The sequence below is a fragment of the Pseudochaenichthys georgianus genome, unplaced genomic scaffold (assembly GCF_902827115.2).
Source record: "Pseudochaenichthys georgianus unplaced genomic scaffold, fPseGeo1.2 scaffold_546_arrow_ctg1, whole genome shotgun sequence".
NCBI lineage: Eukaryota > Metazoa > Chordata > Actinopteri > Perciformes > Channichthyidae > Pseudochaenichthys > Pseudochaenichthys georgianus.
Genome location: NW_027263107.1, coordinates 3083 through 74961, shown reverse-complemented (window position 1 = coordinate 74961; position 71879 = coordinate 3083). Strand labels below are relative to the sequence as shown.

Here is a 71879-nt window from a genome sequence, read left to right as displayed (position 1 = left end):
GATGGTGACGACCAGAAAACAAGATGTTGACGACTAGAAAACAAGATGGTGACGACCAGAAAACAAGATGGTGACGACCAGAAAACAAGATGTTGACGACTAGAAACCAAGATGGTGACGACTAGAAACCAAGATGGTGACGACTAGAAACCAAGATGGTGACGACCAGAAACCAAGATGGTGACGACCAGAAAACAAGATGTTGACGACTAGAAACCAAGATGGTGACGACTAGAAACCAAGATGGTGACGACTAGAAAACAAGATGGTGACGACTAGAAACCAAGATGGTGGCGACCGGAAACCAAGGTGGTGACGACTAGAAACCAAGATGGTGACGACTAGAAAACAAGATGGTGACGACTAGAAAACAAGATGGTGACGACCAGAAACCAAGATGTTGACGACTAGAAACCAAGATGGTGACGACTAGAAAACAAGATGGTGACGACTAGAAACCAAGATGGTGATGACCAGAAACCAAGATGGTGACTACTAGAAACCAAGATGGTGATGACTAGAAAACAAGATGGTTACGACTAGAAAACAAGATGCCATCTGCACCAAACAGAGAATTGTCTGCATTCTTTAAGGACAGGCCTATACGTCGCTGGGTGACATTAAAATAACGTGGAATGACGGATTGAATGGAGCACGTCTGCTTCTGGTGGTGAAACCCTGAGTTACAGAAGGAGGATCCCTGAAGGATGACGTCAGTGAGCTGCAGACAGAAGGTAAAAGCAGCAGCTCAGAGTTTCAGCTCAGTGAGGAGAGCAGCACCTCACACACTCTGGATCTCTGTATTATACACATTGATATAGGACGGTCAGTTTGGATCATCTGTCTTATGTGTTCTCATGATGAGGAACATGTGTTCACTGTTATTGCCATGTTTAAAGTGACATCTACATCCAGGTAATGCACTGCTCGTGTTGTGATGCTTGAAGAACCACAGGAGGATCATGGTGAACTCTACTCACATTTCATATTTCACTCTTGCTGCATACTTCGACACAGGGGTTTTTAAGTACTTGTTCTTCATGATCGTCATGTGCGTGTATGTGTGTATTTTAGGTGCCAACGTGTTGCTTATTGTGGTTATCTGTGTGAACAGGAGCTTGCATGAACCTATGTACCTCTTCCTGTGCAGCCTGTTTGTAAATGAACTGTGTGGTAGTACAGGGTTGTTTCCATTCCTTCTGGTTCAGATCCTCTCTGACATCCACACTGTCTCTGCTCCGCTCTGCTTCCTGCAGGTTTTCTCCGTGCACACATACGGCAGTGTGGAACTGTTTACCTTAGGAATCATGTCTTATGACAGGTATCTTGCTATCTGTCATCCTCTGCAATATAACACACGTATGACTTCTAGCAGGGTTGCGTTCCTCACGGTGTTTGTGTGGGCGTACAGTGTTCTGGCGAGTGTGGTCATGCTGTCTCTGAGCGTCCCTCTGCAGCTGTGTGGGGACATCATTAACAAAGTGTACTGTGATAACTACTCCATTGTTAAGCTGGCCTGCTCTGACACTACGGTCATTAATGTCTGTGGACTGGTTTACATATTCACCGTGATAGTAGCTCTTATAATACTGATCGTGTACTCGTACATGAGGATCCTCAGAGTGTGTTTCTCTGGCTGTAAGCAGAGCAGACAGAAAGCTGTCAGCACCTGCACCCCTCACCTCGCTTCCCTCATCAACTTCTCCTTCGGGGCTTTCTTTGAGATCGTGCAGGGCAGGTTTAATATGAGGAAAATACCCAATATTGTGAGAATTATCTTATCGTCGTACTGGCTCTCGTGCCAACCGCTCTTCAACCCTTTATTGTACGGACTGAATGTAACCAAAATACGTGACATTTGCAGGAGTCTTGCTTTGTGGTAAAATAATGTGCAGAACTTCTCGTGTATCTTACAGATTAGACACCCTGATGATAGTGATAATGGTTCAAGTGTTTTTATTTGCCATACGAACATAGCTACTGTGTAGTTATGACGATGAAAGTCTTAGTGAAATAGTGCAATAAGAGTCTATATGCAAGTAAATGGAATAATATATTAGATACATAATCTCTGAGTAACAGCCAGATGAATGTTAGGGATGTGTTTCCAAAGTGCAAGTGTCTGACAGTCTTATGGCCTGTGGGAGGAAACTGTCCCTGACTTGATGGTTAAATGATTCAACATAAAACCTGTTAATAAAGTGGATTGATCATGAATGCTGGTGGTGAATGTTTAAAGGCCGTATAGTAGGGATACGTCAGTGTGTGCACCGTGAGGATCGGTCATGCACATACTGTATGTGAGAAGTGCTCATAATGTAACTCAGACCTTTAGAATATTTACACCAATATCAGTCCATTTGCACTTGTTCCAGATGTTGATTCTTTACCGCTGTTTGAGAAAAATATAAATCTGATATTCTTAAACTCTCCTTTGTCATACTCTAATACAGCATCTATTCCAAAAAGATATAATCAAAAAACACTTTTATTGACCCACTAGGAGCAAGTTTAGTTTCTAACAGATACAATATATGAACACAACTATTAATATTCATTGAATCCCAAATAGGGGTTGATACTTAGTGACACGAAAGATAAGTGCTTAAAGTACATTTAAATGCCTTTCATATGGAATTGATATTCAAAAGTATTTTGTATTTAATGTAATTATTATATTAATTAATATAACTCAATGTACATCAAGTCACCTCTCAGGGGGGGCACCACTTTATATCTAAGGACAACGATAGACTAACTCAGTGGTTCTCAACTGGTCAGGCCTCGGGACCCACTTTTACTTAAAGTGAAGTACAGCATATTTCCCTTATATCCCTTCACAGAACTAAAGTATGCTTTTAAATAAGGTTTAATGAGATGATGGAATCAAAGCTGAACTGTTTAACATAAAAAGACACACATGCTGAAAACCCAACCCCAGCAGGGGGTCTGGGGGTATTCTCCCCCAGGAGATGTAATACTAACATATAAACTACGCATTCTGGTACTCTCTGAGAAAAAGACATATTAATAATATTTGATGCCATTGTTTGTGTTTCACTTAGTTCTGACAGCTCGCTGAGAGAGAGCAAAGAGGAGAGAGTGTGTGAAGTACTTTGTCGGTGAGGGGAGATAGCCCCCATTGTTCTGCGACCTGTCAGTCATCAAACCAGGGGTCATATTTCATTATGTGTTCATTTGTATCTGAAGCTGTACCCATGGATGTATAAAGAATAGTTCAACCGCAAATGCATTCTCCGTGGGGACTTCCGGCAACACTGTTCTTGATTCTGATTGGCCAGACGACTCGAGAAAACATCAGCAAAGAGGTTTTTATTGAGAAGATGATCACTACGTGACAGAAGTTTCCGGTACTTACAGTCCAAAGCCGACTGAATGATATGCATTAGAACATCGGGCCTTCAAAATAAAAGTTTGACTTTTTTCCAAAAAACAAAAAAAGATATTGTTTTTATTTTCACCTTTTTCTTTTCTTCACTCACATCTGCGACCCACTCGAAACGGGTCCGCGGCCCACTTTTGGGTCGCGACCCACCAGTTGAGAACCACCGGACTAACTAATAATTACATATCAATATATTAAGGGTTAATGGATTAAGGAATTCTTGTTTCGTCAATAATCAGTCTTGCATGATATTAAAAAACAGAAATGTAAGATTTTCTGAAAAAACTCTGTATTTAGAAAATGTTTAAACTTTGTTGACTTTCTACAAAAAAGTCAGAAACTTGAGAGAAGAAGAAGCAAGTTTCAAGTTTCAAGTCTTTATCATCATGTGCTCAGCAGCTACAGTGTAGATATGGCAATGACAAACCGAAGGCTCCTCCAAGAGAGCAACATGAATATATATAGGACATAAAACAAATAAAACAGATGAAATAGTAATAATAATAATAATGGGTTCCATTTATAAAGCACTTCATATTTGATTTCAAATCCCGAAGTGCTCCAAGTAGTGAGCATGAACAGTATAAATAAACATTACACGGTAGAATTAATAAAAAAGCAATACAAAAATAATAAATAAATAAAAGGGTGATAAAAATGTCTAGGCAAAGGCTCTTTTGTAGAGATGGGTTTTGAGGCCTTTTTTAAAAGCCTCCACGGTCTGTGGTGCCTCGTGCGGTCGGGGAGAGCATTCCACAGGCTGGGGGCAGCCGAGCAGAAGGCCCGGTCTCCCAGAGCACGGAGCTTAGTCCTGGGGGGTTTGAGGAAGTTGGAGTTGCTGGAACGGGTGGTCCGCAAGGAGGTATGGGGGGTGAGGAGTTCCTTGAGGTAGGGAGGGGCAGTTCCATGGACACACTGGTGGGTGAGGACGGAGACCTTGAATTCTCCGTGCAATAGAATGTTTTGAGATGCGCAAGTAAAAACAACCTTCCTTCTGGATAGGGGTGGGACTCTATTCTTCTCCGGAGTTGCTCAAGGTGTGAGGCGCCGGGCGGGTGTGGGGATACTCACAAGTCCCCGGTTAGGTGCTTCGTTGTTGGAGTTTACCCCAGTGGACGAGAGGGTCGCCTCCCTACGCCTGCGGGTTATGGGGGGGGAAACTCTGACTGTTGGGTGTGCTTATAATAATAATAATAAATTCGATTTATAAAGCACCTTTCATTGCTAACAGCAATCCCAAGGCGCTACAGGAGGCATACTAAAAACAAAAAATAAACAAAAGTTTAATCAAAAGCTTTTTTTAAAAGAAAGGTTTTTAAGCCTTTCTTGAAGGCGTCAGTGGTCTGTGGGGTCCTCAGGTGGTCTGGGAGGGAATTCCACAGGTGAGGAGCAGCTGCACAGAGAGCCCGATCCCCCATTGTGCGGGGTTTGGTCCTCGGGGGAAGAAGCCGATGGTTGGTTGTGGAACGGAGGTTGCGTGTGGAGGCTTGTGATGTGAGAAGTTCCTTCAGGTATGGAGGAGCGTTCCCATGGATGCATTGATGGGTCAGCAGTGCGATCTTGTATTTGATCCTGAATGAGACAGGAAGCCAGTGGAGGGAATGAAGAACGGGTGTGATGTGGTTGTACTTTCTCACCCTCATCAGGGTCCTAGTGGCACTGTTCTGTACGTATTGGAGCTTCTGAAGGCTCCCGCTAGGAGTCCCGATGAGGAGAGCGTTGCCGTAGTCGAGCCTTGAGGAGACGAAGGCATGGACCAGTTGTTCAGCATCTGACAGGGAGAGTGTAGAATGGAGTTTGGCATTGTTCCTGAGGTGGTAGAAGGAGGTTTTTCACAGGTGTTTGATGTGGGTGTCAAAGGTCAGATGCCTGTCAAATCTTATACCCAGGTTGGTAACTGCTGTGGAGAGGGGTATGTTTTGGCCAGAAAAGGTGCTGTGGGTTATGGGGGATGACTGGACCTGGTTTGGTGTGCCAACTAAAATAGCTTCCGTTTTGGAGATATTAAGCTGCAAGAAGTTGTGTTGCACCCAACAGCAGTTCAGAGTATTCGGCCTTCTGGGAGACCCTGGAAAGAGTCCTGTATGGGCTCCTGAAGGGGACTCCTTAGTCCTGCTGGGAGACCCTGGAAAGAGTCCTGTATGGGCTCCTGAAGGGGACTCTTTAGTCCTGCTGGGAGACCCTGGAAAGAGTCCTGTATGGGCTCCTGAAGGGGACTCTTTAGTCTTGCTGGGAGACTTCAGCGCACATGTGGGCGATGATGGAGACACTTGGAGGGGCGTGATTGGGAGGAACGGCCCCCCTGATCTGAACCGGAGTGGTGGTTCGTTACTGGACTTCTGTGCTAGTCATGGATTGGCCATAACAAACACCATGTTCGAGCATAAGGATGCTCATAAGTGTACGTGGTACCAGAGCACCCTAGGCAGAAGGTCCATGATCGATTTCGTTATCGTATCATCGGACCTGAGGCCGTATGTTTTGGACACTCGGGTAAAGAGAGGGGCGGAGTTGTCAACTGATCACCATCTGGTGGTGAGTTGGGTCGAGTGGCGGGGGAAGCCTCTGGATAGACCTGGTAAGCCCAAACGTGTAGTCCGGGTGAACTGGGAACGTCTGGAGGAGGCCCGAGTTCAGGAGGCCTTCAACTCACACCTCCGGCGGAGCTTTTCAGGCATTCCTGTGGAGGTTGGGGACATTGAACCAGAGTGAGCGGTGTTCAAAGCCTCTATTTCCAAAACCCCGGCGGGGAGATTTGGTCTCAAGGTCCTAGGTGCCTCAGGGTAACCCTCGAGCCTCCTGGTGGACACCGGTGGTGAGGGAATGCTCTGGTTTTGGGACAACATTAACATGGGATCACTCCGGTCATTGTACGTACTTCGTCTCACTGGAATATTAACGGTCAGATTGAAAACAACATCGACCCAATCTCTCCGGGCAATGACGGGAGACTTTTGAAAGTGACAAAACACTGTTCCACACATTTAAAAACACTTAAACAATTAAACAATGTTTACCCAGGATGCAGGCACCTTCCCTGGCTTGTAAAATGCGGTGATGCGCCCTGGAGGTATCAGACTATTTAAAACATGTATACCCAGGATTCAATCACTTTTCCTGGCTTGTAAAGTGCTGTGAAGCTGCCTGTTCTCTGGGTGCAGTCTGGGTGCAAGAGCCATGGAGCAAGGAGATCTCTGGGTGTGCTCTGTGCGTCTCACAGCCTGCTTGTCTATGGGTGCGCTCTCCCTCTATTCACACCACTTTTCCCCAGGTTTCAAAGGCTTATTGCTGGGTAGAAAAGCCATGTGCATCACCCTGGAACTCTGCATATGTGCCTGTGAGTCTGAGACCGTGCTAACAGCAGTGGCTCTGCTGTTTGTATCTTCTTGTACATTTTCATCAGTTACATTTAAAGCAGTATTTTGTACCCTACTCATTTCATCAAGTTAGACATTCTGTTCAGATTTATTTCTCTGTTCTCTGCAAAACAATGGATTGTCAGAAGAGCGTTCATGTTCAAAGCCCCAACTGACTGGAACACTTGACCTGCTGCCGTTAGAGCTCTGGCATCATTGGGTTTATTTAAACATGCATTGTCATCTCACTTTCAGCTGCTCTGCACTTGTTATTAATGATATTGATGAAACTGATTTGCTCGACTGTCTCAAATTGTAATGATTGTGTGCATCGCTTGAATTTCAATTAACAGACTGTACGTGGTTTGTCTTGTGTGTCATGTTTTGCATTGTGTCTTTATGTTTGTCTGTAAGTTGTTGCTGTTGTCGGGACCCCCTTGGAAACGAGACGATGCATCTCAAGGGCTTTATCCCAATCAATAACATCTCTAATAACAAATGTGGACGAAATGGACAGTTTTCTGTCCATATCACTGCATGTGTATGCAGTCAAATGTACATTTGAATTAAAACAGTTTAATGCACTTTTAACACTCATCTACCCATGATTCAAGCTGCTCTCCTGGGTTACAAAGGTACAGTCTGGGTGGAAGAGCCACCTGCTGCTACATGGAGCTCTCTGGGTCTCTGTGAGTCTCTCACACCCCGCTTCTGTCTGGGTCCGAACTGCCTCTATTCACACAGCTCACACAGAAAAGGGGGGGTGTTGTGCCCTGGGTCTATGGGTCTGTCTGGGTCTCTGGGTCTCTGTGGGTCTCATACCCTGCTTCTCTGGTGTGCTGGAGAGTCATGTTCAGGCTCCTCTCCACAGTTGTCCCCTAAAACTGATTTGTAACAATTATTTTTTCATTTAAATGATTTATTTTATCATTAATATGGTTCCCTAACACAATACACATAGTCCGGAGCTCGTTGGGGTCCTGCATATGCTTTAATCAGGCCTTTTAACACTTTTTTCCATGAAAATGATTTTTATTCACTATCATGGGGCTATATAAATCACATTTCGGGTAATTCGGAGCACAATTGTACCTTTTACTTTTTAAATGTATTTGTATTATATATGTTTGGGCTATAAAATTGACATTTCTGGGTGACATGGTCAGTTTATGGAGCTTAGCCCACAAATCCTGGAGGTTCCAGGCCGAATTTGGGAGCTCATAGGCGGCCTGCCATGCGCGCCCACCCGTGGAAAGAAGAAAAAAGTAAAGAAAACGGTCAATTATATCTTAAAATAATCCAAAATTAAGTTTTAAAAAATGGTTGAAAAAAGTGCCAACAGAGAAGGGGCTTTGAAAAGCTCAACCTGTCGGCGCTTCCGGCCGAAGCCCCGGACACTTTTCCACTCCCCCGTTGCAACGCAGAGGGGGAACCAAGCCTCCCCTTCTCCATAACAAAAATTAATTCATCCATTTCAGACTACTGTCCGCACGAAATCGGAAGCCCAGTTTTTTAGAGGACTCATGAATTCATCCGCTACATGTGCACTCTGGCTTGGATACATTTGTTGCATGGAAACCGCCCAGCCTGGTTCTTACAACACTTTAAGTTTTTGAACTGGAATGTAAGGGGCAGGACATACGCTGACTTCCACACTTTAGGACTTGTGTTAGTGCTGAGGGAGAGGTTAGAAAGAGAAGTGAGAGGAGGAGCGATAAAATCTGCTCTATCTTTAAAAAGAAAGGTTCTGGACGAAGAGGCAAATAAACAGAAAGAACAACAACAACAACAACAACAACAACAACAAGGCAGTAGGGGTGTAACGGTTCACAGAAGTCACGGTTCGGTACAACAAGGAAAAGCAAAAAAAAGTCCCAAATGCATAATTTTGTTGCTGTTATTTATTTGTAACAGTAGAGCAAGTTTTGGTGTGAAAATAAGGAACTCTAACATTTGGAATCATTAACGGTATTACACTGTTAAAAACAAACCACAAACAGTAACACACACACACACACACACACACACACACACACACACACACACACACGCACACACACACACACACACACTCAGATGGCCATATTATTTATAACGGCTCACGATCAATACAAGGCGATACAGAACTGTATAACATCTCCTGATGTCAACATATAAAATAAATACAATGATAAATATGAAACAAAATCAAATCTGTGCCTTTAGGAGCAATGTCTAACGTGTGTAATTAACGTGTGCGTGTGTGAGGCCATTACGCCTAAATAAAGGTACTCAAGCTTTGCTCTATTTTCTAGTTGTTCTTCAGAAAGACGAGTTGGTCTACGTTGTCAGCAGTGAGGGCAGATCTGTTGGCGGTAACTATGGCACCTGCCGTCGAGGAAACCCTCTCGCTGCGGACTGAGACTGACTCGGAGGTGATTGAGCATGTTAGACGTGTTGCCACCAGCATACCGCACCGCTGTGGAACAACGCCGACACACCGTCCTCGTCCGATCCACAACTCGCACCCCTTCGTTATTGTAGTCCACAGGGAACCCGACATGTTCCCACGCCGCTGGTTTAAAAGAAGCAGGTGGGTTCTAGCTGCTGTGTGTTGTGTGAACTCGCCGTAGCTGCTAACGGTTCTTCTTCATGTGTTGTGTTCGTTTGGTTGTGTTTTGTTCTTGTTCTTCATTTGTTATTTACGGGCGGCTGGCTTTTAGGTGCAATACCGCCCCCTGGATTATATATAGTGTAATACTTCCCACTCGTAAAAAAAGGCGTATTCGCCGTGTGACTGCATGTGCCGACCTGTGACGTCCGACCCGTGACGGGACGAATACGCGTGCGCGCGCGCGCGTGCGTGCGTGCGTGCGTGCGTGCGTGTGTGTGTGTGTGTGTGTGTGATCGTTGGAGCTATGTGCGGCTCAAGGCATATGCACCGGGAGCTGCCTGGACGCTGCGATCATGTTGCGCGAACTCTCCGAGCTGAGTGTGCTGACCTCTCCTCCAACGTCCCGCTGTCTGCTTCCTGCATCAAGTCAAGCGCTCGGCGCAGTGGTGTCGCTCCTCTGTTTTCATTGAAACAGCTCCTTCTATCCGTTAGCGCAGCTAGCTAGCACCAGATGCTAACAACAACAATGCACGTAAGGTCTCTCTCTCGCTCGCTCGGGCCACACACACACACACACACACACACACACCCTCCCGGTCCTCCCGGTGGCCAGGCGGTGCCTGCCGGTGAGCGTGGAAGTGTGGTCTGCAGCAAGCGGCCGGCAGGAGCGGGGCTGTCAGCGTCAGCTTGCAGATGGTATTTTAAACTCGATGCTCTGAAGCTACGGGGCGGCGAGGACAAAAAATACACATGCGTTAATCGCGTTAAAATAATTATTGGCGTCAAATATGTTTTGTGTTAACGCGTTATTAACGGGACTGCCCTAGTTTTTTTATATATATCCTGCTTTCTTGAAGTAAACGGTTATTTTGTGTTTTTTTGTAATTATTGAGTGTTGTTGTATTTTAATGTGTGTTTTTTGTATACCTCTGGACTCGTGCTACATGGACTCCAGGATACTCTGCTACTTCTACAGGTGCACCATAGAGAGTAGTGCTGCGTACCGGTACGCCGAACCGGTACTGGACTTGTAAAAAAACTAGCACTTACGTATATCCTGGTGTCTGTGGTTATTTAAACATTCCCTGATGAACGTTATTCAGCGTCAATAAATGAGTGCTAATCCCAGTGTGCTCAGTGTACAACATCACATGTCATTTCACCTTCGATTCACGGTTTGAAGACGTAGCATTTCGCCACATGCTAATGCTAACCGGAAGTGAATAATTTTCAGAATAAAAGTATTAAGTAAATAGTGTGAACTTCCGGGTTTTTCATAATAAAACTGATTTAAATTAAATAGTGTATTTAATTCAAAATTAGGCCATATCAACATTGATTTTAATTTCTAACAGTATGTATGTACATCACTATGTACAGTATGTACTGTATAATGTACACATGTAGAGTTGTAGGAAAGACATGGTGTCCAGACAGTACAGTACACTCTGACTGTACAGTCACTACAGTGTAGCCTTTACTGTATAGTAGGTGTGTAACAGTGTGATGCGTATAGTCTACTCTACACTCTACCTCTCAGCACCGTGTTAGGGATTTAGGCTCAGTCAGCTCAGGGACTGGTTGGTTACTTTAGTTTGGTAAATGAAATAAATGTTTGAACGTTGTAGTAGTTCACTGCAGTTGCTGTCAGAAGTCATTTGTAGACTAAGTGGCAAAAAGTTTTTTTTTTACATTTGTACTTTGTAGAGAAATGTGGACACAAGTTGGAAGGGAGCGCAATAAACCTGATGAGTTTGAATTTGAGTTGATTATGAGTTTATTTTCAATTAATAATTAGCTCACAATAAGTTCACTTTAGTTACTCACACAACTTGACACAAGCCATGGGTTCAGGTCCGGACTCAAGTCCAGAGGTTCAGGTTCAGGTCCGGACTCAAGTCCGGACCTGAACCTGAATGTGAGTCCAGGTCCGCAGCTCTGCTCGGGACTGTGGGAAACAGCATTTTGATCTTTCTGTGTGTACAAACATACTTTGAGATTGACAATCAAGTTGACTTTGACTTTGATATATATATATATTTGGGCGAGTATATCAACACTCCTTCCCTCAGGCTCAGGACAGAGATCTGTGTGTGTGCGTTTCCTGTTAAAGTGTCTATACACTGTATATAAGTATATATACAGTGTATAGATAGTATATATATACTTATCTGTTAATGATGTATTCGTGAACCTCCAGATGACTTTCAGCATGAATCATCACACAGATATCATTCAGTATCAACATGCAGCCTGGCCCTGCTCACACACTTCACTCAGTTTCCTTCCCAGTGAGTTTATTTCATATCAAAACATGCCGTAAGATTCAACACGTACTCCGTACTACTTTACAATACATCGCATTCAGAACGTGCACATCTCTCCTCTCACGCGCTGCTTGCTGCTGGAGAGGTGTTCGTCACTTTAACTTCATGAAGTTCATTCATTTTTAGAAACATTCGACAATTAATACATTTTGTTTTCCTTGTAAGCGTTTCTTTCATCTCCATCTCTCCTATATTTCCCAGTGTAAACGTGAAGGTGACATCTGTCTGTAAGGCATGTGGATACACGTTATAATCAACACGATGAACACAGTCGCATGTATCACATGTTAGTCAGACGGACATGAGGAATCATCCACACTTCAGTCATCAGACCCACCGGCCACCCGTCTATAACGCAGCACATGTTTACTATGTTTCGTAGCTTGGACATTTGCAGTCCGTGCGTGGCGGTTCCTTAGTGGCTGTATGAGGAAAGTACAGTGACAGAACAATACGCAGCGCCCTGGGAACACCGCGCATATCAAATCCACTCTGAAGTGCTTCAAAGCCAGAGCCGAAAGAGAAGTTGAGGAGGGAAGCGAGGTGAGGGGTGCAGGTGCTGAGCGCTTTCTGTCTGCTCTGCTTGGAGCCAGAGAAGCACTCTGAGGATCCTCATGTACGAGGAGAGGATTGGAAACAGAGGGACTCAGATTGTGAGAGCAGCAGCAAAACCTCCACACATGTTGTTCACCTGAGTGTCCGAGCATGCCAGCTTCACCACAAGGTGGTTACTACAATACAAACCGTGAATGATGTTCCCACACAGCGTCCAACGGATGCTCACAGATAAAGTCGTCCATGATGGCTGTGATCGTAGCAACATTGGGCCGTTCGTGAGGGCGTCTTAAGCCATCGTCTGACCGCAGGCGGAGTTTCTCAGGCTCCGGCAGCGACTTCGTGAGCGGAGGCAAAATCTTTGGCCTGCCAACAAACTGCAGAAGGACCTTGAGAAGGCTCATTTTCGTGTTGAACTCGTGTGTCCGTGTTGCCCTTCGTAAGGCCATCGTGAGGGCATCTTGTTATCCTCGGTGCCATCGGGCATTCGCCCCGATCAGAGTGAGGGCGAAGGCACCGATGATAACACGAAGATGACACGACTTGACGAGATGCCCTCACGAGTGCCTTACGAAGTTGCCGCTCACGAAGTTGCTGCCGGAGCCTGAGAAACTCCACCGGCGGTCAAACGATGGCTTCTATGCCCTCACGAACGGCCCGATGCTACGATCACAGCCGAATTTGAACATTTCCTTTATCGTGTGTCCATCGGGTGTGACGGGGGCTTAAGGGCCGGCGAACTGTCCTCAGAGCGAGGGTCTATGTTAACCCAAGACTCTCCTATAGAGCGTATAGTGAGGGCTGGTTCAGGCTGACCTGGGACCAGCTGCTAGTTCTGCTGCTATAGACTGAAGACTCTCCTCTTGTAGTGAGGGCTGGTTCAGACTGACCTGGGACCAGCTGCTAGTTCTGCTGCTATAGACTGAAGACTCTCCTCTTGTAGTGAGGGCTGGTTCAGGCTGACCTGGGACCAGCTGCTAGTTCTGCTGCTATAGACTGAAGACTCTCCTCTTACAGTGAGGGCTGCTTCAGACTGACCTGGGACCAGCTGCTAGTTCTGCTGCTATAGACTGAAGACTCTCCTCTTATAGTGAGGGCTGGTTCAGACTGACCTGGGACCAGCTGCTAGTTCTGCTGCTATAGACTGAAGACTCTCCTCTTGTAGTGAGGGCTGGTTCAGGCTGACCTGGGACCAGCTGCTAGTTCTGCTGCTATAGACTGAAGACTCTCCTCTTATAGTGAGGGCTGGTTCAGACTGACCTGGGACCAGCTGCTAGTTCTGCTGCTATAGACTGAAGACTCTCCTCTTATAGTGAGGGCTGGTTCAGACTGACCTGGGACCAGCTGCTAGTTCAGCTGCTATAGACTGAAGACTCTCCTCTTATAGTGAGGGCTGGTTCAGGCTGACCTGGGACCAGCTGCTAGTTCTGCTGCTATAGACTGAAGACTCTCCTCTTGTAGTGAGGGCTGGTTCAGACTGACCTGGGACCAGCTGCTAGTTCTGCTGCTATAGACTGAAGACTCTCCTCTTGTAGTGAGGGCTGGTTCAGGCTGACCTGGGACCAGCTGCTAGTTCTGCTGCTATAGACTGAAGACTCTCCTCTTATAGTGAGGGCTGGTTCAGACTGACCTGGGACCAGCTGCTAGTTCTGCTGCTATAGACTGAAGACTCTCCTCTTGTAGTGAGGGCTGGTTCAGACTGACCTGGGACCAGCTGCTTGTTCTGCTGCTATAGACTGAAGACTCTCCTCTTGTAGTGAGGGCTGGTTCAGACTGACCTGGGACCAGCTGCTAGTTCTGCTGCTATAGACTGAAGACTCTCCTCTTATAGTGAGGGCTGGTTCAGACTGACCTGGGACCAGCTGCTAGTTCTGCTGCTATAGACTGAAGACTCTCCTCTTGTAGTGAGGGCTGGTTCAGGCTGACCTGGGACCAGCTGCTAGTTCTGCTGCTATAGACTGAAGACTCTCCTCTTATAGTGAGGGCTGGTTCAGACTGACCTGGGACCAGCTGCTAGTTCAGCTGCTATAGACTGAAGACTCTCCTCTTATAGTGAGGGCTGGTTCAGACTGACCTGGGACCAGCTGCTAGTTCTGCTGCTATAGACTGAAGACTCTCCTCTTGTAGTGAGGGCTGGTTCAGACTGACCTGGGACCTGCTGCTAGTTCTGCTGCTATAGACTGAAGACTCTCCTCTTATAGTGAGGGCTGGTTCAGGCTGACCTGGGACCAGCTGCTAGTTCTGCTGCTATAGACTGAAGACTCTCCTCTTATAGTGAGGGCTGGTTCAGGCTGACCTGGGACCAGCTGCTAGTTCTGCTGCTATAGACTGAAGACTCTCCTCTTGTAGTGAGGGCTGGTTCAGACTGACCTGGGACCAGCTGCTAGTTCTGCTGCTATAGACTGAAGACTCTCCTCTTATAGTGAGGGCTGGTTCAGGCTGACCTGGGACCAGCTGCTAGTTCTGCTGCTATAGACTGAAGACTCTCCTCTTATAGTGAGGGCTGGTTCAGACTGACCTGGGACCAGCTGCTAGTTCTGCTGCTATAGACTGAAGACTCTCCTCTTACAGTGAGGGCTGCTTCAGACTGACCTGGGACCAGCTGCTAGTTCTGCTGCTATAGACTGAAGACTCTCCTCTTATAGTGAGGGCTGGTTCAGGCTGACCTGGGACCAGCTGCTAGTTCTGCTGCTATAGACTGAAGACTCTCCTCTTATAGTGAGGGCTGGTTCAGACTGACCTGGGACCAGCTGCTAGTTCTGCTGCTATAGACTGAAGACTCTCCTCTTATAGTGAGGGCTGGTTCAGACTGACCTGGGACCAGCTGCTAGTTCTGCTGCTATAGACTGAAGACTCTCCTCTTACAGTGAGGGCTGGTTCAGACTGACCTGGGACCAGCTGCTAGTTCTGCTGCTATAGACTGAAGACTCTCCTCCTATAGTGAGGGCTGGTTCAGGCTGACCTGGGACCAGCTGCTAGTTCTGCTGCTATAGACTGAAGACTCTCCTCTTATAGTGAGGGCTGGTTCAGACTGACCTGGGACCAGCTGCTAGTTCTGCTGCTATAGACTGAAGACTCTCCTCTTGTAGTGAGGGCTGGTTCAGGCTGACCTGGGACCAGCTGCTAGTTCTGCTGCTATAAATGGTGAGGTGCAGATTCTTAAAGTAAGACAGTCTTTGAGAGTTTATTCTCACAGGAAGGAAAGACGTTACAGATTGTCCGCCGTCTGCAGCGAAGTACAACAAAAGAGATTTGGAGAAGGTCTTATGTTCAGAAAGTCAGACTGAGGGAGAAGGGGAAAGGAAGAAGGGGAGTGGGCGAGAAGGAAAGGAAACATTAACATTATGGTTGCACTCAAAGGGTGTGTAACTATATAAAATATACATATATAAATATGTAATATAGATAAAATAATGTATTATATTACATTATTGCCTCTGAATTGGATTATTACTTCATAATTAACTACGTCTGAAAGTCTCTTCAGTGAGAACGTCACAAAATGATTTAAAAGAAGATCTGTACAAAATCTGAAAATATAAACAAATTTGAAATGTGGAGGAAAAAAAGTCAAATTCTAAACAAAATTAATATTTGAGATGCATTGTGGGATATGTAGTTTATGGGCAACGCACTCCTTCATGTTCGGCATGTAACCGTATAATAAACGTATTATAATCTTAGCAAGCTCTTCAGTGACCTCTGACCTCTAGCTCGTCTTCCTCAGTCACACTGCGTTCAGGATGAAGGCTCTCAGTGACCTCTGACCTCTAGCTCGTCTTCCTCAGTCACACTGCGTTCAGGATGAAGGCTCTCAGTGACCTCTGACCTCTAGCTCGTCTTCCTCAGTCACACTGCGTTCAGGATGAAGGCTCTCAGTGACCTCTGACCTCTAGCTCGTCTTCCTCAGTCACACTGCGTTCAGGATGAAGGCTCTCAGTGACCTCTGACCTCTAGCTCGTCTTCCTCAGTCACACTGCGTTCAGGATGAAGGCTCTCAGTGACCTCTGACCTCTAGCTCGTCTTCCTCAGTCACACTGCGTTCAGGATGAAGGCTCTCAGTGACCTCTGACCTCTAGCTCGTCTTCCTCAGTCACACTGCGTTCAGGATGAAGGCTCTCAGTGACCTCTGACCTCTAGCTCGTCTTCCTCAGTCACACTGCGTTCAGGATGAAGGCTCTCAGTGACCTCTGACCTCTAGCTCGTCTTCCTCAGTCACACTGCGTTCAGGATGAAGGCTCTCAGTGACCTCTGACCTCTAGCTCGTCTTCCTCAGTCACACTGCGTTCAGGATGAAGGCTCTCAGTGACCTCTGACCTCTACACCTTACAGCTCCTAGCATTCCGGTATCCATAGTTACGGTCTGGTCTAACTCGGTGACTGCTCTGTCGACCCGCTGGTGTTCGGCTGCTCGTCCTATCTGAAGAGACGGCTGGCAGGAGCTCCCACGCTGTGCAGAGGCAGGTTTGTGTGCGGCGGTTCTTCTCCTGGCGGTTCTTCTTCTGGCGGTTCTTCTTCTGGCGGTTCTTCTTCTGGCGGTTCTTCTCCTGGTGGTTCTTCTCCTGGTGGTTCTTCTCCTGGCGGTTCTTCTCCTGGTGGTTCTTCTTCTGGCGGTTCTTCTCCTGGTGGTTCTTCTCCTGGCGGTTCTTCTCCTGGTGGTTCTTCTCCTGGTGGTTCTTCTTCTGGTGGTTCTTCTCCTGGCGGTTCTTCTTCTGGCGGTTCTTCTTCTGGTGGTTCTTCTCCTGGTGGTTCTTCTCCTGGCGGTTCTTCTCCTGGTGGTTCTTCTCCTGGTGGTTCTTCTTCTGGTGGTTCTTCTCCTGGCGGTTCTTCTCCTGGCGGTTCTTCTCCTGGCGGTTCTTCTCCTGGCGGTTCTTCTCCTGGTGGTTCTTCTCCTGGTGGTTCTTCTCCTGGCGGTTCTTCTCCTGGCGGTTCTTCTCCTGGCGGTTCTTCTCCTGGTGGTTCTTCTTCTGGCGGTTCTTCTTCTGGCGGTTCTTCTCCTGGCGGTTCTTCTTCTGGCGGTTCTTCTCCTGGCGGTTCTTCTCCTGGTGGTTCTTCTTCTGGCGGTTCTTCTTCTGGCGGTTCTTCTCCTGGCGGTTCTTCTTCTGGCGGTTCTTCTTCTGGCGGTTCTTCTTCTGGCGGTTCTTCTCCTGGTGGTTCTTCTCCTGGTGGTTCTTCTCCTGGCGGTTCTTCTCCTGGTGGTTCTTCTTCTGGCGGTTCTTCTCCTGGTGGTTCTTCTCCTGGCGGTTCTTCTCCTGGTGGTTCTTCTCCTGGTGGTTCTTCTTCTGGTGGTTCTTCTCCTGGCGGTTCTTCTTCTGGCGGTTCTTCTTCTGGTGGTTCTTCTCCTGGTGGTTCTTCTCCTGGCGGTTCTTCTCCTGGTGGTTCTTCTCCTGGTGGTTCTTCTTCTGGTGGTTCTTCTCCTGGCGGTTCTTCTCCTGGCGGTTCTTCTCCTGGCGGTTCTTCTCCTGGCGGTTCTTCTCCTGGTGGTTCTTCTCCTGGTGGTTCTTCTCCTGGCGGTTCTTCTCCTGGCGGTTCTTCTCCTGGCGGTTCTTCTCCTGGCGGTTCTTCTCCTGGTGGTTCTTCTTCTGGCGGTTCTTCTTCTGGCGGTTCTTCTTCTGGTGGTTCTTCTCCTGGCGGTTCTTCTCCTGGTGGTTCTTCTCCTGGTGGTTCTTCTCCTGGCGGTTCTTCTCCTGGTGGTTCTTCTCCTGGCGGTTCTTCTTCTGGTGGTTCTTCTCCTGGTGGTTCTTCTCCTGGTGGTTCTTCTCCTGGTGGTTCTTCTTCTGGTGGTTCTTCTTCTGGTGGTCTTCAGGTCCGAGCGGTCCCTCTGCGAGGGTCCCGTCCCTCAGCAGCTGGTGCAGGCGTGCTGCCAGGCGTCCATGGAGTGCAGCCTCTTTATCGGTAGGTGTGGATCGGATCAGAACCCGGTGCCGCCCAGCTCGTCGTGTGGGACTCGCTCCTGGATGTCTGCCGGTGTGATGGTCAGTCGTTCTGGGGGCAACGCGCCCCCTGCTGTCGAGCCTCTGTCGCCGCGTGGCTCCGCTCGCCGCGTGGCGCCGTAACTCTACGAGCTGCCGCCGTATTATTCATCTGGATTTGCCGATGTTCTTAAAGCCAAGACATTCTTTTATTTGAGATCAGACGTAATCTCTGACCTCGCCTTGCTCTGGTCGGCCTGTCAGTGATTCGTTCAGGGCGACGCAGGGAGGGAGGTGTCGCCCGTCTTCACGAGCTTCAAATGTATTTATTGTCTGAATATGGCGATAAAAGTTTTTAGAATAATCCACGATTATCTCAAGTTGCAACATCCGACTGACTTCACTTCACGTGCAGTGTGCATTACTTTTACCCACAGTAACATGATCATGTCATGTATCTTCCAGCCGCCACATCAAAGCCTTGTTGTTGTTGATCTGTGTTATTGTTTCTGTTCTCTGCACGCGCCCAGCATCCTGACACATGACAACAACAACACCCAGTTATTATTAACATTAGAGTTGTTTACCTCTGCTCATTACTGAGACCTGATTGCCCCCCCATCGTGTCCTCGGTCATTTGGCTGAAATGCAACCGGCCTCCAGGAGCTCACACACAGCTGTTTACAGCCGTAACCATGGTGACAAGCTGTCCTCCCAAGATGCAGTGTGTGCTAATGAGCTCATTAGAGACGCTCGTTAGTGTCCGAGTGTCCACGCGGACCCGGGGTCCCCCGGGGCTCGTTAGTGTCGGAGGAGACAGGGAGCATGACGACCCCCCCCCCCGTGACCCCGCGACCTCCAGCGGTTAATAACACTAAATAACAATCTGTACTTTTTAACCCAAACTGTAAGAAAGACGACACAGCGTGGCATCGTGGAGGCAGACGGACAGCTGGTCTGCATCGTGTGGAGGATCCCATACGAGGTCATATCTCCAGCATGCCAAGGCACTGGGAGCGGACACCTGAACTCCGTCGTGCATCCAACTCACGGGTTGGAGTGGTGTGGATATCGAGGCATTTGGGCGATGTCACGTTTTCCCGCACTTTTTACAAACACTTTGTTTCAAATAGATGCTGACGTCTGGCTCGGACCGGCCTCGAGCTGAGAGATGGAGCACCGGCCGGCCTCGTGGAGATACGACCGGCTGAGCAGCACTTGAGATGCTTGTCTCTATGAAGCCTGACTTTGTGGCTCTGTCTCTCCAGGTCGTGTCCTCCTGGCCGAACGCACTTCCTCCGTGTCCTCCTGGCCGAACGCACTTCCTCCGTGTCCTCCTGGCCGAACGCACTTCCTCCGTGTCCTCCTGGCCGAACGCACTTCCTCCGTGTCCTCCTGGCCGAACGCACTTCCTCCGTGTCCTCCTGGCCGAACGCCCTTCCTCCGTGTCCTCCTGGCCGAACGCACTTCCTCCGTGTCCTCCTGGCCGAACGCACTTCCTCCGTGTCCTCCTGGCCGAACGCACTTCCTCCGTGTCCTCCTGGCCGAACGCACTTCCTCCGTGTCCTCCTGGCCGAACGCCCTTCCTCCGTGTCCTCCTGGCCGAACGCACTTCCTCCGTGTCCTCCAGGCCGAACGCCCTTCCTCCGTGTCCTCCTGGCCGAACGCACTTCCTCCGTGTCCTCCTGGCCGAACGCACTTCCTCCGTGTCCTCCTGGCCGAACGCACTTCCTCCGTGTCCTCCTGGCCGAACGCACTTCCTCCGTGTCCTCCTGGCCGAACGCACTTCCTCCGTGTCCTCCTGGCCGAACGCCCTTCCTCCGTGTCCTCCTGGCCGAACGCACTTCCTCCGTGTCCTCCTGGCCGAACGCCCTTCCTCCGTGTCCTCCTGGCCGAACGCACTTCCTCCGTGTCCTCCTGGCCGAACGCACTTCCTCCGTGTCCTCCTGGCCGAACGCACTTCCTCCGTGTCCTCCTGGCCGAACGCACTTCCTCCGTGTCCTCCTGGCCGAACGCACTTCCTCCGTGTCCTCCTGGCCGAACGCACTTCCTCCGTGTCCTCCTGGCCGAACGCACTTCCTCTGTGTCCTCCTGGCCGAACGCACTTCCTCCGTGTCCTCCTGGCCGAACGCACTTCCTCTGTGTCCTCCTGGCCGAACGCACTTCCTCCGTGTCCTCCTGGCCGAACGCACTTCCTCCGTGTCCTCCTGGCCGAACGCACTTCCTCCGTGTCCTCCTGGCCGAACGCACTTCCTCTGTGTCCTCCTGGCCGAACGCACTTCCTCCGTGTCCTCCTGGCCGAACGCACTTCCTCTGTGTCCTCCTGGCCGAACGCACTTCCTCCGTGTCCTCCTGGCCGAACGCACTTCCTCTGTGTCCTCCTGGCCGAACGTCCTGACTGGGAGTCGCTCTGGAGAAAAGCTAAATGTGATGTAATGACCTTGTACATTTCAAACACGCAGGGTTTTGAAATGTACAAGGTCACAAGTCCTGCGTCCTCTCGCCTCGGAGGCTGCCATGCTGTGCCCTGCACCCAGCCCGCCCGTGAACACGTGCTGTAGATATGAAAGAGATTGCTTGAGGGCAAGAATGTTAACCCCTCGATGTATGCAGCGATGCGTACGTGTCCCAAGATGGACACTCTGCACACTTTGAATTCACCGGCCATCTACTCCCCGACCTCCCAGAGGCCTCCGTGTCGGCACCCCCACCCATCGTGGTGTGGGAACCTCCGTGTTGGTTCACCCCCCCCTCGTGGTGTGGGAATCTCCGTGTTGGCACCCCCCCCCCTCGTGGTGTGGGAACCTCCGTGTTGGTTCACCCCCCCCCTCGTGGTGTGTGAAAAGACCACCTGCAATGTGGAAGCTCTCATTGAAGCAGAACACCTTTTGGATTGCGTATCCTTCAGCCGCGGTGTTTACAGCCGCGCGAGGCAACATCTTCGCTCAATATCCAACTCCAGAAGCCTCTTGCGGACGTCCAGTCGGAGAGGATGCTGAGAGGTTTAGGGCATCTGGAGGGCCTTCGGTGCTGAAGCTTAAATATGTTCGTCAGCACTCGATGCGAGCGATCCGACGCTGGTTTCGGGTCTCCGCGCGCTCCGGAAGTCTGCGGTGTCTCGTGCACTTGGAGTTACAACACCTGAACTTGAAACATCATAACATGTATCTGCTACTTCCAGCACTTTCACTATTTCACTTTTTCACTATTACTTATGCACGTAATAAGTAAATACACTTTGTTGTACTTGTACTTGCACTATTTGTTTGCGTGTATCTGTTTTCTTGTTGTGTTCTCATTGTGCATGACTCAGTAATAACCGTCGTGCCTCTGGAGCCTCCAGGACTGACCGTTCCTTCCAAACGTAACCTTATCTCTGCCCCCCCACCGGCTGATGCCTGAAGACCTCTCCGCTCCACTCCACCTCCCAGCAGCAGCGCCCAGTCAGAGCCTCTCTGCACATCAGCTGGAGCCAGCACCCAAACCTCTCTGGATGATCGGGGTCAGGCTCCTCCTCCACGTGTGTCCCCGTCCTGTTGTCCTCAGACACTTTGAGGTTCCTGTGAGCTGTGTTCGAGTCCAGCTCCAGTCCACAGGCGTCTGAGGGATTCATTTATTAACTACTTTACTGACAGTAATCTCCAGCGTGTTGTCCTCGTGTGGACCCGAGGTGGCAGCTGATGATCCAATGAAGTTAACACAGGTAGCTAATGCCACCAAGAGCTCACGTTTAGCACAATGTCCACATCTACCATGAACCCGCCGCCTGACGTAGCAGTCAGCGGTACTGTCCGCTACGAAAACCTTTCTGTCAGAAAACCCTCTGACAGAAAGTAGGACAGGTTGTGATTATGAATTGTAGGTTTTATCTGAGGACGTCCAGAGCAGAAGCTTCTCAAGGCAACACAGCTCTTCTCTAATACAGACACACACAGTGAAGCAGTGAAGAAGGGTATGTGTTAGTTCTGACGGATCACAGTGTTCACGTTGTGGATCTCATGAGCAGCTCTGAGGAGTCGAACTGAAAACACTCACACTTCCTCAGACCAGGGGGGTATACTGCGAAGCAGGATTTTCGCTTAGCGGCTAAATTCAGGGGAAACTCCGGCTTTCCGGTCCTCCGAAGCTGGTTCTCTTTTTAGCGGCTAGATCTCCATGGTAACTGATGCTAAGCAGCTAACCTGGTCGGGACCAGGTTAGGTTGCAGGCTAAGAGCTCAACTCAGTGAAAGCACCGCCTGCTGACCAATCAGAGCTCAGTGGGCGGAGTTTAAAGCGATCAAGTCATATTACAGGAGAAAGGAAACACAGAAAAGCTGCCGTCGCAGGAAAGACGGCCGGCAAAAATCAGCGACTGTGTGAACGTGAACATGAATAGAACATCACCTCCATCTTCAGAGCAATCTGACTGTTAGAACATTAGCGTTAAGAAAGCTCTTAAATATCGGCCTCAACATCAGTACCCGGATCAGAGTACATTAAGTACAGTCCGCGGCACATCACTTCATAATGTATCATATCTCCTGATCTGAGTCAGCTGAGCCGTATCTGGCCGTGCAGCACTCACAGCGTCACAGACTGGAGGAGAAGCATTATTTTTAGCAACACATAAGTTGAGGAAACACTGGAGACAAATGTAATTGAAGTCAGATCGTGTTTTAGACGGGGCAGTGATATCATGAACCTGTTAGTGTACGCATTCAAACACGTGTTCTGCTCCAGCTGTGTTCACCTTGCAGCTGCAGCTCTGAGGCTTTGATCCTGATCAAGTGTTTAAGTCCTGGATGTTTAAAGTTTAACTTCTTCATTTTTGACTAGTATTAAAGTTCACTTTTCATTCAGGAAGTATGACGCTGCGCTGTCAGTGCGCTTCTCCATGTTTGTGATTGGTCGAATGCTCCAGATCCCACCCCTTTCATGTGAACGCGCACCTAGCTAGATAGGACACGGCTGGCTGAGCGATCCACTTGATAACCAGCGTCGTAGGACCGTTTAGTGAGAGCGCGTATGTTCTGGATTAGGCCGACCGGCTAACTCCAACATATCAGGTTAGGATGAACCAGCTTCGCAGCATAGGCCCCAGCTTTCAACCACTGCAGTCCCCCAGGGTCCGTCCTGCAGGAAGACACAGTCGGGATCAGCTTCGTACACCTTATTTTTATTTTGAGATTCAGTTCCTGACGAACGCCAAAAAAGCCCGAGATTATGGAATTAAACCAATAAATAAAAGCAAGGATAATTGAGTGTTATTGGTGAGTAAATAACAGTGTGTTATTTTGAAAAGAATAACAAATTAGAAGGAAACATTTAAAAATACAGATGTCAGTATCCTGAGGCTCTGAGCCATTTATTTTCCTCACAGCAACACAAGTCCGAAATTATACGATTTAAAATAAAAGCAATAACTGTGGCTTGATATTGAGTAAGGACATGTTTTTATGAACCACACAGCTTCCGGTCTTCCACGACCCGACCGGAGAAAAAGACGTGCTGCAGCCTGCAGGCACGAGACACGTTACCAGTAGAAATACATTGCTTTTAAAATCGTGCTGTGCATCACGAAGAAAAGGGGCACATCGTGATGGTGAACACGAGATGCCGTGAGACTGGGTTGGGTCCTCACACTAACAGAGTCCCTTCAGTTTGTTACATTACATTTAGCTGACGCTTTTATCCAAAGCGACTTACGTAAGTACATTCGACCAGTCTCATCTCCTACCTCAAGTATTTGTTTTGGTTAGCATGTTGTTAGCATAGTTAGCATACTGTTAGCATAGTTAGCATACTGTTAGCATAGTTAGCATACTGTTAGCATAGTTAGCATACTGTTAGCATAGTTAGCAAGCTGTTAGCATAGTTAGATGTAGCAGCTGTTAGCACTGAGCTAAACCCAGTAGCATAGGCTGTGTCCCAATTCAGCGGCCGCATCCTCCTGAGGATGCATTCGAAGACCGCATACGTCACGAAGGCTGTCCCAATTAAAAAAAAAGACAAGGCTCCTCCGAATGCAGCCTTCTATTCCCAGATGTTGAGGATACATCTGATGTACATTCCGCGGTGTACCATATCCCAGGATGCAATGGGCGACGGTGACGAATGAGTTATTTAAAAATAAAATGGCTTCTCACGGGCCGGCAACGGCTGAAGCTTCGGCGGGAGCCGGATTTGCTTTTAAATGTAAGTATAGGGTTTCAACTCACCCAAATAGGAAACGACATGAAACAGGAAACCGATCTAACCGTTTTACTTAAAGATACGGGCGATTGGAGATGTCTTCTTTGTATACATAAAATAATATGAAGTGAAAATATTTCGACATGTAAACCAGAACCGTGGTTTTCATATTGTTGGGACTCATTATAAAGCTAATTTATTTATGTAACTGCTTTTGTTAGACACATCGTACTGCAGCAATGTGTTTCGATAGGGAGCAAGGAGCAGACTGCTCAACTCATCCAACTGCGAGGGGAGAATGAATCCCTCTTCGCCGGGGCCACATCCTCCGCGAGCATCGCTGGGAGGTAAGGCACAATATCCCGTTTGTATCGTTCTTATTTTATGAATCATCCCTCATTTCATACACTGCATTCTAATAAGACAACTAGTATTGTCTAGTACCGGGACTTCGGATGTTTACCCATCTGCGCACCGTTAGTTCTTACTGCGCACCGGCACCTCATGACGCATCGAGGTACCATATGTGTTGTGTTTATGCTCAGTTGCCACTCCCACCCAGTAGTAATATTATAGTATCTTTGTAATGACTGAATCAAAGATATGAGGATGAGGACAGAGGGAGTCGTACAGATTGTAAAGACCTTTGAGCCAAATTCTTGTTTTTGGGCTGGATACATAAAACGTCTTGAAACAGTTTCTGATTTAGAGCTCCGGGGATGTCTCCGGGGATGTCTCCGTGCCACCGTCAGGAAAGAAACAGAACATTTCTTCCTAGGTGTGTGTCCTTATTGTGACATTGTTGTTGTGTTATTCATAACACTAGATGTTGTGCTATTCTCTCTGTGAGTAGGACGGTTTTGGAAGACAAGGGCCTGCAGGAAGTGTAACTCCCTGCAGGCCCAGACGAAGTGGGACAATCTGAAGAAAGATATAAAGTGTGTGAGTTTTAGTTAATGAACACATTTGCTGACATTTGTTTATCTGCTGGTGTTTTATTTTGTAATGCCATGATTGTTTTACTCTGCCTCTAGGATTGCAAATGCCCAGGTCAGGAGAGGGAGTCGGGGGAAACCCACGGCTGCAACCTGGCCGTGGTCCAGATGGATGAGATATGAGGACAGAGGCCCTCCATCTGCCCGCCTGTCCTCATATCCTCTAGTCCAGAGGACACGCCGCGGCCACGTTCAGCCGTGGGGACCAAGAGGAGGACGAGGATCAGGTGGAGGAGGACGAGGATCAGGTGGAGGAGGACGAGGATCAGGTGGAGGAGGACGAGGATCAGGTGGAGGAGGACGAGGATCAGGTGGAGGAGGACGAGGATCAGGTGGAGGAGGACGAGGATCAGGTGGAGGAGGACGAGGATCAGGTGGAGGAGGACGAGGATCAGGTCGAGGAGGACGAGGATCAGGTCGAGGAGGACAAGGATCAGGTGGAGGAGGACGAGGATCAGGTCGAGGAGGACGAGGATCAGGTGGAGGAGGACGAGGATCAGGTGGAGGAGGACGAGGATCAGGAGGACGAGGACGAGGATCAGGTGGAGGAGGACGAGGATCAGGTGGAGGAGGACGAGGATCAGGTGGAGGAGGACGAGGATCAGGTCGAGGAGGACGAGGATCAGGTGGAGGAGGACGAGGATCAGGTGGAGGAGGACGAGGATCAGGTGGAGGAGGACGAGGATCAGGTCGAGGAGGACGAGGATCAGGTGGAGGAGGACGAGGATCAGGTGGAGGAGGACGAGGATCAGGAGGACGAGGATCAGGTGGAGGAGGACGAGGATCAGGTGGAGGAGGACGAGGATCAGGTGGAGGAGGACGAGGATCAGGTCGAGGAGGACGAGGATCAGGTGGAGGAGGACGAGGATCAGGTCGAGGAGGACGAGGATCAGGTGGAGGAGGACGAGGACGAGGATCAGGTCGAGGAGGACGAGGATCAGGTGGAGGAGGATGAGGATCAGGTGGAGGAGGACGAGGATCAGGTGGAGGAGGACGAGGATCAGGTGGAGGAGGACGAGGATCAGGTGGAGGAGGACGAGGATCAGGTGGAGGAGGACGAGGATCAGGTGGAGGAGGACGAGGATCAGGTGGAGGAGGACGAGGATCAGGTGGAGGAGGACGAGGATCAGGTGGAGGAGGACGAGGATCAGGTGGAGGAGGACGAGGATCAGGTGGAGGAGGACGAGGATCAGGTCGAGGAGGACGAGGATCAGGTGGAGGAGGACGAGGATCAGGTGGAGGAGGACGAGGATCAGGAGGACGAGGACGAGGATCAGGTGGAGGAGGACGAGGATCAGGTGGAGGAGGACGAGGATCAGGTGGAGGAGGACGAGGATCAGGTCGAGGAGGACGAGGATCAGGTGGAGGAGGACGAGGATCAGGTGGAGGAGGACGAGGATCAGGTGGAGGAGGACGAGGATCAGGTCGAGGAGGACGAGGATCAGGTGGAGGAGGACGAGGATCAGGTGGAGGAGGACGAGGATCAGGGAGGACGAGGACGAGGATCAGGTGGAGGAGGACGAGGATCAGGTGGAGGAGGACGAGGATCAGGTGGAGGAGGACGAGGATCAGGTCGAGGAGGACGAGGATCAGGTGGAGGAGGACGAGGATCAGGTCGAGGAGGACGAGGATCAGGTGGAGGAGGACGAGGACGAGGATCAGGTCGAGGAGGACGAGGATCAGGTGGAGGAGGATGAGGATCAGGTGGAGGAGGACGAGGATCAGGTGGAGGAGGACGAGGATCAGGTGGAGGAGGACGAGGATCAGGTGGAGGAGGACGAGGATCAGGTGGAGGAGGACGAGGATCAGGTGGAGGAGGACGAGGATCAGGTGGAGGAGGACGAGGATCAGGTGGAGGAGGACGAGGATCAGGTCGAGGAGGACGAGGATCAGGTCGAGGAGGACGAGGATCAGGTGGAGGAGGACGAGGATCAGGTGGAGGAGGACGAGGACGAGGATCAGGTCGAGGAGGACGAGGATCAGGTGGAGGAGGACGAGGATCAGGTGGAGGAGGACGAGGATCAGGTGGAGGAGGACGAGGATCAGGTCGAGGAGGACGAGGATCAGGTCGAGGAGGACGAGGATCAGGTGGAGGAGGACGAGGACGAGGATCAGGTGGAGGAGGACGAGGATCAGGTGGAGGAGGACGAGGACGAGGATCAGGTGGAGGAGGACGAGGATCAGGTGGAGGAGGACGAGGATCAGGTGGAGGAGGACGAGGATCCGGTGGAGGAGGACGAGGATCAGGTGGAGGAGGACGAGGATCAGGTCGAGGAGGACGAGGATCAGGTCGAGGAGGACGAGGATCAGGTGGAGGAGGACGAGGACGAGGATCAGGTGGAGGAGGACGAGGATCAGGTGGAGGAGGACGAGGATCAGGTGGAGGAGGACGAGGATCAGGTGGAGGAGGACGAGGATCAGGTGGAGGAGGACGAGGATCAGGTGGAGGAGGACGAGGATCCGGTGGAGGAGGACGAGGATCAGGTGGAGGAGGACGAGGATCAGGTGGAGGAGGACGAGGATCAGGTGGAGGAGGACGAGGATCAGGTGGAGGAGGACGAGGATCAGGTCGAGGAGGACGAGGATCAGGTGGAGGAGGACGAGGATCAGGTGGAGGAGGACGAGGATCAGGTGGAGGAGGACGAGGATCAGGTGGAGGAGGACGAGGATTAGGTGGAGGAGGACGAGGATCAGGTGGAGGAGGACGAGGATCAGGTGGAGGAGGACGAGGATCAGGTGGAGGAGGACGAGGATCAGGTGGAGGAGGACGAGGACGAGGATCAGGTGGAGGAGGACGAGGATCAGGTGGAGGAGGACGAGGATCAGGTGGAGGAGGATGAGGATCAGGTGGAGGAGGACGAGGATCAGGTGGAGGAGGACGAGGATCAGGTGGAGGAGGACGAGGATCAGGTGGAGGAGGACGAGGATCAGGTGGAGGAGGACGAGGATCAGTCGAGGAGGACGAGGATCAGGTGGAGGACGAGGATCAGGTGACGAGGACGAGATCAGGTCGAGGAGGACGAGGATCAGGGCGAGGAGGACGAGGATCAGGTGGAGGAGGACGAGGATCAGGTCGAGGAGGACGAGGATCAGGTCGAGGACGAGGATCAGGTGGAGGAGGACGAGGATCAGGTCGAGGAGGACGAGGATCAGGTCGAGGAGGACGAGGATCAGGTCGAGGAGGACGAGGATCGGTGGAGGAGGACGAGGATCAGGTGGAGGAGGACGAGGATCAGGTGGAGGAGGACGAGGATCAGGTGGAGGAGGACGAGGATCAGGTGGAGGAGGACGAGGATCAGGTGGAGGAGGACGAGACAGGTGGAGGAGACGAGGATCAGGTGAGAGGGGAGATCAGGTGGAGGAGGACGAGGATCAGGTGGAGGAGGACGAGGATCAGGTGGAGGAGGACGAGGATCAGGTGGAGGAGGACGAGGATCAGGTGGAGGAGGACGAGGATCAGGTGGAGGAGGACGAGGATCAGGTGGAGGGGAACGAGGATCAGGTGGAGGAGGACGAGGATCAGGTGGAGAGGACGAGGATCAGGTGGAGGAGGACGAGGATCAGGTGGAGGTCAGGGAGGAGGACGAGGATCAGGTGGAGGAGGACGAGGATCAGGTGGAGGAGGACGAGGATCAGGTGGAGGGGACGAGGATCAGGTGGAGGATCAGGTGGAGGAGGACGAGGATCAGGTGGAGGAGGACGAGGATCAGGTGGAGGAGGACGAGGATCAGGTGGAGGAGGACGAGGATCAGGTGGAGGAGGACGAGGATCCGGACGAGGCAGGGCCTCCCGGCCTAAAAGGAAAGAAAGGAGGGGCTGATGGACCTCATCAGAGAGGACGGAGAGCAGGGAGAACCTGAACAGGCTTTTTTCTCTCCTAGAAACATTTGTAGATAAATAAATAAATGTAATGAGCAATATGAAACTTATACTGTATTTGATGGAACAACATAAAATGAAACAACATTTAAACTATAAACACATTCAGGCTGAGCCCAGGTGCTGGACCTGGCTGCCACAGTTAGGACCCTGGTGTCCTCTGACGGTGGGTGGGGCTTCATGCAGGGTGTCTCCAGAGGATGCTTCTCTCCACAGTACATCGGATTGTCCATTAGGGCTAGGGTTCGCAGGGCGGACGCAATCGACGGCTGCCATGTCACTAAGATGTTTTCAGCAGCAGATCAGAACCAGAGATGTATCTACATATTGCACACGGTTATTTGTTTTACACATAATCGTGCTCACCAGGAACCTCCTCCAGGGCAGACACCTCGCAGACAGTGGGTCCCGCCAAGGAGCACACTCACTGCCTCCAACACATCCTCCCCCTCATCCTCCACTGCATCCTCCACAGCATCCTCCACAGCATCCTCCACAGCATCCTCCACTGCATCCTCCACTGCATCCTCCACTGCATCCTCCACAGCATCCTCCACAGCATCCTCCACTGCATCCTCCCCCTCATCCTCACTGCATCCTCCACAGCATCCTCCACAGCATCCTCCACAGCATCCTCCACAGCATCCTCCACTGCATCCTCCACTGCATCCTCCACTGCATCCTCCACAGCATCCTCCACAGCATCCTCCACTGCATCCTCCCCCTCATCCTCCACTGCATCCTCCACAGCATCCTCCACAGCATCCTCCACAGCATCCTCCACAGCATCCTCCACAGCATCCTCCACAGCATCCTCCACAGCATCCTCCACTGCATCCTCCACCTCATCCTCCACTGCATCCTCCCCCTCATCCTCCACTGCATCCTCCACTGCATCCTCCACTGCATCCTCCCCCTCATCCTCCACTGCATCCTCCACAGCATCCTCCACTGCATCCTCCACTGCATCCTCCACAGCATCCTCCACTGCATCCTCCACTGCATCCTCCACTGCATCCTCCCCCCTCATCCTCCACTGCATCCTCCACTGCATCCTCCCCCTCATCCTCCACTGCATCCTCCACTGCATCCTCCACTGCATCCTCCACTGCATCCTCCACTGCATCCTCCACTGCATCCTCCACAGCATCCTCCACTGCATCCTCCACTGCATCCTCCACTGCATCCTCCACTGCATCCTCCACAGCATCCTCCACTGCATCCTCCACTGCATCCTCCCCCTCATCCTCCACAGCATCCTCCACAGTGTCCTCTTCTGGGGCCATGATGTCGCCGGCCCCAATGCAGATGTTGTGGAGCACGGCACTGTTATGATCTGACATTTAAAAATTGGCAGAAATATATAAATATATATATATATATGTTATACCCTCATGTTAGATCTACTCTTCAGTATTATCAAAATGTCCGAATGAGTGATGACTTACTTGAGGAGAAGGTGTGGTGCACCTGCAGCGCGTGCAGGAAGATACCCCTGAATCGTGTCTCCATCACCCGAAGGCACGCTCGATGGTGGGAGCGTGCCCGGGAGTGATGGCTGTTGACGCGCTGGGGGTCCCACACCTGGCAGCGGCCGTTTGTAGGGAGTGATGAGGGGGAGTGGATGTGGGAGGCAGGGGTACCCCCCGTCTGCGAGGATAAAGTGCCCTGGAGGGGTAGAGTGCCCGCCGATAGAGTGGGCTGTGGCGGAGCCCTCTAGAGTCGTGGACTGACCCTGAGCCCACGTACGTGTCCATGAAGCGGCCCTGACGGTCACAAACCGCCTGCAGCTAAATGGAGCTGAACAGTTTTCTGTTTCTCTAGCCGTGCCCATCAGGGCCGCCTGGTGGCACGATGCGGACATGGCAGCCGTCGATTGCTCCAGCAGCTTGTCTGAAGGCCCTGCGAACCCACGCGGCGCAGCCTCCAGGTCTTCTGCCGTCCTGGGGAGGTGGAGGACCTGGTGGCTAACCCACCACCTCCTCAGTCACTCTGTGACAATCCGGTGTACCGTGGATCCAGGCATCCAAACACTCTGGAGACCCCCCTGCAACGATGCCCCACCTGCCAGCCAGAGCAGGAACACCAGGGTCTCCATGGTGGCCCCCCATCCATGTCTCCTGTCCTGACCCAGGAGTTCCAGCAGCACCTTCAGGGACTCCCTGCTCTGCCTGACATCAGGGCGTGTGTCCTGGTCCTTCAAAGGACCTGTCCGGGACAGGGGACGCGTAGGGTGACCCTGCAGCACAGGCCTTGCTGGCAGAGGGGACGGTGAGAAGAAAGGGTTACATAAGTGAAGAGCATTGTTGTTCTAGTGTTATACATTATCTATTGACATGTTTATATATATATATTTTATTGATATATACACACAAAATATATACACATATATATACATACTTATATGTATATATATATATATACTGAAGCTATACTCAACCTGAAATAAAATGTGTATCAGTATTATGCTAATAACATTACTGTAAACTCTTTGATGTTAACACGACCAAAACTGTTATTGTACTTGGCCCGAAGAATCTACGAAACAAACTATCTAAAGATATACTAACTATGGATGGCATTAATTTGGCCTCCAGTGAGACTGTAAGGAATCTTGGTGTTATATTTGATCAGGATTTATCCTTTAACGCCCACATAAAATCCATTTCAAGGACCGCCTACTTCCATCTACGTAACATTGCAGAGATCAGGCATATCTTGCCTCAAAGCGATGCAGAGAAACTAGTCCATGCATTTGTTACTTCTAGGCTGGATTATTGTAACTCTTTATTATCAGGGAGTACCAAGAAGTCAGTCAAGTGGCTTCAGCTGATTCAAAATGCTGCGGCTCGTGTACTAACCAGAGTTAGGAAAAGGGACCACATTACTCCTGTTCTGGCTGCCTTACACTGGCTCCCTATAGAACACAGGATAGAATTTAAAATTCTTCTTCTCGCCTACAAAGCCCTTAATGGGCAGGCGCCATCCTACCTTAAAGAAACTAGTTATACCCTGCTGGCCTACGAGGGCATTGCGTTCCAAGAATGCAGGGTTGTTGGTTGTTCCTAGAGTCTCTAAACGTACAATGGAGGCCAGAGCCTTTTCTTATCAAGCTCCACATTTGTGGAATCAGCTTCCAGTTTGTGTCGGGCGGCAGAACACCTATCCGTTTCTAAGAGTGCGCTTAAGAACCTTCCTTTTGATAAAGCCTTATAGTTAGGGCTGATTAGATTCAGCCCTAGTTTTGCTGATATAGGCTTAGTCTGTCGGGGGACATCTTACTTCTTCCTTCTCTCTGTCTATACCCGTGTCCTCTCATGGGGACATCTCCTTCTTCCTTCTCTCTGTCTGTACTGTGTCCTCTCATGGGGGACATCTTACTTCTTCCTTCTCTCTGTCTGTACCTGTGTCCTCTCATGGGGACATCTTACTTCTTCCTTCTCTCTGTCTGTACCTGTGTCCTCTCATGGGGACATCTTACTTCTTCCTTCTCTCTGTCTGTACCCGTGTCCTCTCATGGGGACATCTTCCTTCTTCCTTCTCTCTGTCTGTACCTGTGTCCTCTCATGGGGACATCTTACTTCTTCTTCCTTCTCTCTGTCTGTACCTGTGTCCTCTCATGGGGACATCTTCCTTCTTCCTTCTCTCTGTCTGTACCTGTGTCCTCTCATGGGGACATCTTCCTTCTTCCTTCTCTCTGTCTGTACCTGTGTCCTCTCATGGGGACATCTTCCTTCTTCCTTCTCTCTGTCTGTACCTGTGTCCTCTCATGGGGACATCTTACTTCTTCCTTCTCTCTGTCTGTACCTGTGTCCTCTCATGGGGACATCTTCCTTCTTCCTTCTCTCTGTCTGTACCTGTGTCCTCTCATGGGGACATCTTCCTTCTTCCTTCTCTCTGTCTGTACCGTGTCCTCTCATGGGGACATCTTCCTTCTTCCTTCTCTCTGTCTGTACCTGTGTCCTCTCATGGGGACATCTTCACTTCTTCCTTCTCTCTTCTCGTCTGTTACCTGTGTCCTCTCATGGGGACATCTTCCTTCTTCCTTCTCTCTGTCTGTACCTGTGTCCTCTCATGGGGACATCTTACTTCTTCTTCTCCTCCGTCTGTACCTGTGTCCTCTCATGGGGACATCTTCCTTCTTCCTTCTCTCTGTCTGTACCTGTGTCCTCTCATGGGACATCTTCCTTCTTCCTTCTCTCTGTCCTGTACCTGTGTCCTCTCATGGGGAATCTTCCTTCTTCCTTCTCTCTGTCTGTACCTGTGTCCTCTCATGGGGACATCTTCCTTCTTCCTTCTCTCTGTCTGTACCTGTGTCCTCTCATGGGGACATCTTCCTTCTTCCTTCTCTCTGTCTGTACCTGTGTCCTCTCATGGGGACATCTCACTTCTTCCTTCTCTCTGTCTGTACCTGTGTCCTCTCATGGGGACATCTCACTTCTTCCTTCTCTCTGTCTGTACCTGTGTCCTCTCATGGGGACATCTTCCTTCTTCCTTCTCTCTGTCTTTACCTGTGTCCCTCTCATGGGGACATCTCACTTCTTCCTTCTCTCTGTCCTGTACCTGTGTCCTCTCATGGGGACATCTTTCCTTCTTCCTTCTCTCTGTCTGTACCTGTGTCCTCTCATGGGGACATCTTTCCTTCTTCCTTCTCTCTGTCTGTACCTGTGTCCTCTCATGGGGACATCTCACTTCTTCCTTCCTCTCTGTCTGTACCCGTGTCCTCCTCATGGGGACATCTTACTTCTTCCTTCTCTCTGTCTGTACCTGTGTACACTCATGTTCCCATTAACCCAGCTTCCCCACATGTCTTTCTTTTTTGGTGTCTATATACGCCTGGGATCCGGAGTCATGGATGATCCTGCGGTCCTGAGTCCTGGATCGCGAGCGCTGGATCTTGAGTCGTGGCTGTGGTCCTGGATCATCGGTCCTGATGGATATCCTCGTGGATTCATCTTCCTATTATACACACATGCATTTCCAAACATCTGGACTACCTATGTTGCAAATGTATTATCTTTTCAATTTACACACGGCATCTATTGCACGTCTGTCCGTCCTGGAGAGGATCCTCCTCTGCTGCTCTCCTGAGGTTTCTCCATGTTCCCTTAAACTGTGGGTTTTCTCTTGGAAGTTTTTCCTTGTACGATGTGAGGGTCTAAGGACAGAGGGTCTGAGGACAGAGGGTCTAAGGACAGAGGGTCTGAGGACAGAGGGTCTGAGGACAGAGGGTCTGAGGACAGAGGGTCTAAGGACAGAGGGTCTAAGGACAGAGGGTCTGAGGACAGAGGGTCTAAGGACAGAGGGTCTGAGGACAGAGGGTCTGAGGACAGAGGGTCTAAGGACAGAGGGTCTGAGGACAGAGGGTCTGAGGACAGAGGGTCTAAGGACAGAGGGTCTGAGGACAGAGGGTCTGAGGACAGAGGGTCTAAGGACAGAGGGTCTGAGGACAGAGGGTCTAAGGACAGAGGGTCTGAGGACAGAGGGTCTGAGGACAGAGGGTCTAAGGACAGAGGGGTCTAAGGACAGAGGGTCTGAGGACAGAGGGTCTGAGGACAGAGGGTGTGAGGACAGAGGGTGTGGTATTGTCTGTACACACTGTGAAGACACTGAGACAAATGTAACATGTGTGATACTGGGCTATAAATAAACATTGAGTGATTGATTGATTGACTGTTAGCTAATATTACAGTACATACATATATTCTGTGTTTGTGTATAAATATCTCTATAGACATGTTTATATTATATATACACAAGCTATACTCAACCTGAGAAATAACATGTTAAACATGTATTATAGGCTAATATTAACATAACATTATTAAACATGGGTCCTCAGGAGGATGCAGCCGCTGAATTGGGACACAGCTCCGAGAGAAGAGGAAGTGAGAAACTACTAGCTGTACACGAGCGCCACCCTGTGGCTGTAGACGATATACCTTTAAAACTACTGCCCATAAATAAATACATTTAGAATACATTAAAGTGTGTTTTGTTATATTCTGAACTTGTATTGGTTATCCCTTTTAATAGCGGTAGCTGGCTCCTCCACGTGAACTTTTCATTTCTGAACATAGCAAACATTAATCCTAGGGGTTTGGGTTATTTAGAGTCTGAAAGTGCCCACAGATAGCCCACAAGTAGTCTTTTATTTATTTACATTACATGACATGTTACTTGATATACGCTTTTATCCAAAGCGATTTACATACTCAATACTGTGGGCAATCCCCACAGGAGCACGTTGGGGTGAAGGGTCTCGTGCTGACTGAGGTGGAGTTTGAACCCTGATCCCAACACCAACCTCCATCCTGTTCCTCCTTTGTCGATAACAATCTACAATCTCCGGTATTTATAAGGTTTACTGATCTATTTGTGGAACAGCATACTTCACATCATACCTCAGACTGATGGATTATTCCCTACTGGCCACAGACGGTACTTTACATTACAGACTGTATATATAAGCCACATGGTGCGCGTGATGCTTGTGAGCGTTGGTGGTATAGTGGTGAGCATAGCTGCCTTCCAAGCAGTTGACCCGGGTTCGATTCCCGGCCAACGCATCTTTTCACTTTTTACATTTCAAGAAAATGGCAATGAATTCTTCTGACCGGAATGTTCATTGTTCATTAAAGTTTATAAACATATAATAATAGTGTAACGTCCGAGGTGTTAAGGCTTCAAAGATATATCTGTGTAGCGCCTCCGTTTAGAGACACACCAATTCAAATCAAGTTTTATTTATATAGCACATTTTAAAAACGATTTTTGGTCGAGCCAAAGTGCTGAACATGCACATAATAAATAACACATTACTACAGTTGCAAACAGAAGACAATAAATTACAACAGCAAATGTAAAAATCAAACACAGGGAACAGTCAGGAGTCGTGCTCCGCTCTGAAGGCCAGGAGAAGAAGTGAGTCTTTAGTGTAGATTTAAACCCTAGGGTCTGGGCCGACCTCACGTGGATGATCCTCATCGCCCAGAACAGAAACCTCCACATCAGAGATGTCCTAGTGCGCCCACTGGGGCCACGATCATGGGCCCTCTCCAGCAGTGAGGCTCTCTCCGAGAGACTAACAAAGAGCCCGAGAGCTGGAGAGGAAGACATGCCAGACCCATCGGCACGCATCAGGAAGGTATGCCAGACCCATCGGCACGCATCAGGAAGGTATGCCAGACCCATCGGCACGCATCAGGAAGGTATGCCAGACCCATCGGCACGCATCAGGAAGGTATGCCAGACCCATCGGCACGCATCAGGAAGGTATGCCAGACCCATCGGCACGCATCAGGAAGACATGCCAGACCCATCGACACGCATCAGGAAGACATGCCAGACCCATCGGCACGCATCAGGAAGACATGCCAGACCCATCAGCACGCATCAGGAAGACATGCCAGACCCATCGGCACGCATCGGTGACGGAACGAGTCTCGTTCGGAAACTGAAGGGAGATGACAAAACATTCAACAGTTGGCAGAGAGCGCTCCGTCCATAGCTCTGCACGAGGGCGCTCGCAGTCGCAGCATTGATGTCGTGTTCGATGTCTGCTGGAAGGCGTCTATCAGGAATGCCGAGAGATGCAACAGAGGCGCCACCAGCGGCACACAATGGAAGAGCATTGCAGCGGGCCGCAATATTCATCAATGGAGAAAGTTAACCCTGAGAACAAGACGAGCCTGGCTGAACTCTAGCCTTTCCCATCCAATGGGTGTGCTGTGTGTGTAACCCTTTCTCCTGTCTGCTGCTCCCTCACCCTGCACCCTGAGACCCTCACCCTGCACCCTGAGACCCTCACCCTGCACCCTGAGACCCTCACCCTGCACCCTGAGACCCTGAGACCCTCACCCTGCACCCTGAGACCCTCACCCTGCACCCTGAGTCTCAACTTTTTCAAGCCTTTCCCTATTTTTCTTTTATTTAACAAAACAGTAAGCTTTCCCGATGGTGTGGTTTTCGTTTGGTGAAAAAGTGCAAATGCAGTGTTTGTATATAATTACATCTCATATTTTTTTGCTGTTGGTCGTGAAATTGCTCCTGCTTCCTCCGCTCTGTGTCAGTGGGGAAGCCGTACATTCGTACTCCTTTCTCGGAGCGATTGGAGCATCCCCAGGCAGCACAGCAAACCATGGTGGAGACTAGGAGGCAGCACAGCACACCATGGTGGAGACTAGGAGGCAGCACAGCAAACCATGGTGGAGACTAGGAGGCAGCACAGCACACCATGGTGGAGACTAGGAGGCAGCACAGCAAACCATGGTGGAGACTAGGAGGCAGCACACCATGGTGGAGACTAGGAGGCAGCACAGCACACCATGGTGGAGACTAGGAGGCAGCACAGCAAACCATGGTGGAGACTAGGAGGCAGCACAGCAAACCATGGTGGCTACTAGGAGGCAGCACAGCACACCATGGTGGAGACTAGGAGGCAGCACAGCAAACCATGGTGGAGACTAGGAGGCAGCACAGCACACCATGGTGGAGACTAGGAGGCAGCACAGCACACCATGGTGGCTACTAGGAGGCAGCACAGCACACCATGGTGGAGACTAGGAGGCAGCACAGCACACCATGGTGGCGACTAGGAAGCAGCACAGCAAACCATGGTGGCGACTAGGAGGCAGCACAGCACACCATGGTGGCGACTAGGAGGCAGCACACCATGGTGGCGACTAGGAGGCAGCACAGCACACCATGGTGGAGACTAGGAGGCAGCACAGCACACCATGGTGGCTACTAGGAGGCAGCACAGCACACCATGGTGGAGACTAGGAGGCAGCACAGCAAACCATGGTGGAGACTAGGAGGCAGCACAGCACACCATGGTGGCTACTAGGAGGCAGCACAGCACACCATGGTGGAGACTAGGAGGCAGCACAGCAAACCATGGTGGAGACTAGGAGGCAGCACAGCACACCATGGTGGTGACTAGGAGGCAGCACAGCAAACCATGGTGGAGACTAGGAGGCAGCACAGCACACCATGGTGGCTACTAGGAGGCAGCACAGCACACCATGGTGGAGACTAGGAGGCAGCACAGCAAACCATGGTGGAGACTAGGAGGCAGCACAGCACACCATGGTGGAGACTAGGAGGCAGCACAGCACACCATGGTGGAGACTAGGAAGCAGCACAGCAAACCATGGTGGCGACTAGGAGGCAGCACAGCAAACCATGGTGGCGACTAGGAGGCAGCGCAGCAAACCATGGTGGCGACTAGGAGGCAGCACAGCACACCATGGTGGCGACTAGGAGGCAGCACAGCACACCATGGTGGCGACTAGGAAGCAGCACAGCAAACCATGGTGGCGACTAGGAGGCAGCACAGCACACCATGGTGGCGACTAGGAGGCAGCACACCATGGTGGCGACTAGGAGGCAGCACAGCAAACCATGGTGGCGACAGGAGGCAGCACAGCACACCATGGTGGCGACTAGGAGGCAGCACAGCACACCATGGTGGCGACTAGGAGGCAGCACAGCACACCATGGTGGCGACTAGGAGGCAGCACAGCACACCATGGTGGAGACTAGGAAGCAGCACAGCAAACCATGGTGGCGACTAGGAGGCAGCACAGCAAACCAGGGTGGCGACTAGGAGGCAGCACAGCACACCATGGTGGCGACTAGGAGGCAGCACACCATGGTGGCGACTAGGAGGCAGCACAGCAAACCATGGTGGCGACAGGAGGCAGCACAGCACACCATGGTGGCGACTAGGAGGCAGCACAGCACACCATGGTGGCGACTAGGAGGCAGCACAGCACACCATGGTGGCGACTAGGAGGCAGCACAGCATGGTGGAGACTAGGAGGCAGCACAGCACAGCATGGTGGCGACAGGAGGCAGCACAGCAAACCATGGTGGTGACTAGGAGGCAGCACACCATGGTGGCGACTAGGAGGCAGCACAGCACACCATGGTGGCGACAGGAGGCAGCACAGCAAACCATGGTGGCGACAGGAGGCAGCACAGCAAACCATGGTGGAGACTAGGAGGCAGCACACCATGGTGGCGACTAGGAGGCAGCAAACCATGGTGGCGACTAGGAGGCAGCACAGCACACCATGGTGGCGACTAGGAGGCAGCACAGCAAACCATGGTGGCGACTAGGAGGCAGCACACCATGGTGGCGACTAGGAGGCAGCAAACCATGGTGGCGACTAGGAGGCAGCACAGCACACCATGGTGGCGACTAGGAGGCAGCACACCATGGTGGCGACTAGGAGGCAGCACACCATGGTGGCGACTAGGAGGCAGCACAGCAAACCATGGTGGCGACAGGAGGCAGCACAGCACACCATGGTGGCGACTAGGAGGCAGCACAGCACACCATGGTGGAGACTAGGAGGCAGCACAGCACACCATGGTGGCGACTAGGAGGCAGCACAGCATGGTGGAGACTAGGAGGCAGCACAGCACAGCATGGTGGCGACAGGAGGCAGCACAGCAAACCATGGTGGTGACTAGGAGGCAGCACACCATGGTGGCGACTAGGAGGCAGCACAGCACACCATGGTGGCGACAGGAGGCAGCACAGCAAACCATGGTGGTGACTAGGAGGCAGCACAGCAAACCATGGTGGCGACTAGGAGGCAGCGCAGCAAACCATGGTGGTGACTAGGAGGCAGCACAGCAAACCATGGTGGTGACTAGGAGGCAGCACAGCATGGTGGCGACTAGGAGGCAGCACAGCACACCATGGTGGAGACTAGGAGGCAGCACAGCACACCATGGTGGCGACTAGGAGGCAGCACAGCACACCATGGTGGCGACTAGGAGGCAGCACAGCACACCATGGTGGCGACTAGGAGGCAGCACAGCATGGTGGCGACTAGGAGGCAGCACAGCACACCACAGCATGGTGGCGACAGGAGGCAGCACAGCAAACCATGGTGGTGACTAGGAGGCAGCACACCATGGTGGCGACTAGGAGGCAGCACAGCACACCATGGTGGTGACTAGGAGGCAGCACACCATGGTGGCGACTAGGAGGCAGCACAGCACACCATGGTGGAGACTAGGAGGCAGCACAGCAAACCATGGTGGCGACAGGAGGCAGCACAGCAAACCATGGTGGCGACTAGGAGGCAGCGCAGCAAACCATGGTGGCGACAGGAGGCAGCACAGCAAACCATGGTGGTGACTAGGAGGCAGCACAGCATGGTGGCGACTAGGAGGCAGCACAGCACACCATGGTGGAGACTAGGAGGCAGCACAGCACACCATGGTGGAGACTAGGAGGCAGCACAGCAAACCATGGTGGCGACAGGAGGCAGCACAGCACACCATGGTGGCGACTAGGAGGCAGCACAGCACACCATGGTGGCGACTAGGAGGCAGCACAGCACAGCATGGTGGCGACAGGAGGCAGCACAGCAAACCATGGTGGTGACTAGGAGGCAGCACACCATGGTGGCGACTAGGAGGCAGCACAGCACACCATGGTGGAGACTAGGAGGCAGCACAGCAAACCATGGTGGCGACAGGAGGCAGCACAGCACACCATGGTGGCGACTAGGAGGCAGCACAGCACACCATGGTGGCGACTAGGAGGCAGCACAGCACAGCATGGTGGCGACAGGAGGCAGCACAGCAAACCATGGTGGTGACTAGGAGGCAGCACACCATGGTGGCGACAGGAGGCAGCACAGCAAACCATGGTGGTGACTAGGAGGCAGCACACCATGGTGGCGACTAGGAGGCAGCACAGCACACCATGGTGGCGACTAGGAGGCAGCACAGCACACCATGGTGGTGACTAGGAGGCAGCACAGCACACCATGGTGGTGACTAGGAGGCAGCACAGCACACCATGGTGGTGACTAGGAGGCAGCACAGCATGGTGGCGACTAGGAGGCAGCACAGCAAACCATGGTGGCGACTAGGAGGCAGCACAGCAAACCATGGTGGCGACTAGGAGGCAGCACAGCATGGTGGAGACTAGGAGGCAGCACAGCACACCATGGTGGCGACTAGGAGGCAGCACAGCACACCATGGTGGAGACTAGGAGGCAGCACACCATGGTGGCGACTAGGAGGCAGCACAGCAAACCATGGTGGCGACTAGGAGGCAGCACAGCAAACCATGGTGGCGACAAGGAGGCAGCACAGCATGGTGGCGACTAGGAGGCAGCACAGCATGGTGGCGACTAGGAGGCAGCACAGCATGGTGGAGACTAGGAGGCAGCACAGCACACCATGGTGGAGACTAGGAGGCAGCACAGCAAACCATGGTGGCGACTAGGAGGCAGCACAGCACACCATGGTGGAGACTAGGAGGCAGCACACCATGGTGGCGACTAGGAGGCAGCACAGCAAACCATGGTGGAGACTAGGAGGCAGCACAGCACACCATGGTGGCGACTAGGAGGCAGCACAGCAAACCATGGTGGAGACTAGGAGGCAGCACACCATGGTGGAGACTAGGAGGCAGCACAGCAAACCATGGTGGAGACTAGGAGGCAGCACAGCACACCATGGTGGAGACTAGGAGGCAGCACAGCAAACCATGGTGGAGACTAGGAGGCAGCACAGCACACCATGGTGGCTACTAGGAGGCAGCACAGCACACCATGGTGGAGACTAGGAGGCAGCACAGCAAACCATGGTGGAGACTAGGAGGCAGCACAGCACACCATGGTGGTGACTAGGAGGCAGCACAGCACACCATGGTGGAGACTAGGAGGCAGCACAGCAAACCATGGTGGAGACTAGGAGGCAGCACAGCACACCATGGTGGTGACTAGGAGGCAGCACAGCACACCATGGTGGAGACTAGGAAGCAGCACAGCAAACCATGGTGGCGACTAGGAGGCAGCACAGCAAACCATGGTGGCGACTAGGAGGCAGCGCAGCAAACCATGGTGGCGACTAGGAGGCAGCACAGCACACCATGGTGGCGACTAGGAGGCAGCACAGCACACCATGGTGGCGACTAGGAAGCAGCACAGCAAACCATGGTGGCGACTAGGAGGCAGCACAGCACACCATGGTGGCGACTAGGAGGCAGCACACCATGGTGGCGACTAGGAGGCAGCACAGCAAACCATGGTGGCGACTAGGAGGCAGCACAGCACACCATGGTGGCGACTAGGAGGCAGCACAGCACACCATGGTGGCGACTAGGAGGCAGCACAGCACACCATGGTGGCGACTAGGAGGCAGCACAGCACACCATGGTGGAGACTAGGAAGCAGCACAGCAAACCATGGTGGCGACTAGGAGGCAGCACAGCAAACCATGGTGGCGACTAGGAGGCAGCACAGCACACCATGGTGGCGACTAGGAGGCAGCACACCATGGTGGCGACTAGGAGGCAGCACAGCAAACCATGGTGGCGACAGGAGGCAGCACAGCACACCATGGTGGCGACTAGGAGGCAGCACAGCACACCATGGTGGCGACTAGGAGGCAGCACAGCACACCATGGTGGCGACTAGGAGGCAGCACAGCATGGTGGAGACTAGGAGGCAGCACAGCACAGCATGGTGGCGACAGGAGGCAGCACAGCAAACCATGGTGGTGACTAGGAGGCAGCACACCATGGTGGCGACTAGGAGGCAGCACAGCACACCATGGTGGCGACAGGAGGCAGCACAGCAAACCATGGTGGCGACAGGAGGCAGCACAGCAAACCATGGTGGAGACTAGGAGGCAGCACACCATGGTGGCGACTAGGAGGCAGCAAACCATGGTGGCGACTAGGAGGCAGCACAGCACACCATGGTGGCGACTAGGAGGCAGCACAGCAAACCATGGTGGCGACTAGGAGGCAGCACACCATGGTGGCGACTAGGAGGCAGCAAACCATGGTGGCGACTAGGAGGCAGCACAGCACACCATGGTGGCGACTAGGAGGCAGCACACCATGGTGGCGACTAGGAGGCAGCACACCATGGTGGCGACTAGGAGGCAGCACAGCAAACCATGGTGGCGACAGGAGGCAGCACAGCACACCATGGTGGCGACTAGGAGGCAGCACAGCACACCATGGTGGCGACTAGGAGGCAGCACAGCACACCATGGTGGCGACTAGGAGGCAGCACAGCATGGTGGAGACTAGGAGGCAGCACAGCACAGCATGGTGGCGACAGGAGGCAGCACAGCAAACCATGGTGGTGACTAGGAGGCAGCACACCATGGTGGCGACTAGGAGGCAGCACAGCACACCATGGTGGCGACAGGAGGCAGCACAGCAAACCATGGTGGTGACTAGGAGGCAGCACAGCAAACCATGGTGGCGACTAGGAGGCAGCGCAGCAAACCATGGTGGTGACTAGGAGGCAGCACAGCAAACCATGGTGGTGACTAGGAGGCAGCACAGCATGGTGGCGACTAGGAGGCAGCACAGCACACCATGGTGGCGACTAGGAGGCAGCACAGCACACCATGGTGGCGACTAGGAGGCAGCACAGCACACCATGGTGGCGACTAGGAGGCAGCACAGCACACCATGGTGGCGACTAGGAGGCAGCACAGCATGGTGGCGACTAGGAGGCAGCACAGCACACCACAGCATGGTGGCGACAGGAGGCAGCACAGCAAACCATGGTGGTGACTAGGAGGCAGCACACCATGGTGGCGACTAGGAGGCAGCACAGCACACCATGGTGGTGACTAGGAGGCAGCACACCATGGTGGCGACTAGGAGGCAGCACAGCACACCATGGTGGAGACTAGGAGGCAGCACAGCAAACCATGGTGGCGACAGGAGGCAGCACAGCAAACCATGGTGGCGACTAGGAGGCAGCGCAGCAAACCATGGTGGCGACAGGAGGCAGCACAGCAAACCATGGTGGTGACTAGGAGGCAGCACAGCATGGTGGCGACTAGGAGGCAGCACAGCACACCATGGTGGAGACTAGGAGGCAGCACAGCACACCATGGTGGAGACTAGGAGGCAGCACAGCAAACCATGGTGGCGACAGGAGGCAGCACAGCACACCATGGTGGCGACTAGGAGGCAGCACAGCACACCATGGTGGCGACTAGGAGGCAGCACAGCACAGCATGGTGGCGACAGGAGGCAGCACAGCAAACCATGGTGGTGACTAGGAGGCAGCACACCATGGTGGCGACTAGGAGGCAGCACAGCACACCATGGTGGAGACTAGGAGGCAGCACAGCAAACCATGGTGGCGACAGGAGGCAGCACAGCACACCATGGTGGCGACTAGGAGGCAGCACAGCACACCATGGTGGCGACTAGGAGGCAGCACAGCACAGCATGGTGGCGACAGGAGGCAGCACAGCAAACCATGGTGGTGACTAGGAGGCAGCACACCATGGTGGCGACAGGAGGCAGCACAGCAAACCATGGTGGTGACTAGGAGGCAGCACACCATGGTGGCGACTAGGAGGCAGCACAGCACACCATGGTGGCGACTAGGAGGCAGCACAGCACACCATGGTGGTGACTAGGAGGCAGCACAGCACACCATGGTGGTGACTAGGAGGCAGCACAGCACACCATGGTGGTGACTAGGAGGCAGCACAGCATGGTGGCGACTAGGAGGCAGCACAGCAAACCATGGTGGCGACTAGGAGGCAGCACAGCAAACCATGGTGGCGACTAGGAGGCAGCACAGCATGGTGGAGACTAGGAGGCAGCACAGCACACCATGGTGGCGACTAGGAGGCAGCACAGCACACCATGGTGGAGACTAGGAGGCAGCACACCATGGTGGCGACTAGGAGGCAGCACAGCAAACCATGGTGGCGACTAGGAGGCAGCACAGCAAACCATGGTGGCGACAAGGAGGCAGCACAGCATGGTGGCGACTAGGAGGCAGCACAGCATGGTGGCGACTAGGAGGCAGCACAGCATGGTGGAGACTAGGAGGCAGCACAGCACACCATGGTGGAGACTAGGAGGCAGCACAGCAAACCATGGTGGCGACTAGGAGGCAGCACAGCACACCATGGTGGAGACTAGGAGGCAGCACACCATGGTGGCGACTAGGAGGCAGCACAGCAAACCATGGTGGAGACTAGGAGGCAGCACAGCACACCATGGTGGCGACTAGGAGGCAGCACAGCAAACCATGGTGGAGACTAGGAGGCAGCACACCATGGTGGAGACTAGGAGGCAGCACAGCAAACCATGGTGGAGACTAGGAGGCAGCACAGCACACCATGGTGGCGACTAGGAGGCAGCACAGCACACCATGGTGGAGACTAGGAGGCAGCACACCATGGTGGCGACTAGGAGGCAGCACAGCACACCATGGTGGAGACTAGGAGGCAGCACAGCACACCATGGTGGCGACTAGGAGGCAGCACAGCAAACCATGGTGGAGACTAGGAGGCAGCACACCATGGTGGAGACTAGGAGGCAGCACAGCAAACCATGGTGGAGACTAGGAGGCAGCACAGCACACCATGGTGGCGACTAGGAGGCAGCACAGCAAACCATGGTGGAGACTAGGAGGCAGCACACCATGGTGGAGACTAGGAGGCAGCACAGCAAACCATGGTGGAGACTAGGAGGCAGCACAGCACACCATGGTGGCGACTAGGAGGCAGCACAGCACACCATGGTGGAGACTAGGAGGCAGCACACCATGGTGGCGACTAGGAGGCAGCACAGCACACCATGGTGGCGACTAGGAGGCAGCACAGCACACCATGGTGGAGACTAGGAGGCAGCACACCATGGTGGCGACTAGGAGGCAGCACAGCAAACCATGGTGGAGACTAGGAGGCAGCACACCATGGTGGAGACTAGGAGGCAGCACAGCAAACCATGGTGGAGACTAGGAGGCAGCACAGCACACCATGGTGGCGACTAGGAGGCAGCACAGCAAACCAGGACAACACGGAGGAAAAGGCACCGACAAACTGCATGATATTCAATGTTTATTGAACTCCATGTATTTGCAATGGATGTTCCTAAAACAACACATTTAACATCATCATCATCATCATCATCATCATCATCATCATCATGCTGCTGCTGCTGCTGCTCGTCCTTTGATAGCCACCTGTCGGTCTCCTGTCCTTTCTGAAAGCCATAAAGACGACATTAGTCATGTAGATAGCTTGTGTCCTCTGTTACCATGGGGATTACTGAAACTACCATGGATTTAAGAAAATGGTGGAAATGAATCCAATCTGAATGTTAAAGCGTTACTTTAGATCCCCTCCCTCTAAATGTATCAAACATTAGAAAGTGGAGCTCCTGACTACCATACAGGTTGAAGAAGATAATATTGGGTTGAAAGAATTCAAAGCTATAAATAAACAGAACAGGCTCTTTAACAAGGCGCTGTTAGTGACATGTACACTAGCTGTTCACACTAATCCTGATATTATCACTTAATATTAGCACATTCTATTTTATGTTTTAAAACATATTGATGTAAATACAAACACACATCGACTTGTTGTATAAATATTGCAAATCAAAAGCTTTATTCACTAATGATTACCACACATCGTAGTTCTATCTCCTGTTTTCAATGCATTCACATCGCCCGCCATGAACTCCGGGGACGATCCTCGTCTCCAGGAACCACGTGACGATAACCGTGTTTGGACTTCCGTTGTCGTAACTCTTCTATTATACTGCTCTGGCTGAAGTTAGCTAGATTTCAGTGTTTCTCTTTAGGAACCCCTGCTCTAGACGATAGGAAAGGAGGTTTCAAGCTTCCTTGATAGCCTCCTTTAGCTTAGGAACCACTGGACCTCCCTAACCGAAAGGAGAAGCGAAAATGCTGCCCCACAATGCATTGCAGCCGCAGCATTTGCCGTCACTCAACAGTCGGCCGTTCACGGAAACAACCGATTATGACGGAGAAATGATATCATGAAAGTTACGGTGCTTATTAAGCTTTTTAAAGCGTAGGTGGTGAGTTACAAAGTGCTTTGTTCTGAACGTTCATCAGTATTATAACAAAGAGAGAAATATGAACGTTAGTTTTCACTGAAATGATCAAATAAAGTCTCTCAGTCTTCACTGAGCTGAATAATAAAATAATAAAATGCAATAACGTGCTTCAGCCACCAGGTGTCCCCTTCTATCACCCCTGGCCGGTATGGTGTAAATACAGAAAGAAAATACAGCCTTTAGCAACTCTTTTTATTGGGTTCTCTTCTTCCCACACCCCTCCTCCTTCACCCCTCCTCCTTCATCCCTCCTCCCTCACTCCTCCTCGACTCCTCCGTGTGCATCAAAATGGCGTGTCTTGATCGATTTCCGGGTCAAGTCCCGGAGGAGGGGAAAAGAGGAGTCGAGGAGGGGTATTGGGATGAGGCTCAACTCTTTAAAAGAGGAGTCGAGGATAGGAGTCGAGGAGGGGAAATTTGAGTATTGAGAAACCTCTACTGGCAACCACACTCTTTTCACAACTTCGCGACAGACTGCGCATGCTCACAACACATGAACTCTCACCCCAATGCTCACAATAGCGATGCAAATATTATATCAGCACCGAGCTCTTATTTTGAAGGAGAAGGAAACTACGGACCGGAAGTGATTTGTGTCACCAGCGGAAGTGATCGTGTTGTGTTTGTGAGGCTAAAAGGCGCCGAGAATCAGATCAGATGTGTCTTTACCTCGTATTCACCTGCATATAGATCCACAGACCCCAAGACCCCTGTCTTCAGACCTCAGTCCGCTGTTAGCTGTTAGCTTAGCTCTTATCTAGCTCTGCGAAGCTCTGATGCGGGAGCAGCGCTAGCCCTTAGCACGTGTTGTTGTTGTTTATTTGTTGTTTGTTTGTTGTTGTGATGGCGGCTGGAGCCTGCTCCACTAACACTAGTGTTGGAGATGTTGAAGAAGACGCGTCACAGCTGCTGTTTCCCAAAGGTGTGTTCATCTTTATAATCATATTAATGTATATATTAATACCAGCTAAAGGTGTGCTCACTAACGCAAACATCTTCATGTGAGCACGGGTTGAAGCGTTCTGCGTTTCATTCGGGATATTCCTGCTGTGTAGTATTCCCACTGTGTAGTATTCCCACTGTGTAGTATTCCTACTGTGTAGTATTCCCACTGTGTAGTATTCCTACTGTGTAGTATTCCCACTGTGTAGTATTCCTACTGTGTAGTATTCCTACTGTGTAGTATTCCCACTGTGTAGTATTCCTACTGTGTAGTATTCCCACTGTGTAGTATTCCCACTGTGTAGTATTCCCACTGTGTAGTATTCCTACTGTGTAGTATTCCCACTGTGTAGTATTCCCACTGTGTAGTATTCCTACTGTGTAGTATTCCTACTGTGTAGTATTCCCACTGTGTAGTATTCCCACTGTGTAGTATTCCTACTGTGTAGTATTCCCACTGTGTAGTATTCCCACTGTGTAGTATTAGTACTTGTACTGCAGTGTAGTATTCCTACTGGGTAGTATTAGTACTTGTACTGCAGTGTAGTATTCCTACTGTGTAGTATTCCTACAGTGTAGTATTAGTACTTGTACTGCAGTGTAGTATTAGTACAGTGTAGTATTAGTACTTGTACTGCAGTGTAGTATTCCTACTGTGTAGTATTCCTACAGTGTAGTATTAGTACTTGTACTGCAGTGTAGTATTCCTACTGGGTAGTATTAGTACTTGTACTGCAGTGTAGTATTAGTACAGTGTAGTATTAGTACTTGTACTGCAGTGTAGTATTAGTACAGTGTAGTATTAGTACTTGTACTGCAGTGTAGTATTCCTACTGGGTAGTATTAGTACTTGTACTGCAGTGTAGTATTCCTACAGTGTAGTATTAGTACTTGTACTGCAGTGTAGTATTCCTACAGTGTAGTATTAGTACTTGTACTGCAGTGTAGTATTAGTACAGTGTAGTATTAGTACTTGTACTGCAGTGTAGTATTCCTACTGGGTAGTATTAGTACTTGTACTGCAGTGTAGTATTCCTACTGTGTAGTATTCCTACAGTGTAGTATTAGTACTTGTACTGCAGTGTAGTATTCCTACTGTGTAGTATTAGTACAGTGTAGTATTAGTACTTGTACTGCAGTGTAGTATTAGTACAGTGTAGTATTAGTACTTGTACTGCAGTGAAGTATTAGTACAGTGTAGTATTAGTACTTGTACTGCAGTGTAGTATTAGTACAGTGTAGTATTAGTACTTGTACTGCAGTGAAGTATTAGTACAGTGTAGTATTAGTACAGTGTAGTATTAGTACTTGTACTGCAGTGTAGTATTAGTACAGTGTAGTATTAGTACTTGTACTGCAGTGAAGTATTAGTACAGTGTAGTATTCCTACAGTGTAGTATTAGTACTTGTACTGCAGTGAAGTATTAGTACAGTGTAGTATTAGTACTTGTACTGCAGTGTAGTATTCCTAGAGTGTAGTATTAGTACTTGTACTGCAGTGTAGTATTCCTACAGTGTAGTATTAGTACTTGTACTGCAGTGTAGTATTAGTACAGTGTAGTATTAGTACTTGTACTGCAGTGTAGTATTAGTACAGTGTAGTATTAGTACTTGTACTGCAGTGTAGTATTAGTACAGTGTAGTATTAGTACTTGTACTGCAGTGTAGTATTAGTACAGTGTAGTATTAGTACTTGTACTGCAGTGAAGTATTAGTACAGTGTAGTATTAGTACAGTGTAGTATTAGTACTTGTACTGCAGTGTAGTATTAGTACAGTGTAGTATTAGTACTTGTACTGCAGTGAAGTATTAGTACAGTGTAGTATTCCTACAGTGTAGTATTAGTACTTGTACTGCAGTGAAGTATTAGTACAGTGTAGTATTAGTACTTGTACTGCAGTGTAGTATTCCTAGAGTGTAGTATTAGTACTTGTACTGCAGTGTAGTATTCCTACAGTGTAGTATTAGTACTTGTACTGCAGTGTAGTATTAGTACAGTGTAGTATTAGTACTTGTACTGCAGTGTAGTATTAGTACAGTGTAGTATTAGTACTTGTACTGCAGTGTAGTATTAGTACAGTGTAGTATTAGTACTTGTACTGCAGTGTAGTATTCCTACAGTGTAGTATTAGTACTTGTACTGCAGTGTAGTATTCCTACAGTGTAGTATTAGTACTTGTACTGCAGTGTAGTATTCCTACAGTGTAGTATTAGTACTTGTACTGCAGTGTAGTATTCCTACAGTGTAGTATTAGTACTTGTACTGCAGTGTAGTATTCCTACAGTGTAGTATTAGTACTTGTACTGCAGTGTAGTATTAGTACAGTGTAGTATTAGTACTTGTACTGCAGTGTAGTATTAGTACAGTGTAGTATTAGTACTTGTACTGCAGTGTAGTATTAGTACAGTGTAGTATTAGTACTTGTACTGCAGTGTAGTATTCCTACAGTGTAGTATTAGTACTTGTACTGCAGTGTAGTATTAGTACAGTGTAGTATTAGTACTTGTACTGCAGTGTAGTATTAGTACAGTGTAGTATTAGTACTTGTACTGCAGTGTAGTATTACTACAGTGTAGTATTAGTACTTGTACTGCAGTGTAGTATTAGTACAGTGTAGTATTAGTACTTGTACTGCAGTGTAGTATTCCTACAGTGTAGTATTAGTACTTGTACTGCAGTATAGTATTCCTACAGTGTAGTATTAGTACTTGTACTGCAGTGTAGTATTAGTACAGTGTAGTATTAGTACTTGTACTGCAGTGTAGTATTAGTACAGTGTAGTATTAGTACTTGTACTGCAGTGTAGTATTCCTACAGTGTAGTATTAGTACTTGTACTGCAGTGTAGTATTCCTACAGTGTAGTATTAGTACTTGTACTGCAGTGTAGTATTAGTACAGTGTAGTATTAGTACTTGTACTGCAGTGTAGTATTCCTACAGTGTAGTATTAGTACTTGTACTGCAGTGAAGTATTAGTACAGTGTAGTATTAGTACTTGTACTGCAGTGTAGTATTAGTACTTGTACTGCAGTGTAGTATTAGTACAGTGTAGTATTAGTACTTGTACTGCAGTGTAGTATTCCTACAGTGTAGTATTAGTACTTGTACTGCAGTATAGTATTCCTACAGTGTAGTATTAGTACTTGTACTGCAGTGTAGTATTAGTACAGTGTAGTATTAGTACTTGTACTGCAGTGTAGTATTAGTACAGTGTAGTATTAGTACTTGTACTGCAGTGTAGTATTCCTACAGTGTAGTATTAGTACTTGTACTGCAGTGTAGTATTCCTACAGTGTAGTATTAGTACTTGTACTGCAGTGTAGTATTAGTACAGTGTAGTATTAGTACTTGTACTGCAGTGTAGTATTCCTACAGTGTAGTATTAGTACTTGTACTGCAGTGAAGTATTAGTACAGTGTAGTATTAGTACTTGTACTGCAGTGTAGTATTAGTACTTGTACTGCAGTGTAGTATTAGTACAGTGTAGTATTAGTACTTGTACTGCAGTGTAGTATTAGTACAGTGTAGTATTAGTACTTGTACTGCAGTGAAGTCCTAACACATGTCTCTGCACTCACACGCACCAACGATACCTTGAACAGAGTCTGGGTGCGCTCACACCTCCAGCCGCTCTCTGGCTCCAGACCACAGTCTGTTTCTCAGAAGGTCCGGTTTGCGCTCACACGGCAAAACTCAAAGGGACTATAAACTTTAAACACAAGTCATGTGCTCGGAAATGCTGTTCACCCATTGGTCAGACATTAAGGGGGTACAAACGCAAATCCCGGCAATTTCTAGCGGAGCCTCCGCCACGGAGCATCGGCACTTTGGGCAGGTTGTTCTCGTGCTGCTGTTAGTCTGGAGATCAGCAGACATGATTATATAATCAGACAACGTTAAAAAACATTATTACATGGCTTTGTTGAATACTCTGATTGGTCAATTCAAAACACGTGACACGTTTTTAATCCAGAACAGACAGACCGCTGTCATGGCTTTGTTGACTGCTACAGTTTGGCTGAAACTAACTGACGAGACGAGAGCGACACGAAAGCAGCGGAGAAGAGCCGGGCAGAACCCTCCTGGTCACGCAGCGGTCCAGACTCAGGTCAGACGGCGACACGTGTTCAGTGAGCAGTTCCTCTGGCATCAGGGCGGGGTATCCAGATGCTCTCCACGGTCTGACATCATGCAGTGTGCTACTTTAAAGCAAGCAGCGATGTTCTCAAATCTGTGATCAGAAAGCTCCTCAAAAGCGCTATGGAAGCGTTTCCTGCCGTTGCTACGTAGTTCAAACGGTGACAACGGACTATTTCTCTTAGCGGATGCATGTACATTTACATCAATACAATACTTTTTCTAAATCCACAAAAGCATTTAAATTAATATCGGGAGTCATGTCGTTACTTTGTTGAGAATGTGGCCGTGTGATGAGCGGGATAATGTGCAGCAGCGCGGCCATCATGGGGAAAAGAACACCTTCATGCCGATCTAGATCCCTCCGCCTCGCGTCGGGCTCCTGACCAGCTGGCGGTGTTCTGCTTCTCCACGAGACGTCCTGCAGAGGAGGGCGTTTCACCGACGACAGGTGTTCTAACTTTTATGCTGACGGAGAATGTTTACTTTACACTGTTCAGCTCTTCATCCTGCTTCGCTCTTTCACTGAACACCGCGGATATCTTGAAAGAATCTTTCGCTGAAGATTTTTGAAGATATCCGCGTTCTTGTGACTCGTAAATACTGCGCTTCCTATGTGTCGGTGCGGACTGCGTTCACACCGACACAAACGAACCAAGCGGCTAAACGACCAGGGTTCCATTCAACCGGACTCTAAGAGGCCGGTGTGAACGCACCCTCAGACTATATGTTAGAACTCAGAGCTCTCAGTGTGTGTTAGATGATGTGGTGGTGATGATGATGAAGGTGATGATGATGTGCCTCAGAGTTCGAGAGCTCGGAGACGCTGCTGAACTCGGAGCTCTCAGTGTGTGTTTGATGATGATGATGATGATGATGATGATGATGTGTGGTGGTGTCCTCAGAGTTCGAGAGCTCGGAGACGCTGCTGAACTCGGAGCTCTCAGTGTGTGTTTGATGATGATGATGATGATGAGATGATGATGATGATGTGGTGGTGGTGGTGGTGTCCTCAGAGTTCGAGAGCTCGGAGACGCTGCTGAACTCGGAGCTCTCAGTGTGTGTTTGATGATGATGATGATGATGATGATGATGATGGTGGTGGTGGTGGTGTCCTCAGAGTTCGAGAGCTCGGAGACGCTGCTGAACCGGAGCTCTCAGTGTGTGTTTGATGATGATGATGATGATGATGATGATGTGGTGGTGGTGGTGGTGTGTCCTCAGAGTTCGAGAGCTCGGAGACGCTGCTGAACTCGGAGGTGCACATGCTGCTGGAACACCGGAAGCAGCAGAACGAGAGCGCGGAGGACGAGCAGGAGCTCTCTGAAGTGGTTCATGAAGACGCTGAACTACACGGCTCGATTCAGCCGGTTCAAGAACCGAGAGACCATCACCGCCGTGCGCAGGTACACACACACACACAGAGACACACACACACACACACACACACCACACACAGAGACACACACACAGAGACACCACACACAGAGACACACACACTCTGCTTCCTGCTGAACTGGGACTGCTAAATGAGTGAGACTCAAACATCAGAAGTTCAGAACAAGTGTTAGTCGTTTTTACTTCATGTACTTTACTCGGAGAGGAGACCAGCTTTCAGAGGAGACCAGCTTATTCAGAGGAGACCAGCTTTCAGAGGAGACCAGCTTTCAGGATACAGCTTTCAGAGGAGACCAGCTTTCAGAGGAGACCAGCTTTCAGAGGAGACCAGCTTTCAGAGGAGACACGCTTCAGAGAGGAGACCAGCTTTCAGATGCTGGAACGTTCATTAAACATAAAAGGCATTTCAAAGAGAAAGGTTATTCTACATTTTGACACCAAGATTATCTGATTTTACCGCAAATGTATATCAATTCCAAATATCGAGTTATCGGTCTCCTTGATTACTAATAATCGGTATCGGCCTTGAAAAATCCATATCGGCCGATCCCTAACACACACACACAACACACACACACACACACACACACACACACACACACACACCACACACACACACACACACAGAGACCATCACTGCTGTGTTTCAGAGGCCTGTACTACGAAGCCGGATGTTCTCTTAGCGGCTAACTGCAGCCTTTAACTCTGGGTTTCCGGTCCTACGACGCTGCTGAGGGGGGGGGCGGCTGCTGAGGGGGGGGGCCTGCTGAGGGGGGGGCTGCTGAGGGGGGGGGATGCTGAGGGGGGGGGCGGCTGCTATGGGGCTGCTGAGGGCGGCAGCACAGCACACCATGGTGGAGACTAGGAGGCAGCACACCATGGTGCGACTAGGAGGCAGCACAGCAAACCATGGTGGCGACTAGGAGGCAGCACAGCAAACCATGGTGGCACAAGGAGGCAGCACAGCATGGTGGCGACTAGGAGGCAGCACAGCATGGTGGCGACTAGGAGGCAGCACAGCATGGTGGAGACTAGGAGGCAGCACAGCACACCATGGTGGAGACTAGGAGGCAGCACAGCAAACCATGGTGGCGACTAGGAGGCAGCACAGCACACCATGGTGGGACGGAGGAGGCAGCACACCATGGTGGCGACTAGGAGGCAGCACAGCAAACCATGGGGGAGACTAGGAGGCAGCACAGCACACCATGGTGGCGACTAGGAGGCAGCACAGCAAACCATGGTGGAGACTAGGAGGCAGCACACCATGGTGGAGACTAGGAGGCAGCACAGCAAACCATGGTGGAGACTAGGAGGCAGCACAGCACACCATGGTGGCGACTAGGAGGCAGCACAGCACACCATGGTGGAGACTAGGAGGCAGCACACCATGGTGGCGACTAGGAGGCAGCACAGCACACCATGGTGGAGACTAGGAGGCAGCACAGCACACCATGGTGGCGACTAGGAGGCAGCACAGCAACCATGGTGGAGACTAGGAGGCAGCAACCCATGGTGGAGACTAGGAGGCAGCACAGCAAACCATGGTGGAGACTAGGAGGCAGCACAGCACACCATGGTGGCGACTAGGAGGCAGCACAGCAAACCATGGTGGAGACTAGGAGGCAGCAAACCATGGTGGAGACTAGGAGGCAGCAACCAAACAAGCATGGACTGACAGGGCAGCACAGCACACCATGGTGGCGACTAGGAGGCAGCACAGCACACCATGGTGGAGACTAGGAGGCAGCACACCATGGTGGCGACTAGGAGGCAGCACAGCACACCATGGTGGCGACTAGGAGGCAGCACAGCACACCATGGTGGAGACTAGGAGGCAGCACACCATGGTGGCGACTAGGAGGCAGCACAGCAAACCATGGTGGGAGACTAGGAGGCAGCACACCATGGTGGAGACTAGGAGGCAGCACAGCAAACCATGGTGGAGACTAGGAGGCAGCACAGCACACCATGGTGGCGACTAGGAGGCAGCACAGCAAACCAGGACAACACGGAGGAAAAGGCACCGACAAACTGCATGATATTCAATGTTTATTGAACTCCATGTATTTGCAATGGATGTTCCTAAAACAACACATTTAACATCATCATCATCATCATCATCATCATCATCATCATGCTGCTGCTGCTGCTGCTCGTCCTTTGATAGCCACCTGTCGGTCTCCTGTCCTTTCTGAAAGCCATAAAGACGACATTAGTCATGTAGATAGCTTGTGTCCTCTGTTACCATGGGGATTACTGAAACTACCATGGATTTAAGAAAATGGTGGAAATGAATCCAATCTGAATGTTAAAGCGTTACTTTAGATCCCCTCCCTCTAACTGTATCACAACATTAGAAGTGGAGCTCCTGACTCCATACAGGTTGAAGAAGATAATATTGGGTTGAAAGAATTCAAAGCTATAAATAACAGAACAGGCTCTTTAACAAGGCGCTGTTAGTGACATGTTACACTAGCTGTTCACACTAATCCTGATATTATCACTTAATATTAGCACATTCTATTTTATGTTTTAAAAACATATTGATGTAAATACAAACACACATCGACTTGTTGTATAAATATTGCAAATCAAAAGCTTTATTCACTAATGATTACCACACATCGTAGTTCTATCTCCTGTTTTCAATGCATTCACTCGCCCGCCATGAACCTCCGGGGACGATCCTCGTCTCCAGGAACCACGTGACGATAACCGTGTTTGGACTTCCGTTGTCGTAACTCTTCTATTATACTGCTCTGGCTGAAGTTAGCTAGATTTCAGTGTTTCTCTTTAGGAACCCCTGCTCTAGACGATAGGAAAGGAGGTTTCAAGCTTCCTTGATAGCCTCCTTTAGCTTAGGAACCACTGGACCTCCCTAACCGAAAGGAGAAGCGAAAATGCTGCCCCACAATGCATTGCAGCCGCAGCATTTGCCGTCACTCAACAGTCGGCCGTTCACGGAAACAACCGATTATGACGGAGAAATGATATCATGAAAGTTACGGTGCTTATTAAGCTTTTTAAAGCGTAGGTGGTGAGTTACAAAGTGCTTTGTTCTGAACGTTCATCAGTATTATAACAAAGAGAGAAATATGAACGTTAGTTTTCACTGAAATGATCAAATAAAGTCTCTCAGTCTTCACTGAGCTGAATAATAAAATAATAAAATGCAATAACGTGCTTCAGCCACCAGGTGTCCCCTTCTATCACCCCTGGCCGGTATGGTGTAAATACAGAAAGAAAATACAGCCTTTAGCAACTCTTTTTATTGGGTTCTCTTCTTCCCACACCCCTCCTCCTTCACCCCTCCTCCTTCATCCCTCCTCCCTCACTCCTCCTCGACTCCTCCGTGTGCATCAAAATGGCGTGTCTTGATCGATTTCCGGGTCAAGTCCCGGAGGAGGGGAAAAGAGGAGTCGAGGAGGGGTATTGGGATGAGGCTCACTCTTTAAAAGAGGAGTCGAGGATAGGAGTCGAGGAGGGGAAAATTTGAGTATTGAGAAACCTCTACTGGCAACCACACTCTTTCACAACTTCGCGACAGACTGCGCATGCTCACAACACATGAAACTCTCACCCCAATGCTCACAAATAGCGATGCAAATATTATATCAGCACCGAGCTCTTATTTTGAAGGAGAAGGAAACTACGGACCGGAAGTGATTTGTGTCACCAGCGGAAGTGATCGTGTTGTGTTTGTGAGGCTAAAAGGCGCCGAGAATCAGATCAGATGTGTCTTTACCTCGTATTCACCTGCATATAGATCCACAGACCCCAAGACCCCCTGTCTTCAGACCTCAGTCCGCTGTTAGCTGTTAGCTTAGCTCTTATCTAGCTCTGCGAAGCTCTGATGCGGGAGCAGCGCTAGCCCTTAGCACGTGTTGTTGTTGTTATTGTTGTTTGTTTGTTGTTGTGATGGCGGCTGGAGCCTGCTCCACTAACACTAGTGTTGGAGATGTTGAAGAAGACGCGTCACAGCTGCTGTTTCCCAAAGGTGTGTTCATCTTTATAATCATATTAATGTATATATAATACCAGCTAAAGGTGTGCTCACTAACGCAAACATCTTCATGTGAGCACGGGTTGAAGCGTTCTGCGTTTCATTCGGGATATTCCTGCTGTGTAGTATTCCCACTGTGTAGTATTCCCACTGTGTAGTATTCCTACTGTGTAGTATTCCCACTGTGTAGTATTCCTACTGTGTAGTATTCCCACTGTGTAGTATTCCTACTGTGTAGTATTCCTACTGTGTAGTATTCCCACTGTGTAGTATTCCTACTGTGTAGTATTCCCACTGTGTAGTATTCCCACTGTGTAGTATTCCCACTGTGTAGTATTCCTACTGTGTAGTATTCCCACTGTGTAGTATTCCCACTGTGTAGTATTCCTACTGTGTAGTATTCCTACTGTGTAGTATTCCCACTGTGTAGTATTCCCACTGTGTAGTATTCCTACTGTGTAGTATTCCCACTGTGTAGTATTCCCACTGTGTAGTATTAGTACTTGTACTGCAGTGTAGTATTCCTACTGGGTAGTATTAGTACTTGTACTGCAGTGTAGTATTCCTACTGTGTAGTATTCCTACAGTGTAGTATTAGTACTTGTACTGCAGTGTAGTATTAGTACAGTGTAGTATTAGTACTTGTACTGCAGTGTAGTATTCCTACTGTGTAGTATTCCTACAGTGTAGTATTAGTACTTGTACTGCAGTGTAGTATTCCTACTGGGTAGTATTAGTACTTGTACTGCAGTGTAGTATTAGTACAGTGTAGTATTAGTACTTGTACTGCAGTGTAGTATTAGTACAGTGTAGTATTAGTACTTGTACTGCAGTGTAGTATTCCTACTGGGTAGTATTAGTACTTGTACTGCAGTGTAGTATTCCTACAGTGTAGTATTAGTACTTGTACTGCAGTGTAGTATTCCTACAGTGTAGTATTAGTACTTGTACTGCAGTGTAGTATTAGTACAGTGTAGTATTAGTACTTGTACTGCAGTGTAGTATTCCTACTGGGTAGTATTAGTACTTGTACTGCAGTGTAGTATTCCTACTGTGTAGTATTCCTACAGTGTAGTATTAGTACTTGTACTGCAGTGTAGTATTCCTACTGTGTAGTATTAGTACAGTGTAGTATTAGTACTTGTACTGCAGTGTAGTATTAGTACAGTGTAGTATTAGTACTTGTACTGCAGTGAAGTATTAGTACAGTGTAGTATTAGTACTTGTACTGCAGTGTAGTATTAGTACAGTGTAGTATTAGTACTTGTACTGCAGTGAAGTATTAGTACAGTGTAGTATTAGTACAGTGTAGTATTAGTACTTGTACTGCAGTGTAGTATTAGTACAGTGTAGTATTAGTACTTGTACTGCAGTGAAGTATTAGTACAGTGTAGTATTCCTACAGTGTAGTATTAGTACTTGTACTGCAGTGAAGTATTAGTACAGTGTAGTATTAGTACTTGTACTGCAGTGTAGTATTCCTAGAGTGTAGTATTAGTACTTGTACTGCAGTGTAGTATTCCTACAGTGTAGTATTAGTACTTGTACTGCAGTGTAGTATTAGTACAGTGTAGTATTAGTACTTGTACTGCAGTGTAGTATTAGTACAGTGTAGTATTAGTACTTGTACTGCAGTGTAGTATTAGTACAGTGTAGTATTAGTACTTGTACTGCAGTGTAGTATTAGTACAGTGTAGTATTAGTACTTGTACTGCAGTGAAGTATTAGTACAGTGTAGTATTAGTACAGTGTAGTATTAGTACTTGTACTGCAGTGTAGTATTAGTACAGTGTAGTATTAGTACTTGTACTGCAGTGAAGTATTAGTACAGTGTAGTATTCCTACAGTGTAGTATTAGTACTTGTACTGCAGTGAAGTATTAGTACAGTGTAGTATTAGTACTTGTACTGCAGTGTAGTATTCCTAGAGTGTAGTATTAGTACTTGTACTGCAGTGTAGTATTCCTACAGTGTAGTATTAGTACTTGTACTGCAGTGTAGTATTAGTACAGTGTAGTATTAGTACTTGTACTGCAGTGTAGTATTAGTACAGTGTAGTATTAGTACTTGTACTGCAGTGTAGTATTAGTACAGTGTAGTATTAGTACTTGTACTGCAGTGTAGTATTCCTACAGTGTAGTATTAGTACTTGTACTGCAGTGTAGTATTCCTACAGTGTAGTATTAGTACTTGTACTGCAGTGTAGTATTCCTACAGTGTAGTATTAGTACTTGTACTGCAGTGTAGTATTCCTACAGTGTAGTATTAGTACTTGTACGCAGTGTAGTATTCCTACAGTGTAGTATTAGTACTTGTACTGCAGTGTAGTATTAGTACAGTGTAGTATTAGTACTTGTACTGCAGTGAAGTATTAGTACAGTGTAGTATTAGTACTTGTACTGCAGTGTAGTATTAGTACAGTGTAGTATTAGTACTTGTACTGCAGTGTAGTATTCCTACAGTGTAGTATTAGTACTTGTACTGCAGTGTAGTATTAGTACAGTGTAGTATTAGTACTTGTACTGCAGTGTAGTATTAGTACAGTGTAGTATTAGTACTTGTACTGCAGTGTAGTATTAGTACAGTGTAGTATTAGTACTTGTACTGCAGTGTAGTATTAGTACAGTGTAGTATTAGTACTTGTACTGCAGTGTAGTATTCCTACAGTGTAGTATTAGTACTTGTACTGCAGTATAGTATTCCTACAGTGTAGTATTAGTACTTGTACTGCAGTGTAGTATTAGTACAGTGTAGTATTAGTACTTGTACTGCAGTGTAGTATTAGTACAGTGTAGTATTAGTACTTGTACTGCAGTGTAGTATTCCTACAGTGTAGTATTAGTACTTGTACTGCAGTGTAGTATTCCTACAGTGTAGTATTAGTACTTGTACTGCAGTGTAGTATTAGTACAGTGTAGTATTAGTACTTGTACTGCAGTGTAGTATTCCTACAGTGTAGTATTAGTACTTGTACTGCAGTGAAGTATTAGTACAGTGTAGTATTAGTACTTGTACTGCAGTGTAGTATTAGTACTTGTACTGCAGTGTAGTATTAGTACAGTGTAGTATTAGTACTTGTACTGCAGTGTAGTATTCCTACAGTGTAGTATTAGTACTTGTACTGCAGTATAGTATTCCTACAGTGTAGTATTAGTACTTGTACTGCAGTGTAGTATTAGTACAGTGTAGTATTAGTACTTGTACTGCAGTGTAGTATTAGTACAGTGTAGTATTAGTACTTGTACTGCAGTGTAGTATTCCTACAGTGTAGTATTAGTACTTGTACTGCAGTGTAGTATTCCTACAGTGTAGTATTAGTACTTGTACTGCAGTGTAGTATTAGTACAGTGTAGTATTAGTACTTGTACTGCAGTGTAGTATTCCTACAGTGTAGTATTAGTACTTGTACTGCAGTGAAGTATTAGTACAGTGTAGTATTAGTACTTGTACTGCAGTGTAGTATTAGTACTTGTACTGCAGTGTAGTATTAGTACAGTGTAGTATTAGTACTTGTACTGCAGTGTAGTATTAGTACAGTGTAGTATTAGTACTTGTACTGCAGTGAAGTCCTAACACATGTCTCTGCACTCACACGCACCAACGATACCTTGAACAGAGTCTGGGTGCGCTCACACCTCCAGCCGCTCTCTGGCTCCAGACCACAGTCTGTTTCTCAGAAGGTCCGGTTTGCGCTCACACGGCAAAACTCAAAGGGACTATAAACTTTAAACACAAGTCATGTGCTCGGAAATGCTGTTCACCCATTGGTCAGACATTAAGGGGGTACAAACGCAAATCCCGGCAATTTCTAGCGGAGCCTCCGCCACGGAGCATCGGCACTTTGGGCAGGTTGTTCTCGTGCTGCTGTTAGTCTGGAGATCAGCAGACATGATTATATAATCAGACAACGTTAAAAAACATTATTACATGGCTTTGTTGAATACTCTGATTGGTCAATTCAAAACACGTGACACGTTTTTAATCCAGAACAGACAGACCGCTGTCATGGCTTTGTTGACTGCTACAGTTTGGCTGAAACTAACTGACGAGACGAGAGCGACACGAAAGCAGCGGAGAAGAGCCGGGCAGAACCCTCCTGGTCACGCAGCGGTCCAGACTCAGGTCAGACGGCGACACGTGTTCAGTGAGCAGTTCCTCTGGCATCAGGGCGGGGTATCTAGATACTCTCCACGGTCTGACATCATGCAGTGTGCTACTTTAAAGCAAGCAGCGATGTTCTCAAATCTGTGATCAGAAAGCTCCTCAAAAGCGCTATGGAAGCGTTTCCTGCCGTTGCTACGTAGTTCAAACGGTAACAACGGACTATTTTTCTTAGCGGATGCATGTCAATGTAAATACAACTATTTTTTAAATCAATAAAATAATTTTCTAAATCCACAAAAGCATTTAAATTAATATTGGGAGTCATGTCGTTACTTTGTTGGGAATGAGGCCGTGTGATGAGCGGCATAATGTGCAGCAGCGCGGCCATCATGGGGAAAAGAACACCTTCATGCCGATCTAGATCCCTCCGCCTCGCGTCGGGCTCCTGACCAGCTGGCGGTGTTCTGCTTCTCCACGAGACGTCCTGCAGAGGAGGGCGTTTCACCGACGACAGGTGTTCTAACTTTTATGCTGACGGAGAATGTTTACTTTACACTGTTCAGCTCTTCATCCTGCTTCGCTCTTTCACTGAACACCGCGGATGTCTTGAAAGAATCTTTCGCTGAAGATTTTTGAAGATATCCGCGTTCTTGTGACTCGTAAATACTGCGCTTCCTATGTGTCGGTGCGGACTGCGTTCACACCGACACAAACGAACCAAGCGGCTAAACGACCAGGGTTCCATTCAACCGGACTCTAAGAGGCCGGTGTGAACGCACCCTCAGACTATATGTTAGAACTCAGAGCTCTCAGTGTGTGTTAGATGATGTGGTGGTGATGATGATGAAGGTGATGATGATGTGCCTCAGAGTTCGAGAGCTCGGAGACGCTGCTGAACTCGGAGCTCTCAGTGTGTGTTTGATGATGATGATGATGATGATGATGATGATGATGTGGTGGTGGTGTCCTCAGAGTTCGAGAGCTCGGAGACGCTGCTGAACTCGGAGCTCTCAGTGTGTGTTTGATGATGATGATGATGATGATGATGATGATGATGTGGTGGTGGTGGTGGTGTCCTCAGAGTTCGAGAGCTCGGAGACGCTGCTGAACTCGGAGCTCTCAGTGTGTGTTTGATGATGATGATGATGATGATGATGATGATGGTGGTGGTGGTGGTGTCCTCAGAGTTCGAGAGCTCGGAGACGCTGCTGAACTCGGAGCTCTCAGTGTGTGTTTGATGATGATGATGATGATGATGATGATGATGATGATGATGTGGTGGTGGTGGTGGTGGTGTCCTCAGAGTTCGAGAGCTCGGAGACGCTGCTGAACTCGGAGGTGCACATGCTGCTGGAACACCGGAAGCAGCAGAACGAGAGCGCGGAGGACGAGCAGGAGCTCTCTGAAGTGTTCATGAAGACGCTGAACTACACGGCTCGATTCAGCCGGTTCAAGAACCGAGAGACCATCACCGCCGTGCGCAGGTAACACACACACACACAGAGACACACACACACACACACACACACACACACACAGAGACACACACACAGAGACACACACACACAGAGACACACACACTCTGCTTCCTGCTGAACTGGGACTGCTAAATGAGTGAGACTCAAACATCAGAAGTTCAGAACAAGTGTTAGTCGTTTTTACTTCATGTACTTTACTCGGAGAGGAGACCAGCTTTCAGAGGAGACCAGCTTTCAGAGGAGACCAGCTTTCAGAGGAGACCAGCTTTCAGAGGAGACCAGCTTTCAGAGGAGACCAGCTTTCAGAGGAGACCAGCTTTCAGAGGAGACCAGCTTTCAGAGGAGACCAGCTTTCAGAGGAGACCAGCTTTCAGAGGAGACCAGCTTTCAGAGGAGACCAGCTTTCAGATGCTGGAACGTTCATTAAACATAAAAAGGCATTTCAAAGAAAATGTTATTCTACATTTTGACACCAAGATTATCTGATTTTACCGCAAATGTATATCAATTCCAAATATCGGTTATCGGTCTCCTTGATTACTAATAATCGGTATCGGCCTTGAAAAATCCATATCGGCCGATCCCTAACACACACACACACACACACACACACACACACACACACACACACACACACACACACACACACACACACACACACACACACAGAGACCATCACTGCTGTGTTCAGAGGCCTGTACTACGAAGCCGGATGTTCTCTTAGCGGCTAACTTCAGCTTAACTCTGGGTTTCCGGTCCTACGACGCTGCTGAGGGGGGGGGGCGGCTGCTGAGGGGGGGGGCTGCTGAGGGGGGGGGCTGCTGAGGGGGGGGGCTGCTGAGGGGGGGGCGGCTGCTATGGGGCTGCTGAGGTGCGGGGCGGCTGCTGAGTGCGGGGCGGCTGCTGAGTGCGGGCCGGCTGCTGAGTGCGGGCCGGCTGCTGAGTGCGGGGGCTGCTGAGGGGGGGGGCTGCTGAGGGGGGGGCGGCTGCTGAGGGGGGGGGGCGGCTGCTATGGGGCTGCTGAGGGGCGGGGCGGCTGCTGAGGGGGGGGGCGGCTGCTGAGGGGGGGGCGGCTGCTGAGGGGGGGGGCGGCTGCTATGGGGCTGCTGAGGGGCGAGGCGGCTGCTGAGGGGGGGGGCGGCTGCTGAGGGGGGGGGCGGCTGCTATGGGGCTGCTGAGGGGGGGGGCGGCTGCTGAGGGCGGGGCGGCTGCTGAGGGGGGGGGCTGCTGAGGGGGGGGCGGCTGCTGAGGGGGGGGGGCGGCTGCTATGGGGCTGCTGAGGGGCGAGGCGGCTGCTGAGGGGGGGGCGGCTGCTGAGGGGGGGGCGGCTGGTGAGAGGGAGGTCAGCTGCTGAGGGGCTGCTGAGGGGGGGGGTCAGCTGCTGAGGGGGGGGGTCAGCTGCTGAGGGGGGGGGTCAGCTGCTGAGGGGCTGCTGAGGGGGGGGTCAGCTGCTGAGGGGGGGGTCAGCTGCTGAGGGGGGGGGTCAGCTGCTGAGGGGGGGGTCAGCTGCTGAGGGGCTGCTGAGGGGGGGGGTCAGCTGCTGAGGGGCTGCTGAGGGGGGGGTCAGCTGCTGAGGGGCTGCTGAGGGGGGGGTCAGCAGAGCGCTGTGTGTGTGGAAGTTGTGTTGTATGTAATGATGTCATGCGTCTCTGTTCCAGCCTCCTGCTGCAGAAGAAGCTGCACAAGTTCGAGTTGGCCAGTTTAGCTAATCTCTGCCCTGAAGCTGCAGAGGAGGGGAAGGCCCTGATCCCCAGGTGAGACACACACACACACACACACACACAGACACACACACACAGAGACACAACACAGACACACACACACACACACACACACACACACAGACACACACACACAGAGACACAACACAGACACACACACAGACACACTCTCACACACAGACACACACACACAGATACAGACACACACACACAGATACTCACACACACAGAGACACACACAGACACATACAGATACACACAGACACACTCTCACACACACAGACACACTCTCACACACACAGACACACACACAGACACACTCTCACACACAGACACACACACACAGAGACACAACACAGACACACACAGATACAGATACACACACACACACAGATATACACACACACACACACACACACAGATACTCACACACACACACAGACACACTCTCACACACACACACTCACACACACCCTGACCCTCTCCTGTGTCTCCAGTCTGGAGGGCCGGTTCGAGGACGAGGAGCTGCAGCAGATTCTGGACGACATTCAGACCAAGAGGAGCTTCCAGTACTGACCCAACAAGCCCCGCCTTTTTATTGTTGTTGTTGTTGTTGTTGTTGTTGTTGTAGCCCAGTCGGTCCGGGTCATGTGATCTGATGACGTCACACAGGAGTCTCAATAAACGTTATGTTGTCTTTTTTCACCCGCTGTCCGATCTGTTCTTTAGTGACTCGTTGTGATTCCTCCCCGGCCTCCGGAGCAAAGCTTCACACACACACACACACACACACACACAGGAGCACACACACACAGGAGCACACACACAGGAGCACACACACACAGGAGCACACACACAGGAGCACACACACACACACACAGAGGAGCACACACACACACACACAGGAGCACACACACACACACACAGGAGCACACACACACAGGAGCACACACACACACACACAGGAGCACACACACACAGGAGCACACACACACACACACAGGAGCACACACACACAGGAGCACACGCTAGTGAGGGGGACTGTGGGATTAGTTTAGTTTCATAAAGATGAAGCAACACTTTGAGTTTAAGAGAGAAAAAAACTGAGCTAAGTAAAAATAAAATACGTTTCACAAATAAAACTAAGTTGCAACAAATGATTTGTGATCGTGAAACTATGAGTCTTTGTTTCAACAGCTTGTTTGCAGTTCTTGTTGCTTCTTTCTCAAAGATCAGCCTGTTGCTCTCTTTGCGCTCCCTCATTGGACACAGCGTGGGAGGCGGGGCCTCAGCGGACACAGCGTGGGAGGCGGGGCCTCATTGGACACAGCGTGGGAGGCGGGGCCTCACAGCGTGGGAGGCGGGGCCTCATTGGACACAGCGTGGGAGGCGGGGCCTCAGTGGACACAGCGTGGGAGGCGGGGCCTCATTGGACACAGCGTGGGAGGCGGGGCCTCATTGGACACAGCGTGGGAGGCGGGGCCTCGTTCTTGGACACAGCGTGGGAGGCGGGGCCTCACAGCGTGGGAGGCGGGGCCTCATTGGACACAGCGTGGGAGGCGGGGCCTCACAGCGTGGGAGGCGGGGCCTCGTTCGTTCCTATGAGAGCTGCTCATTCGCATGATGATAAAATGGCCCAACCTTTGAGAGAGCGAAGCGTCACAGATTACCCAGCATGCCTGGAAGTACCCGTATGTGCGCTCATAGCGCATGCGCAGCTTTAACCAAAATGCTCGTTCACATCAAGCACGTCAATCTGCGTTCACGTAACAGCACCGTGCGCTCATGACAGCATGGTGCTGGATTGTTATTATGATGGATTTGATATTAACGAGGCGGCAGCTAGCGGCTCCACTCCCCCCCCACACCGCTCCACTCCCCCCCCACACCGCTCCACTCCCCCCCCCACACCGCTCCACTCCCCACACCGCTCCACTCCCCCCCCACACCGCTCCACTCCCCACACCGCTCCACTCCCCCTCCACACCGCTCCACTCCCCACACCGCTCCACTCCCCCCCCACACCGCTCCACTCCCCACACCGCTCCACACCCCACACCGCTCCACTCCCCCTCCACACCGCTCCACTCCCCACACCGCTCCACTCCCCCCCCACCACCGCTCCACTCCCCCCCCACACCGCTCCACTCCCCACACCGCTCCACTCCCCACACCGCTCCACTCCCCCCCCACACCGCTCCACTCCCCCCCCACACCGCTCCACTCCCCCTCCACACCGCTCCACTCCCCCCCCACACCGCTCCACACTCGTTGCTTTGGAACAGCCCTCAATGTGGCGGACCCTCCGCGTGAACGCGCAAACGGAGGGGTAGGGGGCGGTTTGGGAATGGGAAAAGAAGAGCTCTGAGGCTTCAGGCTCAATCGCCTCAAATGACAGCGTTGTTTCCCCCAAACGTGGGCGGGGCCGTAAAGTCACGTAGATGTTACTCTCATCTACTGCTATATTTAACCATATATGATTCTGTAGTTTAGTGATGGCATCCCGTTGGACTGGACGTCATCTGAGCAGGACGTCGCGCGCTCACTGCTCGATAGCGCGGAGCTCCGTTTACGCCGGTTGCTAAGCAACATCGTTATGAGGAAATGCAAGTCTGCGTCCAAATGGTTGGAAGATAAGGAGGAAGGACCAATCAAGGATCAATACTGAGGTGAAGTGTGTCGCCAAGGTAACCGGTTAAAATTCCAAGTGGCGATGAGGTCTTAAAACGTCTGGGAAGGGTCTGAAAACAGGTCTTAGAAAGTATTACGTTTGACTCCAGGACTCCTGTAACCGCTTACTGCAGCGGTGTGCCCGTCTGGCCATTGGAGTCGGGCTCTTTGGAGTCGGGCTCTTTGGAGATCCAACAATCTTCGGTTTTCTTACATTTCTGATCGGATTGGCAAAAACTTCAGAATCTGTATTGACCGCCGTTCAACTGACCGCTTTGTTTTCACCCAAAAGTGGGCGGAGCCGTTATGTTTGCCCGGAAGCGACGCATCTGTTACTCATCTCGTCTGAATCCAAAGACGGATAACGAGAAGACCTAATTAAAAAAAGGTCCGGTTTTGGTTTGTGATAACAACTTCATTCAATGTTCCGTTTTGAAGAATGAAGAAAAGCAGTCCGGTGGACCGGAAGTTAAAGAACATATTTCAAAATAAAAGACAGGAGGATATAATGGCAATGCTGTAAAAGACCCAGAAGTCTGACGACCCTTGCCCCGTGCTGACGAGGATACGTTCATCCCTGCATTCGCATGCAGAGATGCGTTTATAGAGATCAATACAAGTATGCAAGCTCTGTGCATAACTTTACTTCACTGACTTCCGGTTTGTACTGTGTCGGCACACCCAGTGTCCAGCTGTGTGACGCCATAGAACAACGTCATGCTGACAGCTGAGCAGAGCAGAAAGACATGCATAACCACCAGACGCTCTGAACAGGAGTGTGTGTGTGAGGCTTCCATGGAGGAACTGAACTCTGTCCATCAGCTGATTCATAAACGAGACGTTCAAGTTTTAGGCATTTTCTTTGTAGCACGCTGTAAATATGGACTATGAATGAACACAGCTTTATTCTCAATACTCAGAACCGTATCAGACTCAATGACTGAGAGGGAAGATGACTTGAACACTAAGTAACTCATAGTTACTGAATGGCCCTGAAGGCAACATGCAGTATATTGCATTTACCTCTCACTCTCTCTCCAGAAGAGGCCTCCATTGTTGAGCACGACGAAGTGTTCAAGCTCCGGTTTCTAAGTGATCTCATTTGAACGTGTGCATTCTGGGGGCGGGGCTTGATCATTGAGGGGGTGCATTCTGTGGGCGGGGCTTGGTCATTGAGGGGGTGCATTCTGGGGGCGGGGCTTGATCATTGAGTGGGTGCATTCTGGGGGCGGGGCTTGATCATTGAGTGGGTGCATTCTGGGGGCGGGGCTTGATCATTGAGTGGGTGCATTCTGGGGGCGGGGCTTGATCATTGAGTGGGTGCATTCTGGGGGCGGGGCTTGATCATTGAGGGGGTATTCAGTGGCAGCGTTTGGCCAACAACACACAGGCTGTCGGTCTTGAATAACGTGTCGAATGGACCGAGAGCAAAAGTCTGGTCATCGAGAAAGAAGAGAACTGCAGACACAAAGAGTTTAGAACAAAGAAAGAAGACTTGTAGTTTACATGATTACACAAATGATTTGTTGCAACTTATAGTTTTATTATTTAAATTAAAAAAAAATGCTCTTAAACTCTTTTCTTTCTCTTTCTTTTCACTCTGCATCACTTTAGCTTGATTCTGAGAAAGTGTTGCTTTATGTTTATGAAACAAAACTAATCCCACAGGATAAACCAAACATGTCTGAAAGAGATCTGCTAAATATCTGAAATGTGTGTAACATTTTCTAGAAAGATGTTATTTGGGAAAAGTTTCAGAAATATATCCAAAACAAATGTTAAACGTGTCAGAAAAATAACCCGAAAAAATACGTGTAAAAATTGTGAAGAACGACCAAACCTTGGGAGACCCTCAGCGTTGGTGGTATAGTGGTGAGCATAGCTGCCTTCCAAGCAGTTGACCCGGGTTCGATTCCCGGCCAACGCATCTTTTCACTTTTTACATTTCGAGATTCAGAGGTTGTAATGTCATTGTAGCTGGCGCCTTACGACCCCCCCCTTCTTCAGTCAGCTGGCCCTTCGGGAAACGCCGCAGCGGTACGTAGTTCAGCTTCTCCCGCGGCACTTTAACTGCCCGCTGACACCTCACCCAAATCAGCTGTGACTATTACGAGTGTGTTCTTGTTCCGGTCATCGTTGTCTGGCTGATAGGCGTGTATTCCCCCTACACGAGGCGTGTATTCCCCCTACACGAGGCATGTGAAGCTGCTGGTAGGACTGGTCTGGTACCACTAGTGATGGCGAGATGAAGCCTCATGAAGCTTTGAAGCTTTCCAGCCACTTGGTTCGCTAAAGGGTTCATCTCATGAGGCTTCATCTGAACACAACCCCCTGCTGGTCAAAGTGTGTACAACAGGCAGACTGGACATCTCCACAGTGTGCTCTCTCTCATACCGAAAGCCTTAGTAACTCTAAACAACGAACATTAAATCATATCTTCATGTCAACAGTATTGTATGTATTCCAGTGTAATGACTGTGATGGAAAAGCCTCAGGAGGCTGGCACACATCGCAAAGAGGGATTTGTATTCCTTAATAATATTCGTAAACTTAAAGGTGGGGTAGGTAAGTTTCAGAAACCGGCTCGAGATACACTTGTTGTTATATTCCATGGATGCTCTGAACATCCCGACAGCAATGAATATCTGAAGAGCTTTGACAACAAATCCATAAAACAATGTCATCTGTAGAAGAAGCCGTAATACCGTGAAAAGTACAACCAATCCGTTTAGCCTTGGATGGCCCACCTGCCTGTCAGCCTTCCATAACACAACTATACTATAACTTCAGTATCATAGACAGGTGTTGCATGGTTCTAAACCAGGGGTCTCCAACACGTCGATCGCGAGCTACCGGTAGCTCGCGGGCAGCTTTTCAGTAGCTCGCCGCTCGATTATCGATTATAGCGTAGTAACGTTGCTTCTTGATTTTTCGGCCGCGGCCGGACAATAAAGTGTTTTTATTTTAGAATTGTTTCTGGCACACAAATATAAAATGTGTCGGTGACGCAGAGATCAAGGAACAGACGTGACAGCGGCACAGCGACACCACACACGGAGCAGTCTGCTTTCTCCAGCAGCACCAGGACCAACGGCAGAATGACCCGCTCTGAATCGGGCCGCGTCGCTGCGGCTCAGAGACACAGGGAGGGATTTGTGTTTTTGAAAAACACTCGTTATCGTCATGTCAGGTTTTTGGTGGATTCAATCAAGTCTTGGATTGCAGAGTATGAAAGTCCTCTCGCTATTTTCAGTTCATAAATACGTGTGTACAGTTTGTGAAGGCAGGAGGAAAGCTTCCGCGATCACCGTCTCCTCTCCGTTCCTCCAAACCCCGCCCCCTCCCCTAACGGCTGACAGTGACCCGATAGAAACTTTATTATTCACTTAACCACTGATTGAGATATGAAGCTAACTTACTCCCATGCATCCATGGGATTTATGTAACAGTGAGACAGAGAATGCACCCACATGCCCTATTTTTGTTTTTATAATGCTATCCTTTCTTTAACAGCAGGCCGTGGCTAGAAGCTGCAGCTCGACTGCAGAAGCATTAGTTTATTGTTTTCGAGGATAGAAAAATGTCACACACAGATATAGGGAGGCTAGACCTATACAATTGATTTATTATGGTTTATAATGTGATGTCAAGACGAAGAAGAAGAAAAGATGGCTGCACTGTGCAGTGTCTGTGGAGGTTATAAATCTCCAAAATCATGTTCAGCTGAAGTCTCAGACAACTCACAACATGTCTGGAGCCCTGTACGCCCAGACAACTATAAGAACATCACCAAGCAGCACTGAACCTGTCTGCTTTATGTGGTTCTGCAGACCTTTGTGAAGCAGCTTTTTCTGGCATGAATGAAATCTAAATACAGAACACGACGATGAACATGAATGACTCTAGGGTCTGAGCTCTCTCTGAGTGAGGGTCTGAGCTCTCTCTGAGTGAGGGTCTGAGCTCTCTCTGAGTGAGGGTCTGAGCTCTCTCTGAGTGAGGGTCTGACCTCTATATGAGTGAGGGTCTGAGCTCTCTATGAGTGAGGGTCTGAGCTCTATATGAGTGAGGGTCTGAGCTCTCTCTGAGTGAGGGTCTGAGCTCTATATGAGTGAGGGTCTGAGCTCTATATGAGTGAGGGTCTGAGCTCTCTCTGAGTGAGGGTCTGAGCTCTCTCTGAGTGAGGGTCTGAGCTCTCTATGAGTGAGGGTCTGAGCTCTCTCTGAGTGAGGGTCTGACCTCTATATGAGTGAGGGTCTGAGCTCTCTCTGAGTGAGGGTCTGAGCTCTCTATGAGTGAGGGTCTGAGCTCTCTCTGAGTGAGGGTCTG

General features: G+C 49.9%; 2 protein-coding genes, 2 non-coding genes and 1 pseudogene across 4 annotated transcripts; all 5 read left to right on the top strand.

Moving 5' to 3' along the window:
- Positions 1-962: 962 nt before the first annotated feature.
- Positions 963-1883, top strand: LOC117443144 (olfactory receptor 4B13-like). The gene has a single exon (XM_034079093.1). It carries the CDS (start codon positions 963-965, stop codon positions 1881-1883), a length of 921 nt encoding a protein of 306 aa, XP_033934984.1.
- A 33810-nt stretch (positions 1884-35693) lies between these two features.
- Positions 35694-35765, top strand: trnag-ucc (transfer RNA glycine (anticodon UCC)). The gene has a single exon. It is a non-coding gene; the product is annotated as a tRNA-Gly (tRNA).
- An 11898-nt stretch (positions 35766-47663) lies between these two features.
- On the top strand, positions 47664-53967 carry LOC117443143 (DNA-directed RNA polymerase II subunit RPB4-like; annotated as a pseudogene).
- Positions 53968-57241: 3274 nt separating this feature from the next.
- Positions 57242-65588, top strand: LOC117443146 (DNA-directed RNA polymerase II subunit RPB4). Its single transcript, XM_034079096.2, has 4 exons — positions 57242-57575; positions 62988-63168; positions 64821-64916; positions 65381-65588. The coding sequence occupies exons 1-4, from the start codon at positions 57497-57499 to the stop codon at positions 65457-65459; spliced, it is 435 nt and encodes a 144-aa protein (XP_033934987.1). The 5' UTR covers positions 57242-57496; the 3' UTR covers positions 65460-65588.
- A 3820-nt stretch (positions 65589-69408) lies between these two features.
- On the top strand, positions 69409-69480 carry trnag-ucc (transfer RNA glycine (anticodon UCC)). Its single transcript has one exon. It is a non-coding gene; the product is annotated as a tRNA-Gly (tRNA).
- Positions 69481-71879: the final 2399 nt, after the last annotated feature.

What these genes read in the sequence shown, in the direction of transcription:
- LOC117443144 (XM_034079093.1), top strand. Translation starts at nt 963, where the DNA reads ATGGTGAACTCTACTCACATTTCATATTTCACTCTTGCTGCATACTTC.
- LOC117443146 (XM_034079096.2), top strand. Translation starts at nt 57,497, where the DNA reads ATGGCGGCTGGAGCCTGCTCCACTAACACTAGTGTTGGAGATGTTGAA. An exon ending in ACAGCTGCTGTTTCCCAAAG is followed by an intron (nt 57,576 to 62,987) that starts GTGTGTTCATCT and finishes TGGTGTCCTCAG; the next exon opens with AGTTCGAGAGCTCGGAGACG. An exon ending in ACCATCACCGCCGTGCGCAG is followed by an intron (nt 63,169 to 64,820) that starts GTAACACACACA and finishes TCTCTGTTCCAG; the next exon opens with CCTCCTGCTGCAGAAGAAGC.